Raw genomic sequence first — 71,876 nt, forward strand, 5'->3', positions numbered from 1 at the left:
CTCAGGTCATGATCTCGCGGTCCGTGAGTTCGAGCCCCGCGTCGGGCTCTGTGCTGACAGCTCAGAGCCTGGAGCCTGTTTCAGATTCTGTGTCTCCCTCTCTCTGACCCTCCCCCGTTCATGCTCTGTCTCTCTCTGTCTCAAAAATAAATAAACGTTAAAAAAAAAAATTAAAAAAAAATAATAATCCTTGTTAAAGGGTGCCTCTGTGTCTCAGTCGGTTAAACCTCAACTTCGGCTCAGGGCATGAGTTCATGGTACGTGAGTTCAAGCCCCCCATTGAACTCTCTGCCGTCAGTGCAAGCCTGCTTCAGATCCTCTCTCCCCCTCTCTCTGCCCCTCCTCCTCCTCTCTCTCTCAAAAATAAACATTAAAAAAAAAAAAAAGAATCCTCATTAGCGATGCAATCTAGCTTTGAATCACCATAATCACTGAAATTGGATTAAGGTAATCCTGGATTATGAGCATTCCTAGGTTCCCTCTTGGAGCAAATGGAATTCCTCTCCAGAGAAAGATTATATTATATAAAAACCTCACATTACTTCTACGATTTTTTCAAATAACAATGTCTGGCACATGATAAAAAAAATAACCAGGTATTATGGCAACAGATGGTGGCTACATTTGTGGTGAGCATAACATAACATATAGTATATTGAATATATAGTATATTGAATATAGTATATTGAACATATAGTAATATCGTACGCCTAAAACTAATGTAACGTGTATGAACTATGTAAAAAAAGAAAAAAAACCCAGGTACTTAAAGAGACAAGACTATATGACCGATAACAACAAAATGAGGAGAGAAAGAAACAACAGAAACAAACCTGGAGGGTTCTGAATATTGGAGCTACTGGACATAAGCTTAAAAATAACTATGCTCACAAGGTTAATAGAGACCAGAGGCAGGCTGAATTTCAAGAGGGGATCTGAAAATATAAAAAAAGGACACAGCAGAGTCTGTTTCTTTTTTCCTAGAATTTCTAGAATTCTAGAGTTTCCAAAAAGAATTCGGGATGTCCAAGGATTAGGAAACTGTGGGCTGACTCCTGATCATGGAGAGAGATTTTGAGGTCATCCCCACCGAAATCCCAGGACATGGGTTCTCCTCAAGAAAGACGAGTGGAGACAAGGAATGTCGGGTCACCAATAACAATCATTGCCCACCCGAAAGCTTTATAATGACAATGACAGTGACAGAGAGTGGATAGCTAATAAAATTAAATAAGGGGACATGTAAACTTTCAGGAAGTTTCCAAATTACACTCATCCCTAGTAAAGAACTTCAATGACCTATATTTTCCTCTCTACTTAGCCATGTTTTTTTTTCCTACACAGCCCCTGCTTTTTGTTTTCTCAGTTTTTTGGTCTCTGGAAATCCCAGACCCCGTCTGCTCTCAACTGCTGTGCACTCAAAACCTAAGCTCCCACAACTTTCCCACTGAGTCATCCAGTGGAAGGAACTTCTGACTCCGCAAATGGGTTGATGGAACAAGCCCCTGGGCAGTCTCTCCCACCCCAGGCCCAAAGATCTGAGGTTATTTCCTCACCTCTGGAAAGAGCAGAACACATTTCTACTCCTTCCTCCTCCTCTCCTTTCTTCCACTGCTTCTCTCCACCGCCCCACACCCACCAAGGGACACAAGGACTGAAGGGGCGCAGAGAGCTTTCCAAGGCTTCTGTGAGGCCTCTAACATTTAGGCTTATGGAGAGGATCTCCTCCCATCTCCTGAGGGAAGGAAAACCCCATAGGGCTGTGCTTGAGAGGGAAGGGGACTGGGTCCCCCAGGCCACAAGTTGGGGACATAACAGAAGCTCCTCAGCATGATGTGGGTATTTAACTTTAAAAATGACCCAGGTGGTATTGTAAATGTATATTTCTTCCAAAAATATCTATATAGAGGTGAATACAGAGCTAAAGTTTAAAGGGCTTCTTCACTCTCCCCACCCCCAACTCATTCCTACTCCTCAGGGGTATTTGTTTCTAAGATTAAAAAAAAAAAACAAGCCCTCTCCCATATGTATGTGCATACACGTGTTTATCTCCAACCATACCTCGATGTTACCATATCTGATGAGTGTCAAACGTGCGTTTACTTATTTCTTTCCAGAAGTTCCAGCTACTGCACTATTAGGCTACAACAGAAAACCACTTTTAGTTCTATTGCCATACAACAAACCACCGCGAAACTTAGGGACTTCAAAGCAACGACAAACTCACCATTTTAGTTAGTTCCCGGTAGCTCGGCTGTGCGGGGCCAGACGATACATCCCCGTGGGCAGCTGGTGGGTGACCTGAAGTTCTCATTCACATTTGGCCGGTTTGCGGGCTAGCAGGTGCAAGGGCCCTCAGTCGCACGAGCTTGTCCCAGCTCCACGCGGTCTCACGTCCTCCAGCAGGCTAGCCCAGGCTTCATCACAGGGCGATCTCAGAGTTCCCAGCGGCAAAAAGGGCCAAGCTGCCTAACGAGGGCTCTGGGCTTCCTTCCACGCACATCGTGTTTGCTAACGCCCCATTGGCCAAAGCAAGTCACACGACCAAACCCAGATTCTGGAGTGGAGAAATGGGCGCACGGCTTGCTGGGAGGAGCAAAATTACATTGCGAAGGAGTGTATGGACCTGGAGGGAGGGACTTTGCAGCCTATTCAAGCCACCGGACTCCCTGAGGGCACGTGGAGGGTACCTGGGAATTCCTCGAGAGGTCTCTCCTGGAAGCTGGATCATCTGGTCAGAAGCGCAAGCAGCTCCGATGTCGAGGGGAAAAGCACACCCTTCTTGAGATCCTTTGTGCTCTGGAAAATGTCTTTCCTCAAGTGCCAGACTCAGGAGAGAAGGCTGACAGGAGTTCTGGGTCTGAGAGGTGGTGGATCCTGGGACCTGGTCTGGGGCCGTTATGACGGAACGAAGGGGCTAAGAGCTGTATGTTTATGAATTTAAGTAAGGGGCATTTAACAACCAGGGAGTGGATTATCCTCTCTGCAAAGCCCAGGGAGGCAGCCTCTGTCAGGTGAGTTAATTTCAGGGCTTAAGTGATTAACTGGGAAAAGAAAATGTGACCATTTTCACACCAGGTTTGTGCAGTTTATACTAACGATACATATTTTAGTTTACTTTTCATCATTAAAACTTGTCCTAAGGGCACCTGGGTGGCTCAGTCGGTTGAGCATCTGACTTCAGCTCAAGTCGTGATCTCATGGTTCGTGGGTTCCAGCCCCACGTCGGGTTCACTGCTGTCGGCACGGAATGTGCCTGGATCCTTTGTCCCCTCTGTCTCTGACTCTCCCCATCTCTCAAAACACACACACACACACACACACACACACATACATTAAAAAAAAAAAAAAAGTGTCCTGATGTGTTTACTTTGAGAAATTTGCCAAGGTGTACACTTATCGTTTGTACATATTTCTATGTGTATATTTTAATTACAAGCTTGTATTTTTTAAAAATTGCCCCCAGGTTGAGCATAACAGCGCTAAGGACATTTTTGTGTTTTTGTGAAGATAATATTGCCCTGGGAGCCAGATGACTTGAGTTGTGGCCTTCATGTTGCCACTAACTAGTTCTGGGAGAAGAGAAACCACCAAGCTTCTCGGAGCCAGAGTTGTTCACCTGTAAAGTGAGAGATTATAAATCATACCTGAAACCCATTTAATTTTATGTGATCCACCTCCTTTTATTAAAAACCTACTAGGCCATCAGGACACATCGGAGGATAAGACAGATACGTTTCCTGCCCTAATGGGACTTACAACTTAGTAAGTACAGAGAAGTACACAAGCAGAAACTGCCTGTGATCCGTATCATCTCCTGAAAGGAGTAGCACAGGGGAATGGGGGGGTGGGGGAGCCTTGTGGAAATCATGAAAGATGAGTGAGGTGAGTGAGCTAGGTGAGGCACAGGGGAAGAGCACACGGGTAGTGGGAACAGCATGCTACGGGTCCGAGAAGAGAGAGATGACAGGACGCATCTAAGGAACGCAAAGACGTTGGGTAGAACCTGAATGCGGGAGTGGGTAAAGGTCTTACAAGACACAGCTGGAGAAGCAGGGGCCTGCAGCTCATTAGATCAGCCTGCACCTGAACCCTGGCTGACCCGTTGGCCAGCAAAAGTCCCTCACAGGACAGAGTGAACATGTAAACACCACCCAGAGACCTGAAACACCCTCAAAGGACCTCTTTGATACAAAGAGGCCATATGCCTTACTCGCCCCCCCCCCCATTAAACCCACAGTAGGAAATAAAGCAAGATTTTGAACCCCATGGCAAGCTACTGCTTGCATGTGTAAGGCCTGATGCATTATCAACACTTACTTGAGTCAACGGATGAAATAAAAACGGTAATCCGAAAAATAACGAGAAAACCTGCCCATATCTCCCCTGCTCATAGATGTTGTACCTCCACAATTTTCCTGCATATGACATTCATCTAGGGTCAGCTGACATTTATTAAGTCGCTCATTTGCAAAAAACCGCTGGGACAGGAAGGAACTAACGAGTGGATGAGAGTCTGATCCAACAAGCAGTTTATTATCAACCTGCCACTTCCTTCTCAGGCCATAAATACGCTTGAGTATTTATTATCTGTACCTTTAAATCTCTCTTTTCTTGACCTCAATTATTTTTCAGATCACTGACAAGCTTTGAAAGAGGCATCTACATGACTGCCCCCACCCACAAGCTGTTACTGCATTCTAATTGCAAGACTAAAAATGTAAATAGAGGGGCGCAGGGGTGGCTCAGTCAGTTAAACATCTAACTCTTGATTTTGGCTCAGGCCCACATCCCGGCTCTGAGCTGACAGTGCAGAACCTGCTTGAGATTCTCACTCTCTCTCTCTGTCTTTCTCAAAATTAAGTAATAAATTAAAAAAAAAAAACTTTAAAAAATGTAAGGAGATAATGCAATATTTACAATGTGTCAGGAGCTGTTCTAGCTTATTACATAATTAACTCATTGAACCCTCATGACTGGCCTATAAAACAAGTATGAAGCATATTAGTGCCCACTTCATGGGCTTGTCAGGAGGATTAACGATCGCTCCTGTTAATAGTTAATAGTCTCCATGTGCAGACTGAGGCATGGAGAAGATAGGTGTCTTAGGTCACGCAGCTGGTCAGCTTCAAGGCGATCGTTTAAACCCAAGTAGTCTTGTTCCTCGAATCCATGCCCTTAGCCATTTTACTATTGTGTTTCTCAGTAACACCTCCTGCCAAGTGTTCTGCGGAGCTCCAAAGAGTCCTCTAAGAAGGCCATGCCTAGGTTCCAGGAAAGGAGTCAGGGGGTATTATGAAGGGAAGGCAGACTTAAGCACGGCCATGACAGCCATGAAAATGCCCTGCTCACTCCCTGCTGCTAAGGGAGGGGTGGAGGGTGGCAGACTGATGGCTCCAGCTGCAGCACTGTGAATCCCATACCACATTCACCGTAAGTCGTACCTCCCAGCCAAAGACTGAGTGTAGTAGGGATACCAGGACAGGCCTATTCCTGCAAGATGCAGACTGCCTGACAGTCAACATTGGCTCGGGGACTCCCGTTGGCTTTGCCGAACTTCCAGAGAATTGTACTGCTGGCTAACAGTCTTCCACCTAGCCTGCCTGCCTTCCTTCCCCATCTCCTGCACAGGTTCACACCTGCAATATAATTGGATGACTCTCCCAGCCTCTTCCGGCTCCTTCTCCCCTTTTCTTCTTAGACCTTTCCCCATCTTGGTGTTTACCTCTTGGAGAATCCAAACGAACACAAAGCTCCTGAAGGATGAGCACACTTCTGCCATGTCCCTGAACCTGCCCTTACAACATCAGTAATCTAGTCACCAAGATCCAGTAGTCTTTTCTCAGGCCTTGGTCACCACCTCTGGCACAACGGCTCATCCGAAATCTTGGCTCCTTTGTTTCCTTCAAGGTAGATGTTGTGGACTGAATATTTGTGCCTTCCCCAGATCCCTATGCTGAAGCCCTAATTCCTGATGACATCTGGAGATAAGGCCTCAAAGGAATCAAAGCTAAGTGAGGTAAAAGGGTGGGGCCAGGGTCCAATAGGATTAGTGTCCTTATAAGAGGAGACACCAGGGGCGCCTGGGTGGCTCGGTCGGTTGAGTGTCCGACTTCAGCTCAGGTTGTGATCTCTCGGTCCGTGAGTTCGAGCCCCACGTCGGGCTCTGACAGCTCAGAGCCTAGAGCCCGTTTTGGATTCTGTGTCTCCCTCTCTCTGTGACCCTCCCCCGTTCATGCTCTGCCTCTCTCTGTCTCAAAAATAAATAAACGTTAAAAAAAAAATTATAAAAAAAATAAAAAAATAAGAGGAGACACCAGAGAGCCCAATCCCACTCCACTGTGCTCACGCAGCCAAGAAGAAAAGGCCAAGTGAAGACCGGGGGAGAAGCAGCCATCTGCAAGCCAGGAAGAGGGCTCTCACTAGAAACCAAATTCGCTGACTCCTTGGTCATGACTTCTAGCCTCTACAACTGTGAGAAAATTAATTTCCGTTTTTTCAGCCAACCACTCTGTGGTATTTTATTATAGCAGCTCTAAGTGACTGATATGGTGGGAAAACCTAGTCCTCCAGTAGGTGAGAGGAGAAGGCTTTCCTTTCTCCCAGGGTCAGAAGTCTGAAATGAATCTTCGGGACTAAAGTCTGCCATGTTGGCAGGGCTGGTTCCTTCTAGAGGCTCTAAGGGAGAATTTGGCAAAAATAAAAGAGGATGATGTGATGGAGGCCTGGGGGTGCCACTTGAGGTCAGACACGAACGAGGAGGAACCACACGTGCAGAGAGCTGAGGGCAGGGTGAGAGCAAGAGCCCAGAGGAGGAAACAGCTTCATGTATTGGTTTCCTGTTGCTGCTGTAATAAATTACCACAAACATACTGGCTTAAAAGACTACTGATTTACTGTCGTACAGATGGAATTGCTTATTCATCTGTTTCATTCTTTAACGCCTTCTTGTAACTTCCTTCCAGAATATAAACTTCATGAAGGCAAGGGTCTGGTTGGTCTTACTCCCAGCTGTATCCTCAGAGACTAAAGCACCGAGATCAAGTATTTGTTGGATAATTCTCTAACTGGATGCAAAAAATGAGGGAGTCAACTGAGGTACATCTACTTGATGTAATATAAAAATTAAATGATGAGAATGTTTACGACATCATGTTAAAAGGATGGAAAGCATGATACAAAATTATGTATACTCACAAGATGTAAAACAAATATATGAAAAAAGGTGACCGAAAGAAAATACCTCTAAATGTTAATAGCGTTTGTTTCAGGTTGCTAGAAATATGGATAGGATTTGTTCCCCCTTTTGTTTTTATTTTCTGCATTTCCAGATTTTTCTGTAGCAGCATGTATTATTACTTTTCAAATATCTGGGGCTCTGGGTTAGATATAATCTACCAGGTCATACCGGGTAACGGCTGCCTCTTTCCTGAGTGTCTCCTGATTCCCCTCCCCTTGATCCCTACAGGAGCAATCTGGTCAAGTTCTAGGACATCCTCTGTGCCTGTCTGGCAGTAGGCTACTTGTTTCAGCTTCTGGTATAGTTATTTGGGAACTTGTCACATCTCCCCTCTGTCTCTCCTTCCCAAAGGCAGAAGCCTTTCTTACTCGTTTCTGTATTCCCTGCAGTATTTCTTTGGCCCTTGGGCTGTACTTCAAACATACTGCCCATCACCATAACCTTTTATCTCTCCTTTTTTCTCTTCTCCCTGATCTTGCTCTCCCATAATCTGTAGAGTCTAGCAGTCTAGTCTAAATGTAACCACGCCTTGCTCAGAGCCTCCAGCCTTGCTCAGAGCCTCCAACGGCTCCCCATCTTCCTCAGAGGAAAAAGACAAAGGCCCTTAACAATTGATCACTTGCTTCCTCCACTCCAGCCACACTGCCCCCCTCCCCTCTCCCCATGCCTGAAACACTCTTCCCCCTCTTTCCAGAGATCCCCCTGATAGCTCCCTCGCTTACCTCAGGCCTCTGCCCTTCTAGAGAGGTCTTCTGTGCCCACCTCCATAAAAAGGCAACTATTCCTGCCCACAACTCTGCACCCCTCCTACACACATTCACTTTATGTTTCTCCATAGCGCTTATGACCTTCAGACATACTATTTATTGTACGGTTCTTCTCAATCTAAGCACCATGAGTGACAGCAGAAACCATCTACACCGCTGCTTCCCCAGGGCCTGAAACAGTGCCTACTCTACAGCATCCCCTCGATACATATTTTTTGAGTGAATTACTGAGTATACTAAATGAGAATGAATGAATGGATGAATGGGGAGTTGCGTAGGAGGCAGGAAGGAAAGGGATGGCCCAGGAGTGGTTAGTTTCACCAAGGAACGGCGTCTCCTGCCCTGTAACTGCAGGGACAGTCCAGAGACAAGAAACAAGAAATAGAATTAGGCTTACAGATTGAAAGGGATGGAATCAAAAGGGCTATAAAGCCAGGCTTGACCTCAAAAGAACACAGTGAGAAGATATGAAGCCAGGGAGGAGAGGGCAGGAGGATTTAGGGACTTAGGGGTAGAGAAAGTGTTTGCTACGGCACATTTCCCAAAGGCAGTTTCTGCAGCATGCATAGCAATTGGGAAGAGTGTTTGATATAAAATATTAAAGGGAAAGATAAAGTAGACGTCACTGCTAATTAAAAGGCATTAAACATGCTTTCAGAAATCATCTTGTGAAAGGAGCTTGTGGGAAAGGAGGGGGGATCTGACATTTACAAAGATGCCCCTCATAGCTCATTATTATGGTCTGAATGCTGTGTGCTCCCAAAAGATCCTATGTTGACATACTAAATAAAGCCCAATGTGATGGTATTAGGAGGTAGGGCCTTTGGGAGGCGCTTGGGTCCTGAGGGTAGAGCCCTGGTGAATGGGATTTGTGTTCTTATAAAAGAGACCCCCACAGAGCCCCTTCCCCTTCCAGCACCTGAGGACAGAGCAAAAAAATCAGAGGTCTATAAACCTGGAAGCTGGCTCTCACCAGGCACCAAATCTCTCACTGCCTCAATCATGGACTTGCAAATGTTTAGAACTATGAGAAATAAATTTATGTTGTTTTAAGCCACTCAGTCTGTGGTATTTTGTTATAGCAGCCCAAATAGACAAAGACACTAATCAGCCCTCATCAAGGCTGTGGGTCTTTGCTATTGTTCCTTCACTGTGAATGAGAGCGATGCTTACCAAAAGCATTCTGAAGAGACCCTGTGCTTTCTTTCTGAACTGAGAGCTATCTTTGCATGCAAATATTGTTTGCACTGGGCAAAAATTTTCTCTCTTGCCTTTCTCAATGTGGATGTATTCATGGCAGTCTTCAGAAACACAATGGTAAATAGAAAGAGAAACAATATACCAACTGATGACAACAGAGAACAATTACATAGAACTATATACTTTTGATAGGAGAAAAAAAAGTTTTAAATCAACTTAGCATTGGAAGCACCTAAAACATTTTAGAGATTACATAAAAGTGACAGTATTTTCTAAACAAAACTATGGGGGCCCAAAGGTAAAATACAAGATTCGTCCTTAAAAAGAAAAATATTTTAATGACATGCATGTAATATAATAACAATAGTAATTAAAGTTTATCTCAAAATAGCTCTGTGAATAAGGCAGGTCAGAAATCTCAAATCAGGGGACCAAGGCTGAATAAGCTGAGTCAGCGAGGGGTGGTGCCTAGTTCTCAAATCCTAAGCCCCCAACTCCAGTGAGGAGGGGGGGAAGGGGAAAGGGGGGAGGGGACCAATAACGGCTCAGTGTCATCTTGTCTCTGATTGGCCAAAAGAGGGAATGATGTTTCATTACAGAAAATAAATTGTTCTTTGTAGAGTAAGTGGATCCAAGGGAAGGGATTCCTATGACTTTCAGAATGGCCTTAACAGAGGGTCTACATATGGCTTCCTTAAAAATGAATTCACTGCACAATTGCAAAGATGCTATAGCAGCCACAGAACCAAGCTGGGGGGGGGGGGGGGGGAGGGGGCGCAGACAACTCATCCTAAGTGCAAGCGTTTTTACCCTTGCTCTCTCCAGCCCCGCAGTCACACCCACATACTGATTTCCATTCTGCTCTCTGAGGACCCTGGGAACAAACAAGCTTGCCTCCTCTAGAACAAATCACTTCCCCATGTACAAGTAGCTGGTGAATTTCATGACCTCTAAGGTCCCTTCCAGCATCAAAATGCTTTTATTGCCCAGAAAGGGTTGGGCTTTTTTTTTCTTTCTTTCTTTCTTTTTTTTTTTTAATACCACTTAACTTATTTGTACCTCGACCTCTCTACCGCCCCCCCCGTTGCTGGCCCCCTTCCCCCCCCCCCCCCCCCCCCCCCCCCCCCCGCCCTGAGCCTGGCTGGAATGCTTTTAAATGCTTTTTCCCTCCTCTCCAAACACCCACACTTTACCCTTCCTTCCAGAGCAGCTCAACTGTCTTCTCCCATCTGTACCAACTGCTCTGCTAGCCTATGAGTTATCTCCTTCTTCCAACAATATTCTGTGCATTTTCTCTCTGACTCTCTAGAGCGCATGGTCGGTTTTGTGTCTTCACGTGACCTGCTCCGCCCCAGCGCCCCACAGCTTGCCAGACTCCTGCTACATGCACAGGTACCCCAAGAGGTAGTGAAGAACCATGCCTCTCCCATTCACTGCCATGGCCTAGCACCAAGCAGAGGGCTAGCTCACAGTGCTCATGAAATATTGGACAGTCATAAAATATTGCTCAGTGATTGCAGACACCTAAATTCTCACTTCCTGCTCCCTTGAGAGCCCTGTGAGTACAAGTCTTCTGGGCCGGAAAGCTCACACATAGAATTCCCTGATGCCATGAACTGACCCAATATTCACAGCTAGATCTCATTATTATTACAAGCTGGTCTGACACAGCCAGGCCATTTGGTTTTCTTGTTGGACAGAAACAGTCTTGAAGAATAACAACCTCAGACAAGATGCTATAGTCTGAATGTGTCCTCTTAAAATTCTTATGCTGAAACCTAATTTCCATTAGGTTTGGTATGGTTTCCATCAGGTGATGGTATTTAGAGGTGGGGCCTTTGGGAGGTGATTAGGTCAGATGGGCAGAGTCCTCATGAATGGGATTTGTGTTCATATAAAAGAGGCCCCAGGGGTTTCCCTTGTTCCTTCTGCCACCTGAAGACAGAGCCCAAAGACAGAGGTGTATGAGGCAGGATGCAGATTCTCACCAGACATCACGTCCGCCCGATCTTGTTCTTCCCAGCCCCTAGAATTTCTGTTGTTTATAAGCCACACTGCCTATGGCTGCTATAGCAGCCCAAACTAAGCAATACACAGGTTACTGGGACACCATGATAAAATGAAACAAAGCCACTTCATAATTTTGTCTAAGCATAAAAATAAGGTCACTGTGCCACGACCGAACACTCCATCGTAGAATTGCCCCCACTTTGACAGCATCCAACTTAGAGCAGAACCCTGCTTGCTTAGACCATCTCCCAAATCATCTAACCAAAGCCTAGACCCTGGAGGTTCTTTCTACCGTTTTCTTACTAAGACACCTTGCTGTAATAGGGGATAACTTATTTAACTACCTGTGTGTTCCTGGTGGTCTTTGGCTGAAATGCACTGACAGTTGTAGGCTGTCATTTCACATTCACGGATACCCACAAGCAAGTTAGGGGCAAAGTTGTACTAGTCCCAATTTACACAGAGGGAAAGCGAAGCTGAAAGACGTCAGGTGATTTAAGAGCTCATACAAGGAGACTTCTAGGCCTCATACTGTTCACTTAACCTAAGAATCAGTCCAGGCCCTTTTTACAACACCCAGATATCTTCAGCCACAGAAAATCTTTGCTTTCTTTACCTTTGCTTTCTTTACCTTAGAAGTCAAACAGCAGCAACACAATCCCTCCTGCCAGGAACATTTCTCAGTCTTGAAAGGCCTTTGAAAGGAAGCTGAACTCTGCACTGAACATGTACATTCCAGCCTGGGTGGTAAGTAAACAGATGTCCATTATACCTTATACTGTATTCCTCTTTGTGTGTGTACAAACATTTCAACAAAAATACAGTGAACTGGAAACAAAGACCCAGAAAGACACAGGTGTTACCTAGGTAGCCAGATGTCTCAGGCCTTGCAACAAGCACGACTGGGTCTAGAGGGAGACACCCATCTCGGGCACAGAATTTAAACGGCATCAAAAATCTCATTAATCAAGATAAATAATGAAGGCAATATCTTAAAAAATCAAATCAGCAAACTCCCACCCGTGCCTGATCTTATTATAAAGTTTTATCGTTAAGTTTGAATAAGCATGTGTCTACTGAAAAACCAAAGTCCAGCGTCAGCAATACCAACTGGCCTAACAGCGTCCATCTCTGGTAGCCTCTACCCCAAACAAAGAAACAACGCTCCAAAGGAGGGAGGAGGAAAGGGAGATCAGTTCGCCACATGCTGTGAGGGGTCTCCGTGACCCCGGAAAGGAGGTGAGAAAGAAGCTTGCAGAGGTCCTGGCTCCTTAGCGGCTCTCTGCCCCGACGCCCCTGTCCCCACCCCTCCGGTTCTGTGCTGCCGCTTTAAATCCCAGAGGCTTGGCGGCGCGCCGCTGGCCGTTGCCCCGGGAGACGGGAGACGCGCGCACCGTAGGGAGCTGGACACCTGACTGGGACTGGCGGCCGCACCCGCCACTGCGCTAGCGGCGACCCTGCTTCCCCCCAGCCATGGCCAACCCGCACCCGCGTCACGGCTCCAGAAAGCCGGAGAAGGAGGAGGTCCTGGAGGAAGAAGAGGAGGAGGAGGAGGAGGAGGAGGAGGAGGAGGAGGAGGAGGAAGAGGAGTTGTTGGTGGAGGAGAAGGAGGGGGAAGCAGTGGAGGGGAAGACAGGGGACGCGGAGGAGAAGAAGCTGGAGGTCCAAGGGACGTTCAGCGAAGAGTACTTCTGGAAAATGATGGACATCGATGACAGCAGTGACGAAAACTCAAAGGCCTTCCTTCCCCGATTAACCAGCATCACCAGCCCCAGCCTGAGCCCGACCCCCACGCTCAGCGGGACGCTGTGGAGCGAGACACCGATCTCGAGCTCACACTCGAGCGTCTCCTCCCAGAAAAGTACATCCCCTGCCCGCCCCTTACCCTAAGGCTTCCCTGGCCCTCGGACCGCTGGTCCCGCCACTCCAGAGCCTTGGTCTACCTGAGTGTCTGGTTTCTAAACACATGCACCACCCCACACACAACCCAGTCTATCTTGGTCCCTTTATTCAAAGGCACTGAAATCTTGGCTGAGCGTTCTGTTGGCTCACGATTTAGGACATCGGTGTAACGCTTGGTGAGACTGGAAACTTGGGTAGTGCTTCACCGAGTGCATTTGCAATACCTCTATGTGCATTCGGGCCATGATGCTGTTCCCTCCCTCCGTCTCTCTCTCCCCACCCCCTTCCCTCTGTCTAGGCCTCTCTCACACCTCCCTCTCCCTGCGTCTCCCCCTCTGTTCCTGTCTCCCCTTCCCAGTCCCTCTTTCTCTCTTTCTCAGAAACACACACAGGAACATGCCGCTCCCAGAAGAGCAGTCCCTTCAGGGTGTTGTGCTACCAAGACAGTCCCGTAAAAAAAAAAAAAAAAAAAAAAAAAAAAAAAAAAAAAAAAAATTGTGTTTAGGTTCCTATGCTAAAACCACTTCAGTCACTTCCTTAAAAAGAAAGACAGCACTTATTTTGAGTGTTGACATTTCCATCAGGACCATCTTTGTTGAGTAGAAGAAGGTGGGAGGGGGTGTCCCTGGCATTATAGGATGTTTACCAGCATCCCTGGCCTCTAGCCCTGGCTGTGCCGTGAGCCCCCACTCTGATCTGGGACAATCAAAAATGTCTTCAGGGGCGCCTGGGCACCTCAGTGGGTTAAGTGTCTGAATTTGGCTCAGGTCATATGACCTTAGGTCATGATCTGAATTCGACTCAGTTCAGTTCAAGCCCCGCATAGGCTCTTTGCTATCAGTGCAGAACCCACTTCCAATCTTCTGTCCCGCCCCCCACCCCTCCCCGCTCACGCTCCCTCTCTCGAAAATAAATAACCATTAAAAAGATAAGAAAAAAAAATATCTTCAGAGTTGCCAAATGTCTCCTGGGGGGCAGAAGTTGTCCTTTTGAGAACCACTGATGTAGAAGGAGTGGCTAAATTCGTCAACGTTTCATTCAACAGGTTTTCCTAAGATATTCCAGACATTTAGGAAAGACATGTCTGAAGCGGATTTAGATAGGTAAGAAAATGTTTTGTTTTCATATAATTTTTTGAAGCTGATGATGTTTACTTTTACCTCGTGGATAAATATGTCTGGAAGTGGAGTAAAAATAATCCAGGGCACTTACAACCAATTTATTAAAAAAGGATTTTTAAAAATCTATTACTGTTAGACACTTTGGGGATAGAGACACAGTCCCTGCCCATCTGCAGCTTATTATCTACCTACAGAGAAGACATGCCCACTTGATATAACATGAAATAATAACACTGTACAATAGCAAGTGCTCTGAACGTTTAGGACATTGGTCTCTATTGGCGAAATGAGACCGTGATTAGACACACCTCCTGTGAAGGAAAGTGGAAATTATGGTCCTATTTTTTTCCTCTCTCTTTTTCTTGTTGTTATTGCTATTAGCTGCCAAGCACAGGAAGACACCAGAGAAATACCTTTTGGAACATCTTTATAAATCTTTATAAAGCTGAGTCCACGATCTTGAATTACTGTTCACTTAAGCTTTGTTTTTACAAGCAACTTTTAAAGTCCTAAGCATAGGGGCGCCTGGGTGGCGCAGTCGGTTAAGCGTCCGACTTCAGCCAGGTCACGATCTCGCGGTCCGTGAGTTCGAGCCCCGCGTCAGGCTCTGGGCTGATGGCTCGGAGCCTGGAGCCTGTTTCCGATTCCGTGTCTCCCTCTCTCTCTGCCCCTCCCCCGTTCATGCTCTGTCTCTCTCTGTCCCAAAAATAAAAAACAAAAAAACGTTGAAAAAAAAAAAAAAAAAATTAAAGTCCTAAGCATAAACAGGATTGTTCTGTCCCGCTCTTACGTTTTTATTTATCCTTTTAATTCAACTTCAAAAATAATACATGTACATGGTTAAAATATTAAAGTATACAAAGGTGTAAAAAAAAAAAAAATTCCATGCCCTTCTTCACCCCCACACTCCCACCCACCAGGGTTAACATATTGTTAACAGCTTATTTTGTTTCTAATTTTATGTTTATTTATTTTAAAGATTTTATTTTTAAGTAATCTCTACACCCAACATGGGGCTCGAACTCACAAGCCCAAGATCAAGAGTTGCATGCTCTACGGATTGAGCCAATGCACTTCTACTTCTATCTTTCCTCTCACCCTTTCTTCTCCCAGTTAACAGCAAATTATATATTTTATAAATATATGAGTATTTATATATTCATATAAAGTCATATAAATTCATATAAAGTCATATTACTTTGCCAAGTTTTATTGTATTTGTATTATATTTTATAATCATAATTAACTCAATACAGGTTAATTCTGAAAATTGAAAAACAATCAACAATACTCACAATTTCATGCTAAGAAGCCAATAATGTGATTGGATTCTGCACAAAACCCCAGATTCCTATGTCCATAAAACTTGACTCCTAAAAGGAGAACTTTTCAACTCTCAGTTTTTAATTGTCTTCAGCTTTCCTGATTGGGGTTAAAGGGCCACACTTTCCTGATTCTCATATTGCTTGCTTTCTTTTATTCCTTTTCTCTTTGCTGGAGAAACTCCACAGGTAATTATTTCATGTAGATCTCATGGGTAGTCAGATTCCTGAGTTCTTGCCTGTCTGGAGATTTCTTCATTTTTACCATCATACTTAATTAATAACATAACCTGGCATTAAAGAATACATTTAAAACCATTTTCCTCAGAGCTCTGAAGACATTGCTTTTTTGACTTCTAGTATCCGGTATTGGTGATCAGTCTGATTCTGAAACACTTCTGATATTTATTTCCTCCCCTTCATGTGTCTTCTTTAGAACTCCTACTAGATGGCTATCGGCCCTCTTGGATATCAAGATTTTTTTGTATTTATGATAACATGCAGCCCTTGTACAAAAGTTTTTATTTTCGTATTCATATTTGTAATTTCCAAGAACCCAGAATTTCTTTCTGTTCAAATAGTTATTTTTTAATCTCTTTTAAGGGTACTTTTATACTAAGGTTCTTTTTTGTTGTTGTTCTTTGAAGTTCTTTTTTCGGGATTAACTCTATTTATCTTGGTCTTTCTCTTTTATGCTATTGATTGCCCTTAAGTAACTGGCAATCCTTCATTATCAATTTGTATTTACAAATGAATGGCCAGTAGGTAACCAGAATGGAGTCCTTCTGCAGCTGAGTAGCTCTTAACAGGGTATATCTAGAAGGTTGACTGTGTCCTACGTGGGTGGATGGGGGATGTCAGAGGCGGCAGCTTGTGGAGCGTTGGTAGGAGGCAGGCAAGCTGCATACCCCACTATTACTGGAGTTTGGATAAGGACACTTCACTGTGTGGTTGGAGTTCTTCACGCATTTCACTTCTGGGCGGGATGTCCCCTCCTCCTTTCTCATCCAGGCCTATTGGGCAGCTTCTGTGTAACCTCATACTATGCTCTGCTTCTCTTTCACACCTACAACCTCCTGAGATAGGCTGCCCACTCTTTGTAGGAAGCAGCTTGGGGGGCTTTATCTAGAAATAAAAAGAACAGCTGCCTGGCCAGCTGCTCTGAGATGACTCCCTGAACTCCTCTGATTGCAGTCTCCAGTCCCCTCCTCTCTGCATTTGGTTGAGTCTGAGCTAGGGACTTCCCAGAAGAATTTTACTTACTTCTCTTGCTTTGAGCTGTGGTGTTCTCCACCCTGGTTTTCCATCAAACTAAAGCCATTTATTTTCGTTCTTTTGGGACTTCAATATTACTTGTCTACCAATGACACCTTTCTTATTTTCCAGGGCTATTTGTTTATTTGCTTGTGTTTGTTATTTCAGTAAGATCTGGGAAAGGAAGGGAAGGAGAATTGGGTGCTCAACTGCCATCTTGACCTGGACTTCCTATTAATATGGGAGCCTCTCCTTACTTGATCAATTTCTTAATTTCTCCTCATAAATCTTCCTAAGATGCTTCTTTTATATTTCAAAGCATTCTCTGGTGAATTTGGTGAGATTGTGTTTTGAAGGAAATCTATCCTTAAATGTCATAAAAATCAATCAATATTGGCTCACCTTCTATGTTTTATTGCCCTATTACTATTCTGGTTGAAAATGGGGCCAACTATACATGGCAGATAAATACGGAGAAACACAGGTTTTGAAGCCAAACAGGCCCAGGCCCCATTTGCATCTGGCACAATACCGTTTTTCAGGGGTTCCCTAGAGTCTCAGTTTCCTTGCCTGTAGAGGAGGGAAAATCGATACATGCCTTGATTAGTCTCTGTTAATATCAATGAAATCATGTGAATAAAGCAACTACTACGAATGTACCACTACGCAGTCAGTTCTCAGGAAATGTTCATTTTGTTAGCCTCCGTCATCTCGTCATCTGCCACCCTTCCGCAGAATTTCAGAAACAATCTTTGGTGTCGGTTTAAGGAAGGCAGAGAGACCTAGAGGAACCACGTAGGTCTGATTTTGTTCACCACTGAACTGGAAAAAAGGCCAAACGTTCAATGTTGTCTAGGGATTGCTCCTTAATATCCTTTTTTACCCTCAGTCCCTGTAGCTTGTCTGGGAAGTTAGACAAACAGGACTCCCCCAGAGACTTGCACAGGTGGCTTTGGCTGAGTCGTTCTTCGCTTATTACAAGACAGAGTCATTTTGGAACTAAAGCACCCCACCGATGCAATGTGCCAAGGAACAAAGCACCAAAAAAGGAAGGTGGAGAAAGAACTAAGAAAGGTGAAAAAGTGACAACCCTAAAATTGATTCAATCATTTGAAAAAATGTGATAATTTTAGAAGATCCAGCAAATCATCACAATTTGCTAATCGTGCAAAATAATTGAAATTCAAAGAGGCAAAGGAACTTGAAGCACTAGTTATTACTTACTTGTTACCAGTAACAGTCATTGTAACTAGTAAAAATCAATACGTTTCTGCCTTCCTATCATGTCAATGACAACTCAAGTAACTGAACTACCTGCAGAAAGAATAAATAATACAAATTGTTTGATTACAGCGCATTTCACTTCAACTCTTAAAAAAAAAAAGTTTGGGTTATTTTTAGGCTACTTAATTGGGTCGCCTGGCTGGTTTAGTCGGAGGTACATAGGGCTCTTGAACTCGAGGTTGTGAGCTCAAGCCCCATTTTGGGTGTAGAGATTACTTAAATAAATAAAACTTAAAAATACATAAAAATAAAATGAATAATATGTCTCATTTAAATTCAAGTATATGTTTAAACACACACACCATCACCACCATCATCAACACACATGCACAGACATAGTGGTCGTAATTTACTCTCTGGGGGGAAAAATATGGTATCGGGAGACTCCAGCACTTAGAAAGGAGTACTTTCCCTATAATGCAAACACACTGTGCCTGACTTTACTGAGAGGTAAGAATGGAGGAAAATATTTCAAAGAAAATAGAAAGCCGGATCTTCTACCTACGTGTGTTACTTGATGGCTAAATGTGCTATATTTGGAAGAATGGCTAACAATTATGTAGGCATACTCACAATTAAGATTTTGTCTCAACTTCAGGACTATGTATCACAGTTTGTATCCAGGAATTCCAACGTCAGTACAAACAGAAGAAAGCTGGCTTCAAAAATTTTCTGGCAAAAGGCGGCCAAGTGAGTAGTTTGATTTCTTAGCTTTTGCTCAGAGATGGGATTGCACATCAGAAAGAGCCTAGCTGCAGGCACTGGGGGAGAGCCAGGTTTGAATCCCAGCCCAACACAAACTGACACGGAGATGAGGGCCTCATGGAGTCCCAGGTTCTTCCCCTGTCAGTAATAATAGTAATACTTCTGTCACAGAATTTTTATGAAAAGCAAAATGAGATTAAATAGCGAAGCCCTTTGGCATTTCGTCTGTAATAAATGCTAATGTTTATGTTCTCATAAAAAAAAATCTGCCATTCTATGTTGATGCGTATCTTCGTTTTTTATCAAAGCAGTAACATGCACGCTGTAGTCTAAATGTCAACCATCAAGAGATAGATAATACAAAAATTAAAATTTTAATTTATCCCAGTATAAGGATTTATGAATAGCATTTCCTGGTAACTTTTGTATTTGTTTTATGTCACCTATTCATCAGATGTTTATTGAGCACCTATCATATGCCAAGCACCCATCATAGTCCAAACCCTGTTCTAGGGAAATGGCAATGAAAACAAAAACAAAAACAAAAAAACGAAAATGCCGGTCCTCGTGATCTGGCATGAAAGTGTGGAGGGTGGAGGTGATGGTGAGAGAGATCATAAAAAATAAGGAAAATAAGGAAATATATATAATATATAATTAGGTGATAATATATGTATTATATATACATTATATATATTATATATAATACATTAAGTGCTAAGGAGGAAAAGCAGAGGAAAGGATGGAAAATGTTGGGTGGGAGGGGTAAGTTTACCCAGGGTGCTCAGGGAAATCTTTACTGAGAAGCTAAAATATTTGAGCAAAGACCTCACGGACATGAGACAGTGAGCCAGGATGATCTTAGGGAAAGATTATTCCAGACACACGGACTAGCAGGTGCCTCCCCCTAGAACAAGGAGGCAGTTGGTGTGGTTGCGGTAAAGTCATCAGGAGGACAACTGAGGGGGGATAGGGTCAAAAGACTAACTGAGGACCAAATCTTTTTCAATGGGAATGAAGTAGAAAGATCCCTGAGGATTTGTACAGAAGAGTGACAAAATCGAACATAAAAAGGGACCAAATATTAGGCAGATGCTAATAATTCCCAAATTAATCTACACAGTGTAATTCTGATGGGATGTTTCAATGGAATTTGACAAGTCGATTTGTCGCCCTTGCTTCGCAGTGTTAAAAGACAAACTGAAGTATTTTCAGATTTCTAAATTTGAGCAAACATGAATGGAATGGAGCAGTGCCAAACTGGCAATAGGTGGGAGGGCTTCCCAGACAACAGTAAGGAGATTTTTACAGAGAAGACACCAGAGCAAAACGAGGACATTTTTTGACTGGCTATGGCTTAAGGGGTTGTATTACTTGGGAAAGCCTGGTTGGCTGTTCCTAACCTTGAGGCATTTACAGAAATTGACTCTGGCTCAGGTTTCAGTTTGCTTTCCTAGGCTACACACGAAGGCATTAGGGCCACCTCATCTGATGGCCACTTGATTACTTTAACAGCAGGAACCTAGTGTAGCTCTCCATTTCTTTCAGACCTTCTTTTATAGCCCCCCCCCCCATATAGGACTCGTGCAGCTCTTACTAGTTTATAGTCTTGTATTGATGTAACAATTGGAAACTTTTTTCCTGTTATATTTACTGATTATTGTCAACAAGAAGGAAATTATTGATTTCTATGTATTAATCTTGTATCGGACCCCCTTGCTGAAATTTCTTATTCTAATAGTTTCTAAGTTGAAAGTCTAGGAAACAATTATATTTCCTGTAACGGCAACTTTATCTCTTCTCTAATTCTTTTACTTAGCAGTTTATCATGGATATCTTTCCATGTCAGGAAAGATTGATCTAATTCAATGAAACAACTGCATAATATTCCCTTATATACAGTTATTATGGCTTATGTAATAAAACGGATTGCTAGGTATTTCAGAGTTGGTGTGGTTTGATGTTTTGAGCTCGTCCCTATAACAAATAATGCCTTAATAAACATCTGTGTGCATTAATTTTTTCATACCTATACTGGCATTTCTGTTGGACAACATGCCTAAAACATATTCAAAATTTTTTCAGATACTCCACATAGGAAAGCACATCACTTTCTGAAGCCCACCTCTTTCTCCAGTAGCAGTCCTTGCCGCCCATGGCTCTGGGAGGAAATGGGCCAGCTCCCCCCCCCCCCTTTACCCCTGCCCCACTGTAGGTTGATCTCACTGGTTTTCATCATTCCAATTCTATCAGCTTGAATCTCCTAGACGGTTATTCCAAGTTGCTGATGTCCGCCTTCCCCATTTCTAATACTGGCCTGGAATCTGTGGAGGGAATAATCCTCCTGGTTGAGTTAACAGTCTTGAGTTAGAACCTCTAGCACCCTTCTACCTGAAAAATCTTTTGCAAAGTAACAGGTAGAAGGTAGACAACATAGTACTTTTAAAAACCAGAAAAGGGAACACCTCGGTGGCTCAGTCGGTTAAGCATCCGACTCTCGATTTCGGCTCAGGTCATGATCTCACAGTTCGTGATATCCAGCCCCGCATCAGGCTCTGTGCTGCCAGTGTGGAGGCTGCTTGGGATTCTTTCTCTCTTGCCCTCTGCCCCTCCCCAACTTGTACTCGCACACACACACTCTCTCTCAAAATAAATAAGCTGGAAAAAAAAGCAGAAAACATAAGAGTCTGCACCAATGTTTATAGTCAAGTGAAGTATGCATCTCTGTAGTATGTTAGGACTAGAAAGGAACAGGGAAACCTTTTTCGATGTGATAGATCAGTGGTGCCTTCCCTCTGTTCCTTATTGTTGATAAAATGTTATTTGGAAAGAGCAAAAAAGTAAAAGGTCAAACAAACACAAATAAGGGTACTTACTTTTCCAAAAGGCATATTTTCTTTTGTATTAAACTTCTTTTCTACTTTGTCAGGATTGATGACAAGTGTATGCTCGTTTTACAGGGAAGAAAGTACCCTCTATAATTAAGGAACCTGAACATGAAAATCTGGCTTCTAAGTTAAGAGGTAAATAGATAGAGTCCTTCCCTCTGCCGGCAAAGGCAAACCAGCCTTAACTCAGACAGGGCACACCCCCTCTAGATAAGCCCTCCCCTAAGAATATGCTCAAGAAGGTGGTGAAAAGGTTTCAGGGCATTTAAACTCTGTGTGTGTGTGTGTGTGTGTGTGTGTGTGTGTGTGTGTGTGTGTGTTTGACACGGGGTAGTGGGTTAGGAGAACCCTGTACTCCCTGAGAACACTGTACTAAGGTTTTAAACTTCCTTTCTAAATTGATGCTTTTCTCTGCAGAAAAATGGGTAATTAATCCAGAAGAGCGAAAACTGAATGTTTTATGTGAGTTGGAGGTAAGAAATGTTTATCGGTCCAATAGTACACAGGGTTCGTTGTAAATACAACTTATTCAAACGTCGATTCTCTCTCTCTTTTTAAAAATGTAGTTTAAAGAAGACTTCATAACACTGTTTGAGCCAGCTCTGAAAACACTGCCCAGCATTGGGCCACCATCCATTCTGAAATTCAAACAAGAGAGTTCCAATATAGGCATTAACTTCAAGGTGATTTTAATTCATATTATTTTTAAATTTGAAAATGTTTTTTATTGATAAATGATGTCATAAGCCACATGATGATTTGCACACAAGACAGTGAACATGCTTTTCAAAAAATACACGAAGAGCTCATTTATTTGGAATAGCACTTAGGGCGGCTGTGTTTGTTTCCTGGGGCTGCTGTATCCAAATACCACAAACTGGGTGGCTTAGAACTGTAGCAACTTGTTGTCTCATCGTTCTGACAGCTAGAGGTTCAAAATCAGTATGTCAGCGAGGCCAGCCTGTAGGGGAGCATCCCTCCTTGCCTCTTCCTAGTTCCGGTGTGGCCATCAACCCTTGGCTTTCCTTGGCTTGTGGCTTCTCCATTCCGATCTCTGCCTCAGTTGTCCTGGCGTTCTCTGCATCTGTTTCCAAATGTCCCTCTTCTCCAGGCACACCACTTAAATTAGATTATGTAAATTATGTAAATTATGTAAATTAGTTACAACTTCAACCTATCTTTTCAGGGGACAAAATTCAACGCACCAGAGCAGTGGGGGACCGAATGGTGGTATGATTATTTGCAAACTCGGGTGACCTGGCATGTGGAAAGAACAGCATGCTCCCCAGATTGGCACCCCCTTATTTCTTCTGGGGTCTGCTAATGGTGCAGGCTTATCCACTGGAAATAAGAGCCATCAATTGTGTGAGGCTGCGCCCCACAGATGTGTACGCAGGGTCGATGGGAACGCTGTGTGGACACAATAACGTGCTGCTCATTGCCGCTTTGTGCAGCACATTAAACTATGCAAGTCTCACAAGGAGTTGCACACTAAATGTCATGTAGTATCAGTCAATATTTGCTCTTTATATCTGTCCATGTTTCTAAACTTTATGGCCACCCTATAGACTCTTCAGGCTGAAATTCTTTTATTCAAACCTAGCTCCTTTCTCTCTCTGAACCACAGAAGTTTGTAGTCAAGGAAGTGTCTCGAGTTTTCTTCTGCTGACACCCAGAGATGGTCCTAAACATGAGGAAAGCCTTGTAGCCTTTCTTCCAGGGAGTTGTGCCTGCATTGGCACCAAGGCAGGGCTGGCTTCTCCTGGATCTTGGGCAGATCCTTCAGGTCCGCCTAGATGGGGCTTTGACACTAGTGTAGTTCAGGGGCGGCAGTAGCTGGCTCGCCAGCTCTCCTCTCCAGCTACACTGTCTCCAGGAGCAGATTCCAGCCCCACTCATGGTCTTTGGAAGAATCTCCACCTTGCTTCCCCCACAGGTGAAGGGGTGAAGGGACCATGGGCTGAGGAGCTCATTAGCAAGACCCTCATATGGAAGGGTTATGGATGGCCTGGAATGGCCACACTCTTTTTCTGCCTGCCTCGTCACTTAGGTGACAAACTACATGTGTCACCGCCATCTCTCTATGGTGGGGCTTTACTCTCCAAGGGTTCTGCTGTCAGCGATGTGCAGTACTTGCCATTGGGTAGTTTCGGTAACCTCAAGATTCGGGCCATCACTCTGGTGGTGAATGCCTGGCCGCACAGGCCCCCTCGCCACCCTTTGGCCCCACAGTGGCCATTTTGCTAGTCCCAGAGAATGGCAAATTACAGCTGGCTTGGTAGCATTCGTGACCTGTGACTCATACATGATGTGGGTTTTCCTGGAGGCCTGTGCTAAGGCTGCTTGCTTGCCCAAGAGCCCCTGCAGTCACAGTCGTGACCTCAGATCATAAACATGGCCATAGTGCACCAACCCTTGAGCCCCTAACTCCCCTGTGTCCTGTTGCTTCTCCGGGTCTCCCCCACCCCTCCTGAATTACCTTCACAGCACAGTCAGGAGAATCCAGAGCCCCAAGCTAATGCGTTATCCTCTGTCTCGTGCCTCTAGTTACACGCCATAGCGCCCTCCCCCATGAGGAACTCCGCTATCAATAGTAAAGTCATTTGTGCAACTTTCTTCTTGCGATGAGGAGACATCCTAAGGATCCACAAGCTCCTGATGGGCTCAGCTGTGCTCTGGTGAACGGTGCCAAAAAGAGGCCCTCAATACACCACCTCAGCCTCTTCAGTCCTCACCAGCCCTTGAGTAGAAATAATGTCTCATTACTGGAATCTTGCTAGTTTGGTGCCTCTGGTAGAGGATCTTAGCCCCCTGAAAGTTCCCCACCAGCTAGTTCAGGGGGCCCCCAGGGATTCCGGCAGGAGTTCTCAGGCAGGTTGGCACACAGCCCACCAGCCCTGCTCTCCTTCTGGACTTTTGCTGGCCCTGCCCAGAGTCCCAGCAGCATCTACTGCGCCCAGGGGTTCTGGGCCCTCTTGTGGGCACTCATTTATTCTTGTTTTCCTCTCTCTGAAGGAAGAAGAGGAGGAGATATCGCCCACGTGTGAATTTTGTGGAGGCGATCTAAAATCATTTCTTTCCAATATGGATGTTTACTGTGACGATGATAGCTCTAAACCAATAGAAGATGTGAGTTCTAATGCAGGTTCACTGAGGAAATGGTGTTACTTTAAAATTTTTTTTTAATGTTTTATTTATTTTTGAGACAGGGAGAGACAGAGCATGAACAGGGGAGGGTCAGAGAGAGGGAGACACAGAATCTGAAACAGGCTCCAGGCTCTGAGCTGCCAGCACAGAGCCCGACGCGGGGCTCGATCTCACGGACCGCGAGATCATGACCTGAGCCGAAGTCGGCCGCTTAACTGACTGAGCCACCCAGGCGCCCTGGAAATGATGTTATTTTTAAATACACAAAGTGTTTCCTCCCCCGCACTGCAAGTCTTAAAAGAGTTACGTGTTAGCTGTTGGGGAAATGCAAATCATAATCACAATGGGATACCATTCCATACCCACTAGGATGGCTATAATCAAAAAGACAGATAATAACAAGTGTTGGCAAGGATGTAGAGAAACCGGTGCTCTCATATACTGGAAAGGGGGAATGTAATACAGTGTAGCCACTTTGAGAAACTGTCTGGCAATTCCCCCAAAAGTTAGAGACATAGTTACCTATAGCCCAGCAGTTACACTTCTAGATATATACTCAAGAGAACTGACAACATACACCTACACAAAAACTTAACACACAATGTTCATAGCAGCATGAGTCCTAACAGCCAAAAATGAAAACAACCCAAACATCCATCAACTGATGAATGGGTAAGTAAATGTGATGTATCCATACAATGGAGTATTATTTAACCATAAAAAGAAATGAAGGGCTGATACATGCTACAACATAGATGAACCCTGAAAACATTATGCTAAGCAAAAGAAGCCAATCACAAAGTACCACAATTGTATGATTCCACATATATGAGCTGAACAGAACAGGCAAATGTATGCAGACAGAATTTAGCTCAGTGGTTTCCAGAGGCTGAGGGGAGAGATGGGAAGGGTTAACGGATAAGAGTTCGTGTTCTAAAAGTTGGCCGCAGTGATGGTTTTGCACAACTCTGTGAAAACACTAAAAGCCATTGACTAGTACATTTGAAATGGATGAATTGTACGGTATGTGAACTCTATCTCAATCAAGCTGTTACTAGGAAAAAGCTACCATAGATTGTTATCCAAATTTCATTAGCCATTTTTGCCCCCTGTAATTATCTTCCTCTAGGACTAATGAGATGAACATGACCTCTTTGTTTTCCAGGTCTCCTGTTGTAGTTATTTTCAAAATCTGATTGACTACATCTATGAGGAAAAACAAAAAATTCAAAGCTCTAAAGCTGAATTAATCTGTATCGACCCTCATGCAGCCCATGGCAGTGAACTTGATAGACTCAAAGCAAAGGAAAAAGCCCTGAGGAGGTAACATTGAGCCTTTGATATTGAGACTCAGGCCCGCTTAAGCTTTTTGTAAATGAACCTTGTTTTTTCAAAATATTTAATTTTGAAGATGTGTTCTCAGTAATGAAATAAAAATTGGCCAAAGCAAACCTATAAAAATTCCTGGTGGGGGCGCCTGGGTGACTTGGTTGAGCAATCGACTCTTGATTTCAGCTGAAGCCAGGATCCTAGAGTCATGGGATCGAGCCCCACGCTGGGCTCCAAGCTGAGCCTGGAGCCTGTTTGAGATTCTGTCTCTTTCCTTCTGCCCCTTTCCCCAATTTGAGCTTTCTCTCTAAAATTAAGAAAAAAAATTAATTTGTTAAATAAAAATAAAATTAAATTCCTGGTAGATGTTATTGAGATTCAGAAGCTCCCAGAAACTCTGGAAACTCACCAATTCAAAGTAGAAATTTACCAGGGTGCCTGGTTGGCTCAGTCAGCGAAGTGTCTGACTCTTGATTTGGGCTGGGGTCGTGATCTCACGGTTGTGGGATCAAGCCCTGCATCAGGCTCTGTGCTGAGCATGGAGCCTGCTTAGGATTCTCCTCCTCCCTCCCTCTCTCTGCCCCTTCCCTGCTCGTGCTTTCTCTCTCTCTGAAAATAAATAAACATTTTTTAAAAATAAAAATAAAATAAAGTAGAAATTTACCAATTGTGGGGCGCCTGGGTGGCTCAGTCGGTTAAGCGTCTGACTTTGAGTCAGGTCATGATCTCACGGTTCCTGGGTTTGAGCCCCGCGTCGGGCTCTGTGCTGACAGCTCAGAGCCTGGAGCCTGTTTCGGATTCTGTGTCTCCCTCTCTCTCTGACCCTCCCCTGTTCATGTTCTGTCTCTCTCTGTCTCAAACATTAAAAAAATATTAAAAAAAAAAAAAAGAAATTTACCAATTGCAAATTCTCAGGGCAATTTGGAATTCCCATATTGGAGAAATTTGTTGAATTTGTTGCCTGAAGAGAGTAGAAACTTATATGTATGGATTAAATGCCTGGATTCACAATAATAGATAAAAATAATAATGGATAGTATGTAAACAGTTAAAATTTGTACTAAAATTCTGTTTTAAGCTTCAAACACATTTTGGATTTATACAGCATATTTTTTAATTTTGTAGAAAACAGGAGCGACAAATGGCCAGACAATTTGCACTAATGACAAATGAACAGACTAATTTAGCTGAAGACGGTGAGTTCCTCAATGCTGGTGTTATGGGTCAGTTGTACATCAGAAAGCTCAGATGTTTGACCAAGAGCTACAATTGGTATTTTAAAAAATATATTTAAAATGTTCATTTCAGTCAATGTAGCAGTTAAAATGGCTCAGAAAGGCTGGTGTTTCAGCTTTCTGGCTTTCGAAGTTTTTAGTCTTCAGCTTACTATTGTTATTGACTGAAATAAATTAGCAACATCTATAGAACACTTTACAAATAGCTGAAAAGAGCTTACTGAATTCATTGTCTCTTGGTTTATTAAGCACACGTTCCCTTCTGTTTTCAAGCTGGGATATGGAAAAATCCGTCAAAAATAAATCACAATTGTTTCTTCATACGTGGACCAGTATGGCTATAGGGTGGGTGAAATGGAAAGAGCACTGATTTTTAGAATCAAGTTCTTGATTTATGTACTTGCTTTTCTCCTTATAGGCTGTCCGATTTGGGGCAAAGTATTTAATCTTTCTGAGCACAGGCTCCTCCTCTACCACTCAGAGCTATTGAAAAGTATTAGAGGGGCGCCTGGGTGGCTCAGTAGGTTAAGTGGCTGACTCTTGATTCCAGCTCAGGCCATGATCTCATGGTTCTTGAGTTTGAGCCCTGCATCGGGCTCCAACTGACAGTGCAGAGCCTGCTTGGGATTCTCTCTCTCTTTCTCTCTCTCTGCCCCGTCCATGCACTCTCTCAAAATAAATAAACTTAAAAACAAAAAAAAAAAAAATTAAAAAAAAAAAAGATACTTAGGGGGTGCCTGGGTGGCTCAGTCGGTTGGGCGGCCGACTTCGGCTCAGGTCATGATCTCGCGGTCCGTGAGATCGAGCCCCGCGTCGGGCTCTGTGCGGACAGCTCAGAGCCTGGAGCCTGCTTCGGATTCTGTATCTCCCTCTCTCTGACCCTCACCTGTTCATGCTCTGTCTCTCTGTCTCAAAAATAAATAAACGTTAAAAAAATTTTAACAACAACAACAACAAAAAAAGATACTTAGGAAAGATGGACATTTGTTTTGGTTTAAACTAAATCCCTGGTACAAAGTTCCTTAATATTCAAGTGTTTCCTACTAAACACAAGGCCAGAAAGTTCCACTTAATGAAAATCATCATTCTTTGCTTAACAAGGGAATGTCTTTATTTTTTAACAAAAGAACACACTCACTTTAATTTAATGAAAAGCCTCATTTTTCTGCCATTAAAAGAAGTCTGATGAATCAATACATTTGTAATGAGGTTTGAAATTTCATTTTAGAAGAGAGGTTTTGGAAAATTTAAAACAAATATGTGATTCTTTTCCCATTAGAGCCAAAGCACTTAAAAACAATTTCTTACCAACTTTCCGTGGATATTCCAGAAAAAGAGCTATTTGATGACAGACTACTTGATTTCCAACTAGAAAACAGAAACATATCCATTGTTTGTTGTGATGCTAGAATAGCATGTGGAAAGGTAATTATCTTGCCTTTTTTTTTTTTTTTTTACTTGCTACTCTTTAAAATCAGTTTTACCTGAAGTTGTAAAAGCTGTCATAATGAATATAACAGGTTGGCTACATGACACATTTAACTCTTTGTCAAGAAGAAATGGTACAGATGTGGCTTTTAAACTTCTACTAGACTTTAAAACAATGCTTTTACATGTTTTATGGTAGTCTATTTTGGCTAAAGCCTTTTTATTTTAAAATGTGATTGTTGTACATTAAAAAATGTCTGGAACGCTTAAAAACTAAAAAGAAGGGGAGAAATATCACCAAAACCTCAAGCACTTTCACAAAATCATTGTTAATATTTCAATATGAACAAACTGGAGAACACCAAAGGAAAAAAAAAACCTTAAAAGCAGCACAGAAAAAGAAATTCTGTTTACATTTAAAGGAAAAGAGTTAGAGGTCTGCCTGCGTGGCTCAGTTGGTTAAGCATCCAACTTTGGCTCCAGTCATGATCTCATGGCTCATGGGTTCGAGCCCTGTGTCAGGCTTTATGCTGACAGCTCAGAGCCTGGAGCCTGCTTCAGAGTCTGTGTCTCCCTCTCTCTCTGCCCCACCGCTCACACTCTGTCTCCCTCTCTGTCTCAAAAATAATAAAACATTAAAAAAAAATAGAGAAACTGTCAGATAACCTCCCAACAGCAACACTGGAAGTCAGAAGACAGTGGAATGTCTTAAAGAAAATAGTGGTCGGGGCGCCTGGGTGGCGCAGTCGGTTAAGCGTCCGACTTCAGCCAGGTCACGATCTCGCGGTCCGTGAGTTCGAGCCCCGCGTCAGGCTCTGGGCTGATGGCTCGGAGCCTGGAGCCTGTTTCCGATTCTGTGTCTCCCTCTCTCTCTGCCCCTCCCCCGTTCATGCTCTGTCTCTCTCTGTCCCAAAAATAAATAAAAAAACATTGAAAAAAAAATTAAAAAAAAAAAGAAAATAGTGGTCAATCCAGAAAGTTGATAACCAGCTAACATATTTTTCAAGAAAATATGGTCCCCCAAAACACTGTCTGGTAACGTCAAAGATAATTTGTCACTAGTAGCCCTTCATTAAAGGAAATTCTAAAGAATGTACTTTGTGTCACTGGATGGTCTGATTCAAGAAAGATGAAAAGAAAGTGGTACATAGTTTTTATGGATAAAACTAAAAGTTGGCTAATAAAACAACAATAATAATAGCTTGTGGCACTTCAAAAAACAGAAAAGAATAAAAATACATTTAAAAATAGTACATGATGGGAAATAGATTAAATGTAATTATGGTACTATAAAGCCCTTGGTTTGGGAGAAGGGCAAATATTAAAGCTTAACTTCAGACTTTGATAAATTAAGTTTGCTTGCTGAAATTTCTAGAGTAGCCAGAAAAAATAACAGAAGCAGAGAGTATAAGTTCCAAATGCATAGAGACAGAACAGAAAATAGGATTATATATTTTAATTACCCCCCCTCCAAAAGACAAAATTGCATAAGGGAAAAAAAATCACATAACAGGGAACATATAGAAAATATCAAGGAATGTGAGTAATTATATGTAAATAGACTAAATATTCCAGTTAATAGACAAAGAATGTCAGATTAGTTCTTTTTTTAGGGAAAAAATTCCAACTAGATAGTTTATAAGAGACACATCTACAATATAAGGATACAAGAAGATTATAAAAAAAATAGATATATCATGAAAATATTAAAGAGTATTACTAGAGATAAAGAAGATTACTTCATAATGATAAAAGTTTTAATCCACCAGGAAGATACAACATTACAAAATATTTTTCCCAGTTTAAGATAGGCTCAAAATATGTAAAGCAAAATTTCACAAAAGGAAAAACTTTTAAATCCATAATTATAATGGGATATTTTAGCCTACCTGTCTCAAAAATTGCAAGGGCTATTAGATAAAAAAAGTAGCAATACAATAGAATATTTGAACAATCCATGTAATAAATTTGACCTAATATTTATGGATTGAAAGATTAAATATTTTAAAGATGACATCCTTCCCAAATTGATTTATACATCCAATACAACTGCAGTCTGTTGAAGTATAATTTATATACAGTAAGATTCACCTTTTTCGGATGTACAGCTCTATGAATTTTGGCAGTTATGTAACCACTACTACAATCAGTATATTGAATCTTTCCATTGGGCTAGAGCTGGTTTGTAATCTCCTGTTTTATTTTTACAATAAGATGTGAATAAGGTAAAAATTAAAAAAAAAATTCAAACAGATATGTAATGTCAGATCCCTGCCTGAAAACTTTTATCAAGTTATCTGCAGGGGTTAGGAATACTCTTTAATGATTCCTAAGGATTATTCCCGGTCACTGTTGCAGGGCCAAACATTTATTTATTTAAAAATTTTTTTTTAATGTTTATTTTATTTTTGAGGGAGAGAGACAGAGTGTGAGTGGGAAAGGGGCATAGAGAGGGAGATACAGACTCTGAAGCAGGCTCCAGGCTCTGAGCTGTCAGCACAGAGACTGACACAGGGCTCAAACCCATGAATCACAAGATCATGACCTGAGCCGAAGTCAGACGCTTACCCAGCTGAGCCACCCAGGTGTCCCCCAAAAATTTAAATTAAGAAATACTTTGTATCACTGTCTAGCAAGCAAAGGATGCTTGTTACTATCATAATTGATGTGTTATATCTGGAACAATTAATGGTTAAGGGTCCTTTCATTTTTCGTGGTCAGATCATGAGGAATGAGCTCTTAGAGAAGCACTACAAACATGGGAGCAAGTTTCTGACTTCATTTCCAGATGGAACAACACAAATATTGTATCCTTTCAACAAGTTATTTTTATTAGTTTTATTTCTTTACAAAAATGATATAGAAAAAATATATAGAAAACTATAAAGAAAAAAATAGTTATACCCCAAATCCCACCACCCAGTGAAAAGCTATTAACATCTTATATAACTTTCCTATTTCTTTCTATGAGCATATATATATTTTTTTCATTTTTATTTATTTATTTTTGAGAGATAGAGTGTGTGCACAAGCAGGGGAGGGACAGAAAGAGAGGGAGACACAGAATATGAAGCAGGCTCCAGGCTCTGAGCTGTCAGCACAGAGCCTAATGTGGGGCTCGAACCCACAAACTGTGAGATTATGACCTGAGCCAAAGCTGGACGCTCAATTGACTGAGCCACCCAGGTGCCCCTATATAATTCTTTAAAAGTCAATTCTTCGACTAGCTATTCATATTTTATAACTTTCCCTTTCTGCATAATATGTAATAATGTTATGAGTATATAATATGCAATAAATATAGAGATACATCACCATTTTTATAACCATAAGGTATTTAATAATGGGGATGTATTATAATTCATTTAACCTAACCACAAAGGTTGTTTCACTTTTCTTTTTTTTTTTTTTTGCTACTATATACAACAGCTAAATGAACAGCTTTGTGCAGACTTCTTTGCGTACTTATCACTTATTTCCTTGAATTAAATGCCTAGATGCCTAGGGGTAGAAATTCTGGGTAAGAAATTGCAGATATTTGGGGCACCTGGCTGGCCCAGTCAGTAGAGCATTTGACTCTGTATCTCAGGGATGCGAGTTCAAACCCCACATTGAGTGTAGAGGTTACTTAAACACATACACACACAAACAAAAAACCTAAAGAAATCTGAATAAATTATTAAAAAAAGAAATTACAGGCATTTTTAAAACTTTGGTAGACTTTCTCCCCCAGAAAATATGTACCGATTTACACATCTGTGAGCAGCACATTATTTTTTAGTACAAAAATTCAGTATCTGTTTTATAAAACGCTAAGTGATTCATCACTTGAACTTCTGCCTGATGGTCAAGCCATTTGCTATTCTGACATAAAGGCCATTTAATACTTTCAGGAAAGTAAAAAACAAACAAAACTATAAAATGAGGTGGGCTTTTTGGTGACTAAAGGCCCCAATTTTTAGGAGAAAGTCATGTTTAGTCATAGTTTCCTAAAAGTCTAGTCAAATCCCAATAATCAACCAGAAAAATAACTTTCATGTCATAGGAATTATAATGAAGTTTTAGTCTGTAGGCCCTATGAGAAAGAGTGTGTTTTGTTTTAAATAAATACATTTAAATAAATACAGTACATTTTAAATAAATCCCCCCTTCTTTTATTATTATTATCAGTTAATTCCCTGGCTTTAATTCTTGAAGGCCATGGCTGCTTTTCAAAATGATTCAGAGTCAATCTTGTGTTTACTTCACCTCTGGGCTTCTGATCAGCTTAGATAGGACTGAGTATTAACGGTAAATTATCCTCAGTAGACTTTATTCTTTTTGATGCTATTGTAAATGGAATTATTTTCTTAATTACACTTTCAGAATGTTCACTGCTAGTATATAGAAATACAATTTATTTTTATATGTTGGTCTTGTAGCCTACAACCCTGCCGAACTTGTTTGTTCTAATATATTGTTTTGTGGATTCCTTTGGATTTTCTAAATAGAAGAGCATGTCATCTGCAAACAAAGTTTTACATCTTTCATTTGCAATCTGGATGCCATTCATTTCTTTTTCTTGCATAAAATTTCCCTGGTTAGAACGTTTAGTGTAATGTTGAATAGAAGAATGGGCATTTTTGTTTAGTTACTGATCTTAGCGGGAAATCAGTCTTTCACCATTAAGTATGATGTTAGCTGTGGGTTTTTGTTAGACACTCTATTAGATTGAGGAGTCTCCCTTTCATTCCTAGTTCACTGAGTTGTTATCATGAAAAGGTGTAAGTTTTTGTCAAATGCTTTTTCTTTTTTTTTTTCTTTAAAAAAAATTTTTTTTAACGTTTATTTATTCTTGAGACAGAGCATGAACAGGGGAGGGGCAGGGAGAGAGGGAGACACAGAATCTGAAACAGGCTCCAGGCTCTGAGCTGTCAGCATAGAGCCCGACGCAGGGCTCGAACCCACCAACTGTGAGATCATGACATGAGCTGAAGTCGGACGCTTAACTGACTGAGCCACCCAGGTGCCCCTCAAATGCTCTTTCTGTGTATACTGAGATGATTTTTTTTTTCCTTTTTATTCTATCAATATAGTATATTTCATTGATGGATTTTTAGATGTTAAGCCAACCTTGCATTCCTGGGATAAATTCCTCTTTATCTAATACTATATAATCCTTTTTATATGTCACTGGATTCCATTTACCAGTATTTTGTTGAGGATTTTTGTGTCTTGTAAATATACTTTGATCCCATAAAAAGCATAAAATCCTTTTTGTAGTAACAGTAACTCCCATTCTAGGATGGTTTCAAAGGGCTCTCTCATAAATTTATACCCAGAATAGTCAAGGACCATTAGAACAACTCAAATAACCTTATCTAATCTCAGCTACCCATCTGGAAACCTAGCCATCATCCGAGTGCCCAACAAAATAAATGGCTTCACTTGTATAGTCCAAGAAGACATGCCCACTGACCCTGCAATTTTAGCATTGCTAGATTCTTCTGGCAGAATTTCCTGCTATCATCCCAATGGAAATGTCTGGTAGGCTTCTAAGTTTCTCTTGCTGCCATTTGGCTGGGGGGGGGGGGGGGGGGGGGGGGCGGTGGGGGTGTTGTGAAATTTCATTTTTTCTTTTATTTTTTCCAACTCTATTGAGATATAATTGACATTCAACATTGTGTAAATTAAAGGCATAAAATGTGTTGATTTGATATACTTGATATATTTCAAAATGATTATCCCATTGCATTATCTAACATCTCCATCACATCACATAATTACCATTTCTTTTTTGTGTTGAGAACATTTAAGATACACTCTCTTAGCAACTTTCAAGTATATATACAGTATTACTAGCTATAATCTCTATGTTGTACATTAAATCCCTAGAACTTATTCATCTTATAACTAGAAGCTTTCTTTTTCCTTTTAAATGGCTTTAAGATTTATTTAAGTTAGTCTTTGGCAGTAATATTCAACTCAGAGAAATTTTTTATTTATGTCATTCCATTTGCTTCCCAGTGGAAAAATCCCAGGCAACTATGTAAAACAAAGCTCATCATATTCTTTCTATAAACAGCAAGAAACACGAACTATATGATTTCAATATTAGAAAAAAACTCTCAATAAACTATATGGTCACCCTAAGGATTTGGGATATGAATCTAGTGATCTTCCTAGAGCCTGTGCCCTGATAATGTTATACTGACTCATCTATGGAAATAATTTACAATGGATAGCTGCTACACTGTGTTGTTATAGTTTGTGTTTGTGTGTGTGTGTGTGTGTTATCATAATTTGAGATATATTTGTAACTGTTCCTATATTCCTATAGCCACAACCAACAATAACATACAAACAAAATCTCTAGAGAAATTAAGATCCTGATCCAATTTTGACCTACTAACTTATATACTCTATGACTTCACATTATTTCATTTAACCTGAAAAAATGAAATTTGGGTCTTAATTTCATTTATTTTTATTTTTTTAATATTTATTTATTTGTGAGGGAGGAATAGCGTACGAGCAGGGGAGGGGCACAGACAGGGAGACACAGAATCCCAAGCAGGGTCCAGGCTCTGAGCTGTCAGCACAGAGCCCGATATGGGGCTCAAACCCACAAACTGGGAGAATATGACCTGAGCTGATGTCAGATGCTTAACTGACTGAGCCACCCGGGCTGACCTTCAAATGCAGTTCAAACTCTTTGAGTTTTCAGAAAGAGATATTCTCCCCCCTTTAAATTATTTACAGGAATAGCAATCTCATCTTGAGAAATTCTGTCAGTAATTGACAAAATTTGGACATTCTGCCAGTATTTGAGAAACTTAGGACATTTGTGGTTTTTTTTTTTAATTCTTTTTTTAATGTTTATTTTTGACAGAGACAGAATGCGAGTGGGTTAGGGGCAGAGAGAGAGGGAGACACAGAATCTGAAACAGGCTCCAGGCTCTGAGCTGTCAGCACAGAGCCCGACGCGGGGCTCGAACTCACGAGCTGTGAGATCATGACCTGAGCCAAAGTCGGACGCTCAACCGACTGAGCCACCCAGGTGCCCCTGTGTTTTTTAAGTCCAAAGCAGCACTCAGTCCATTATCCCTATTTGTATTACTGGAGAATTTCTACTCATCCTTCCGGGTTCAATAGCGATGCTTTATTACGTTTGGTGAGGTACTGTATTGTCACCAAATAAATATTCATTGGTTTCTAGGACTTTTCCCTTGTCTGTGAAGTCCCCTGATCCAGCAGCTCAATTCCTGGTGCTCTGATGGAACTTCCACATACTCTCACAGACCCCTTCTAGCTGCCTCTTGTGCAGCAAGCCCATCCCCCTGCTGGACCGATGTCCTTTGCTTTATGTTTTTTAATTTTTTTTTTAACATTTATTCATTTTTGAGAGCCAGAGAAAGAGAGAGAGAGAGCACAAGCAGGGGTGGGGTAGAAAGAGAGGGAGACACAGAATCTGAAGCAGGCTCCAGGCCCTGAGCTGTCAGCACAGAGCCCGACGCGGGGCTCGAACTCATGAACTATGAGATCATGACCTGAGCGGAAGTTGGACGTTTAACTGACTGAGCCGCCCAGGTGCCCTTAGACGGATGTTCTTTGAAGCCACATTCTGAATCCTTACCACTACCAGCATGTGTCTGCACTCACAGAATATTTATCAAATGAACAATCTATGTAAATAATTTTAGCCAAATATTATTTTCATCCACATTTCGAGATGAAACCAAGCCTTCCTCCTCCCAGATACAGTAAGATAATTACCTCAATTTCTCATTTGCGCTTTTGTTATTAGATCACTACCACTAATCAACAGTGGGGAAAGAAGATGTTAGTTATCTTACTCTAGGGGCCGTCATGGCCAACTCGTCTAGTTAAAAAAATAATTTGTTATCAAATTCAGCCAACTCTAAATACCCAGAGCTCAAGAAAGGGGTGGTGATCCAAGTTGGAATTAGGTGAGAGAGCATGAGGTAGAAGGGCAGTCATTAGTGCCATCAGATCCCCACACTTGGTCAGGCTTGATATGTATGTAATGACGTAAAATGTAGTGTCGGCTATGCTGAGAGACTGGAGAGGCCCCATTAGTCTAACTTCCACCTTGTGCTCCATCACAGGGCTCTTCAGCAGCGCTCTGAGCCATCTCAGAGATGTTCCCCCAGCCACTCCTGCCCACACCCGGCCCTGCTGAGAGCCCTCCTGGAAGGACTCCGGGCTCCCAGTTGCTGGGTGCTACGAAAACACACCCATCCTGTACTGAGGCCAACTAGGCCTTCCCCCGCTGCTCTGCATTTCGTCCTGGAGAAAATCCAAGCACTGTTCTTCTCCCCTCTTTCAGGGATCGCCTGGTGTCCTGTATGTCTGCTCGTCCAGACTAATCCTTTCCTGCTTCCCCTTCATTCTTCCCAGCGCATAGTTTTCCAGACCCCTTTACCATCCTGGTTCTGCCTTTTGGACCCAGTCTGGACCCACTACTTCAAATCAGCATAAAATTCACTGGCGGTATCACCATGCCAAAGGTTACCTGCGGTTTTGCACTCTCCATACGCTACTGGCTAGCATGAACTGTAGCTCCCCTTGGCCAGCAAGTGACAGGGCTAATTTCAAGGTTGGATCATAACGTTACCGTTTATAATTTTTAATTTCCTTTCTGCCCAGGGTATACATCAATATCTTGGGAGGTCAATATTCAGATCAAGCTGGCAACAGAGTAAGGGCTTGGAATTGGTCCAGTTCTGCCCCTACCTCACCCTTTGTGTCATTTAAACCTGTCTTTCTGGCTTTGAATCATTACATTGGAGTTCGAATCTTAGAACAAGACAAGATTTCAATCGCCTTTCTGGCAATGGGCCAACAGGCAAGAATCAGTGTCGGGACCAAAGTGAAGGTAGGTACATTTTTGAAAACAGTTCAAAGCACTTAGAATAATAAGACTAAATGGCTTTTGTCGGTGTTATTACTCAGATTATACTTGCATGTAATCTACGGCCTATTAAGAGTTTTGGAATTCAATGAAAAAAACACATAGTGAAAATTTCAGGTGGAAATGAGGCAGCCTTATTGTTTGTTCTTCAGAAATTCCTTTTAGTTCACACTTAGATCCAACTAACATTGACTGTGTTTACTCTGACACCAAGTAGTGCTGCTTTGGGGGTTTGGTTTTAGGGTTTTGTACTGTGTTTGTTTCTCCACTGTGCTATAGTAGAAAGCCCTGGACTGAGTCAGGAGACCTGGGTTCTCACCATGTGCGAGACCACACATATGTGCCATCTCCTTGGAGACACTTCCCAGACCTCCTAGTCCTTTGCCCAATCACGGCCTTCTCTGGGTCGTGCACGTACTGCCCTTGGTCCCTATGCTCACTGAACCATGCTGCCTTACCTGCCCTTATGGCTGCCTTTCCTACTGGATGGTGAGCTCCGGAAGCACAAAATCTCTGCCTTACTGATTCCTCTATCCCACCCAGGGCACGGCTTAGAGGACATGCTCAGCGACTGGCAATGGTTAATATCCTGGTCTTCGGGTTACGGGGATGTAGTTTCATACCTCAACCTTGCCACTTAGCTTAGTGGGTGAACTTGAACTTCACGGCCCTTCTCTATTAGATGTGGATAATGCTTCCCACCAAATAGATGGCTGTGAGGATTCAAAGGGAATGCAAAGTACTTGGTGTGGTGCTTGGCACCGACAAAGTACTCAGTAAATGATAGCTCTCTATGTTAGTCAATTATACCTCAATAAAGTTGAAATGTAGATAGATATAAAGAGATCTATGGGGGACACTGGGTGGCTCAGTCGGGTAAGTATACGACTTCAGCTCAGGTCATGATCTTTCAGTTTGTGGGTTTGAGCCCTGCATCAGTGCAGACCCTGCTTGGGATCTTCCTTCTCCCTCTGTCTCTCTGCCCCTCTCCCACTGGTGCATGCTCCCAGGCTCTCGCTCCCTCCCAAAAAGAAACATTCAAAAGTATGTATTTAAAAAAAGAGAGATCTATGTAGCATATCTAGTGTGCGGCTCCAAACACGCCCCTTCACCTCTGAGGCCTTTCATTTCATCAATGATTAAAGGAAGAGATTGCTCTAGACCTCAAAGGTGTTGTCAACCTCTAAAAATTCTACACTTCTCGGTAAGTGGAAATAGGACCTCCATATTCAGTACAGGCAGGCCTATCTCATACACACCAAACAGAAGGGAGACTTCAGATCCAGCCAACAGGGACTGAGGATCTACGAAGTGCTCAGCACTATCCCCGCCACTTGCCATCAGTCCGGCCACCGCAGTCAGCTGTTCAGGCTCCCAACTATCCAGCGGCTTCTAATCCTACTCAGAGTAAAAGCCAAGGTCCTAGAAGAGACCTGCAATCCCGTACAGGCTCTGGACTTCCTTAATGTTCCCTCTGTTCTGCTCTCTCCTCCCTCGGCGTGCTCCAGCCACGCTGGCCTTCTCACTGTTCCTCAACGACACCAGGCATATCCCTGCCACAGGGCTTTTGCACCTGCTCTTCCCTCAACCTAAAACACCCCTCCCCCACTTAGCACACAGCTGCTGCGCCACTTCTTTCAGGTTTCTGTTCAGAGTCCTCTCTCCAGGACCCAATCTAAACTAGTAGCGCCTCCTCCCCACCCCCACCCTGCCCTCTCTGTGCCTCTCTGGCCATATGGAGTCCTCTCGTTTTCTTTCCCTTCTAAATAGTTTGTCCTATCTGCTTTGGTTTCTTCAACTCTGTAGTTAATTGCATTTTCAAATAGATTTTTACAATTTGCCATCCTTCTCTTGTTCATTTCTACATGATCAAGGAATATGGCTTGCACTGTTTTCCCTGCTGTTCGAAATGTGCTGATCATTTTTATTGGTGGCCGAGTCCAGAATTTTTGTGACTGTTCCATGTATATTCGACCCCCCAAAAAAGTGCACTGTTGTCACAAGCTTGTGTATGTCTAATGGTCCCATTGACACTTCTCTATCCTTTTCTTTTTATATTATTGGCTTACTTCTGAGCAACCTATGAAAGATGATTGCGAACATGTTCCTTTCTCCCACTATTCCTATCAGGTTTTGCTTTCTGTATCTTTAGAAATATAGGCTAGGAAATTACAGATGCTGACCATCTTCCTGGGGTTTTCCTCGCTTATCCGCTCTTCAGCTGCGCCCATTATGTGAGTCAGTGTATCAGTGAGGGTTTTTCTTTTTGACAACAACAACAAAACTGTAACATTATCAATAGGTGTTATTCCCAATTTCCCTCCTGGTGACCTTTGCCTTAAATGCTATTCTACATGGTGTTAAATTGCCACACCTGCTTTCTTTTTAGTTAGCATTTGCTTGGTACATTTTTTTTTTCATTCTTTGATTTTCAGTGTTTTATATAGTTTTAGACGCGTCTCTTGCAAACAGTATATAACTGGATTTCGTTGTTTTCCTCAGCCTATTAGACTCAATCTTTTAATACATTGTATTTTAATGGTCACTCTAAAATTAACACATCTTTTTTTTCTATGTGCATAGAATTAATTTCCAAGTCTTCTAGTTATTTCTTCTCTTTGACAACCGTTTTCTCAAAGTCCTCAGAAAATATTAACCATATATATTCCAAAGCCTCCCTCTGGCTACGAATGCTGTCTCCTTGAGTATTAGTATCCCTCATAAGTAAATCTGTCCTCTCTTTCACGGCCTCAATTTTCCTCAGATATTTGGTGATTCCTGGCCATGTGTTCATTTTGTAATTGAGGATCCTGGCTTTCCCGCATGTTCTGCTTACTGAAGTTAGTTTGTGGGGACTGTGGGAAAGTAGTATGTACTGCAGAGGGGCAGAAGGCTGGCCCCAGTGCCAGACTTCCAGCCCCAGCCTGGGGGCGCCATGGTTCAACGTGGAGGGCGAGGTGAGGGCTGGCTCCCAACTGGTCATCCTAATATTTACCTCAGGGCCCCTCCTGCTCCTCACTTTTATTAACGTTGATCTCAGATTATGTGTTTGGGGTTAGTGGTTTCATTTGGTCATTTATCTCTCTGTGGATATGGTCCTGTTTGCTTTATGATTTTCAGGAATTCAATAAGATTATTCCTGCTGATCAAATTCTTTCCTATTTCCTTTTTAAAAATTTTTTTATTTAAAAAAACGTTTTTTAATGTTTGTTTATTTTTGAGAGAGAGAGAGAGAGAGAGACAGAACACGAGCGAGGGAGACACAGAATCCGAAGCAGGCTCCAGGCTCTGAGCCGTCAGCACAGAGCCTGACGCGGAGTTCGAACTCATAACCCGCAAGATCATGACCCCAGCTGAAGTCGGACACTTAAACGACTGAGCCACCCAGGCGCCCCAAAAATCTTTCCTATTTCCTATAGCCATTGTCGATTTACTCTCTTAAAAAGTTTTCTGTCATCTTCTGGAATTTGGGATTGAAGGGAAGTTAAAAATGCTGGTCCATTCCGGTTATTCATCCATCTCATATTCCTCTGTCCCTCCCTCCCTCCCTCCTTACCTTCTGATGCAGGGAGGGATGAAAATGCTGTGAGTTCTTGTATCCCTTGCAGGTAAGTGGTCACTCTGCTTGCAGAACGTAGCAGTTCAGCTTGTATTTAGCCCACCCACTGAGGCCGGCCCTGAATCCACGCTCTGGAAACATTCAGGCAAGACCGTCCTGCAGAGCCATTTCCCTACCTGCAGCTGCAAGGAGACCATCAGCCTGAATCACCAAAGGCTGTGAGGAGGGGTCATGGAGAGATTAACGTGGAATGGCCTCCTGGTGGGAGGGGCACGTTCTGGAAGGAAAGGAATTTCAGCCATCCCGGTCCTTCTTGAAAACTCCGCTCAGCTGCTACCTTCTCTGAGGAAGGCTGCCCACTCAGTGCCTTTCCTAGCTCCAGTCCAGCACGGACCATGCTCTCCCCACGGGGCATCTCCCGGGGAAGGGACTGTGTTTGCGGCATCTTTGTGCTCCCCTCAGCATATGCTCATAAGTTACTTGCATAAATTGTAAGCCCTTGAAAGTACCCAAATTCTATGTGCTCTGGCCTGCTCTGGTCTCTCATATCTCCACAGCATTTCAGCCCCTTCCTCCTCCGGGTTAGAATAACACGACCACAGCCCCCTTGTGTAGCTAACGAGACTCGAGGGATTCCAACTCCAAATTAGTACCACCCCACACCTCCTCCTGCCTCCCAGTTTCCGCAGATGGACCCTGAGCTTCTCTTCTCTTTCTCTGTGCTGAAAAGCTACCTAACCCTGAGGAGATTCCAGTTCTCCGATACCTGAATGGGGATGACCTTCTTCTGCTGGCCCATTTAATAAAGATTCGACGCCTGTTTCACAAACTTGAAGGATGTGCGAATTTCCCCTCCAGCCAGGTTTGGGAAAAGTTGAAGCTACCTTCCTACCTGTCTTCACTTTCTCTAAAACTAATTGCCCTTTGTCACAATTCCGGTGTAAAGCAAGATACAGTAAGAACAATAGCGGCTATAATAAACGAAAATATTTAATGCCGGCACTCCCATTTGTTTTGTTTTTCGGGGGGAGGGGGTGTGTGCGAGATTTCAAGTAAGTGTAAGGACCAGGAAATACCAAGAAATATGCTCTATTACACATTTAGAATACAGCCCGAGTCATCACTGGCTTACATCTGTAGCTGGAAAACGAAATCCGCTCTTCAGGACGCCAGAGGAGGAGCAAATGAGCATCAGTGTCCATTCTAGGTTAGAGTTCTGTCAGGAAGACAGAGAGCAGGAGGATCCGATGGCTCCCAAACCTCCCGGAAGCCTCAGGAAGTGAAGGTCAAGGAGAACCCCTGCTGGCCTCCGGGCAACCTGGGAGTGAAGGAGTCTCAGGAAGCCGTGAAGCCAACAGCACCAAAGTGAGAGGCAGGAGCTCTTCGGGCGGGCTACAGCCTCACCCAGGAGCGCAGGGTCACAAAGTGCCATTTACCCCACGGGCGCCCCGCCTGCCGTCAGCCAGGCTGCTGCTTCTCTCCCACCTAGCAAACCTCAGGTCTCTCCCCAGAAGTCAACAAAGGTGCCTAGACTCATGGCTTGATCAGTGTTAGATGCCTCGCTCTCTTTTTTTTTTTTTAACTTTTGCCTTTTCCCCTCTCTTTTCACTCGTGAGTGAACTTTCAGTTTCTATCAAGTGAGACAAATATTAAACTAATTGGAATAATATGCATCCATATAGCTCTGGAAAAATAGCACACAACCGTACAACGCCTAACAGTGACAACAAAGCCTTCACTGAATCTGTTTTTGTACGACAGTAAGAACTGTTTTGGGGTGCGGAACCCATAGTGGATACTGAATAAAGCCTTGGTTAATTGGAGACTGGAGAGAGAACGAGATCCCATCTTTTCCCTCGTCGCTTCATGTTTAGTGACAGAATGTTATTTAAAAGTATCTTTACTGTAGGGCCATCTGGGTGGCTCCATCCATTAAGCACCCACCCAACTTTTGATTTCAGCTCAAGTCACGATTTCAGGGGACCAAGTCCCACGTTGGGCTCCCTGCTGAGTGTGGAGCCTGCTTAAGATTCTCTCTCTTTTGGGGGGCGCCTAGGTGGCTCAGTCGGTCAAGCTTCCAACTTCAGCTCAGGTCATGATCTCACGGTTCGTGAGTTCGAGCCCCGCGTCAGGCTCTCTGCAGACAGCCCGGAGCCTGGAGCTGCTTCAAATTCTGTGTCTCCCTCTCTCTCTCTCTCTCTCTCTGCCCCTCCCCTGCTCATACTCTTTCTCTCTCTCTCAAAAATAAATAATAAACATTAAAAAAAATGAAAAAAGATTCTCTCTCTTTCCTTCTGCCTCTTTTCCCCACTCATGCTCTCTCTCTCAAAAAAAAAATTATCGTTACTTTAAAAATGATAATTACATGTAATAAAGAAATTGATGCTGCTTCTTTAAAAATGTATTAAAAATAAAAATGTTTCCAAGTGAAAAATAGTTGTATCTGTATCTACTATTCTATTAGGGTCATATTTCAAGGCAGTTTTATTTAAAGGATTGAGTTGTTAAAAATAATAATAAATCTTATTTTGAGTATCTATATATATTGGGGTATGCCACACATTTTATGTATCGGTGTCAGCTTTTCTATATGTCTATTTTAGGCAATCTCAGTTTTGAATAATCCATTCTGCTAACTCATGGGTGGTTTTTTCTCTTCTCAGTTTTTCACAATAAAAGCCTCTTCAAAAAAATTAAACTCTTGGGGCCACAAGGTTGTCATATACTAGTACTGCATAAATTGAGGGAGAAGAAAACACTTTAAATGTGTAGGTTTCTCCAGATGTAAATGTTAAAGAAACTACTGATGTACTTAGAGCTTAAAGCAGTACTTCAAATCTGTGTCTCTCTTTATTCCTGACCTCAGGATTACTTTTTTATTTTGTTTATGCACAGTTCAGATCTTACACATTTTTTGACAGATAAAATGATCACCTTTTAAGAAGATACATATATGCACTTCAATGAAACTGATAAGTAAAGGGATGAAAACACTCTGCTCCAGGTAAAGTTGGCCGCAAAGTGTGCTCAGCAAAGCCCTGCCGAGATCAAGATGTAAAAAAACATGTCCAGAGTATTAGCCGAAACAAACCTTTTCCACTGTGTGAGCCAAATATTTTAAAGTACATTTTGTTGGTGGCCTTTTATGCTAACACCATAAATGGTTAAAGTAACACCATCTCCTTGTAGAAAATTTGGGAGATTACGGAGAAGTATAAAGATTTTAAAAGTGCTCATAATCCGACCACATGGTGATGGCCATCTCTAATATTGTGCTCTATATATTTCTAGGCCCTTATCTGTATTCATGTATGGGTGTGTTTTTGAAGAAAAAAAAAAATTCAAGCAGAGAAATCAGTCATTGCCAATAAGAATTTTGAAAGATATGGGGCGCCTGGGTGGCTCAGTCGGTTAAGCGGCCGACTTCGGCTCAGGTCGTGATCTCGCGGTCGGTGAGTTCGAGCCCCGCATCGGGCTCTGTGCTGACAGCTCAGAGCCTGGAGCCTGTTTCAGATTCTGTGTCTCCCTCTCTCTGACCCTCCCCCGTTCATGCTCTGTCTCTCTCTGTCTCAAAAATAAATAAACGTTAAAAAAATTAAAAAAAAAAAAAAGAATTTTGAAAGATAGGAAGAAAACTAAATTTCTACTCCCCAAAGAAAGTTATAGAAAATTAAACTCTATTTAACAGAGAGACACCAAATAAGCCAACTAAATTAAATGCACATTATTTGTTAGTAAAGAAACAAGTATCTTCTGGAACTGTTAGTATTTCCATTTTCACTTATAAATTTTCCACCAGCTTATAAAAGAACTAAATGAACAAATAAAGCAAAATCTTTTAGAGTCTAACTTTTCACGGAGGTGCTAAATAAAATTGGTAACATTTGGGATGCCAATCACATATTTACAAGCAAATGTTATACTTAATAATTTTTTAAAAACACAGAACTGCACTGCACTTTTCTCCAACTATGTTAGATAATACACAAAAGAAGATTTAACAATAGATTTTCATTCAAATTAATTTATTATGATTATTCTGTTGCTTCATTTTCCTACAAGACAACAAATATTGTGTGTGTATATTTCATGTTCTACCTTATTCCAGACACAAGGTATGGAATCCTTCAGGAATATATTCAACATAGAAAAATAAAATCATTTTAAAGAACATAAATACGATTGAGGCAATATGGAATGAGTTGAACTGTTTCAAACACACCTTCCCTAATCCCCTTGCTAAAGCTGGCACAAGACAATCTGTAATGAAAAGATAACCCTCTTCAAATTATGCGTTTCCTTAGAGGGAGGGTCTTATCAGACACTACACTTGATCTTAGCCAAAAGGCTGAGAAGCGATGGGGACTGTCTTTTCAGTTTTCCACTACAGCACAGAGTGAAATCCAGAAATTAGGAATACCCGCATTTGAGCCAAACTAGCAAATCAAAAGTGGGTGATAAAGAGACTGTATGTGTGTCCACAGCCAGAAAGAGAACCCCTGAAGTTTCTCTGTCACGCTTCGTGGTGACCCAGCAGTAGACAATGCACACAAGAGTGTGGGCGGAAAACAACACCGCTATTCGCATCCACTCTTTACATACCGCTCTACAGGACTGGCCCTGGGAAACGAAGATGACAGTGCGACGTCTACCCATATTCTTCAGAGATGATGCTCAGTTGAATCACTGTCCAAATAACACAGACGCTTTCTCTGTGTTACACTATGAAGTAAAGTGGCAACACACTGCTTCTTGCTCCCTTGTTCACGTGAAAACATATAAGCACTTAACAAATGTTGACTGAATAAACAAAGTGAAATCTCTGCCGGGGATACGCACGGGGGTGGAGCAGAATTCTGGGCGCCTGGTCGCCGCTCTATCCATGCCTGATAGTGCGGGATGAGGACAGACTAACGGTGCCTCATTCAAAGTCTGGTTCTTACCTCAACAGTCTGTGGAAAACCTGGTTTTCTCTGGAGCTGAGCGGCCATGGGTTACAAATTCCTGTCAGACACCCGGCTGGCACCCTGAATGTCTTAATAAACCAGGTTTTCATTCCAGGTCTAGAATTCATTCCATCTACTTATTTGTTCATCTGCTTAATAAACACTTATTAAATGACTACTTTGTGCCAAGCACTAATGATACAAAGCTTAAAAACATATTTCCCTCTCCTCAGGGAAAAAGAGACCATGACAAACAATGAGGTTAAGGGCAGTGACTGGAAGTGATACAGGGAGAACGCCAAAGAGACCGCCTGTCCCAGCCCAGGAACGAGGTGTCACGAGGGGTGGAGGGCACAAAGGTGAGTGAATCAACTGGTCAGTCTCAGAATAATTATCGTATGTTCTCCCAGAAGCAACAAGTAATCCTTTAGTAGGTCAGCTGGATTCAGGAATCACAGCTGATTCAAGTGATGCTCACAAAGTCGCCACTACCCAGATGAGGAGTAAATGCATATATGCTCGGCCCCTTGAGGAGTCTTCCACACCATCAGTTGGCAAGAAAGGGCCAGAGATGACTAAGGCAAACCCCATCCTCTACCAAGCACTTATGGAAGCCACAATGACCTCCAGAAAGACGGAGAAAGAAGGATGATAGTCATCGGTTCCAGGCACTGAGGCTAGAGGGGGATGGTCTGACTTTACTCCAAAGAGAAAGATTCAAGGGCACCTGGGTGGCTCAGTTGGTTGAGAGTCCCAACTCAATTTTGGCTCAGGTCATGATCTCACAGTTCATGCTGAGAGCAGGGAGCCTGCTTGGGATTCTCTCTCTCCTTCTCTCTCTGCCCCTCTCCTGCTAGCGCTATCTCAATCTCTCTCAAAATAAATAAACATTTAAAAAAAAAAAAGAAAAGGAGAAAGATTCAACTGTGGATAGATTCAACGCATGAGATCTTGGGACGTCTCAGAAGGACATAAATAGCACTAGACAGGGTGTCTATATAGGATACTATCAGGGTCCTCTACATTCACCCCAATCTACACACCAGTGGTCAGCAAAATACTGGGACAGTGAATGCGAGAGAAGCGATAGGAAGGGGTAACAAGTTACCAAGTAGAGAAAGCGGCAATTCATTCACTCAGTAAAGATTTGGCACGTGTCAGGCATTGTTTGTGGCTCTCATGCCATTTACATTCTGGTTAGAGAAACAAAGTAAGCAATTTCAAATTGTGATAAATACAATGAAAAAACACACAGAGTAATGTGAATGAGAGCCATGGGGTAATTAGGAAGACAAAGAGGGGGACTCCTTTAAATTGTGTGGTCAGAGGAGGCCTCTCAGAAGGGCTGATTTTTAAAGGCTAAGAAGAAACCAGTCATGCAATGAACTGGGAAGACAGTGTTCCAGGCAGACAAAACAAGTTCTGAGGTGGGAATGAGTTTGCCTGTATGTTCCAGTCATAGAAAAAAGGCCACCCTGAATGAGGGGAGGCCGGGGAGGGTGGCCAGGTAAGAGGAAGCCAGATAAGACAGGGCTGTGTATGCCATGGTAAGGAGTTTGGATTTTATTCCGCAAACACTTATCCTTTTCTTTAAGGACAGTTTCAAGTCTGCAGAGTTGATCTAACTGCTCATTGCCCTGTACTTTTTCTCTGTCCTACCCAGTAATGATAAGCTGGGGGCAAGGATGAAACACAGTAACACTCAAATACCTTTGGAGAAAATGTAAATTGGTGGCATCATTCTGGACAACAATCTACACTACCTAGTAAAGTTGAGGATATGCGAACCCAACACATGGAAGTTCCAGCCCTACACAGATAAATCCTAGAGAAACACACATTTACACAAGAGGACAAAAAACAAGCTTGTGCTTGCAGCATTGTTTGTAATCACAAAACACAATGTCCACCGACAGAAGAACAGGTAAACTGTGTTGTTATGGACTGAATGTTTGTGTTCCTCCAAAACTCATACGTTGAAATCTAATTCCCAGTGTGGTGGTATTTGGAGGGGGTGGGGGTGGGGGCTTTGGAGATAATTAGGTCATGAAGATAGAGAGCCCTTCAGAATGGGAATAGTTGGGGCACCTGGGTGGTGCAGTTGGTTAAGCGTCTGACTCTTGATCTTGGCTCAGGTCATGATCTCGTGGCTCATGAGATCCAGCCCCATGTTGGGCTCTAAGCTGTCAGCACAGAGCTCACTTCAGGTCCTCTGTCTCCCTGTCTCTCTGCCCCTCCCCACGCTCTCTGTCAAAAATAAATAAAATAACCATTAAAAACAAAACAATGGGGGCGCCTGGGTGGCGCAGTCTGTTAAGCGTCCGACTTCAACCAGGTCACGATCTCGCGGTCCGTGAGTTCTAGCCCCGCGTCAGGCTCTGGGCTGATGGCTCAGAGCCTGGAGCCTGCTTCCGATTCTGTGTCTCTCTCTCTCTCTGCCCCTTCCCCGTTCATGCTCTGTCTCTCTCTGTCCCAAAAATAAATAAAAAAACGTTGAAAAAAAAATTTAAAAACAAAACAATGGGAATAGTACCCTTATCAAAAGAACCCAGAGAGTTAGCTCACGTTCCTTCCTCCATGTAAGGATGAAAGGAGAAATCAGCAGTCTGCAACCCAGAAGACAGCTCTCACCAGAACCCGGCCATACTGACACTGTGATCTCAGACTTCCCAGCTTCCAGAGCTGTGAGAAATAAATTCATGTTGGTGATAAGCCATCTAGTCTGTGGTGCTTGTTTTACCAGCTTCAACTAAGACATGGTGTATTCATATAGTGGAATATCAAACAGCATTGAACGTGAATGAACTAGACTATCTGAATCAACACAAATAACCCTCAAAAACGGTCTCACTTTGAAGGAAAAAATCAAAAGGGCAGAGGAATACTTCAGTATTATTCTATTTATATAAAGTCTCAAAACATGCAAAACAATGCCATATATCCTTTAGGTAGACACACCTATGCAGGAAAGTATAAAGAAAGGCAGGGGAGTGATAGACATCAAGTTTCAGGCTGGTGCTACCACTGAAGCGTATGTGATGGGGACAGGGGGGACAGGAGCTTTGACTAGCTCTCAAGCAAGGTGCTAATAAGTTCATAGGCCTTCGTTAATTATTCTTTATATATATTTTTAATAGCCAAAGTTGATCTTTTTCACTTTTTTACAAGACTAACCAGAAGCAGGTGAGCAAACACAGAAGGCATTTGAAGCAATTTTTTTAGGAGAAGCAACAATTCTTTGAGTCAGCAGAAGCTTTAGCTGGGCTCTTGAAATTAGAGTAGGGAATCAGGCCATGTAAGCTGGAACTTAGAAATTTCTTCTCTCCTCATCAGAATAAGTGATGTCCCTTTAATACAAATGGTATTCTTGTTTTTTCTTTAACTCAACCCTTACACGACTCTCCAGAGACAGAGACCAGATTCAGAGCTTAACGTGAACAATTTAGGCATTCTCTACTCGAGTTCATTCAATTCGTGGACTGTCTGGAATGCACGCAGGTGATATTTTTCTATCTAAAAAGATGTGCTACATTTTCCTGTGCCCATACCACCTGATTCATTTGCCCAATCAATGCCAAGATCAAGCAGGGATGCTACACACACCCATGCGCTTGCAAGCTTTGACAATCCACTCACTGCGCCATTCAACAGAGACGGGGAAAAACAATCTCATTCCCAATTCCACAAAATCAAATGATGTTTTATGAACTCCTCTGTAATCAAAAGATGGTATGATGGTTTTTCACTAATTCTACAACAAAATAAGAACTAGGAAACAGGACAAATGAATCCTCTGTCTTACTCTTGTACTGATTACAGTTTAAATCTCACATGATGCTGCAAATTTTGAACAACACGGCCTGCAAGATGCTAAGTGACTTACTTAGGTCTCACAGCTAACCAGGCATTGGAACTAGAAAGCGAGCCCTAGTCTTTAGATCCCATCCAATGTTCTTCTTTCTGTTACTCACCTGGATGCTCTTCACCAAGAGCCAGAGCCCAGAGAGGTGTGTGCTGAAGTGGAAATCATCAGTTAGACAATCCAGGGGCAAGTCCCACCTCCCCACAAGTAGCTCTGTGCCCTTGGGCTAGATCCTTAACCTCTCTAAGCCTCACTTCTCTCAGCTATAAACTGAAAAGGATAGAATCAACTTCCCACGGCTGTAGTGACCACTAGAGAGAACGTGGGTACAGCTACCCGGCCTGCTGGTAAGCTGTGCTCAGTGATGGGAAGGAGCCACCGTGATTATTACAAAGACCCAGAATTAAACGTGCACAGATCCCAGCAGTCCATTCACATGGTCCTTCCCAAACCAGGAAAGGATCTCACCTCTCTTCTGAGGATTAACAGAACTAGAAATAGATCAGTTAGGTGAGATAATTTTATTTTTTTTAAGATTTTAAAAAATGTTTTTATTTTGTGTGTGTGTTGGGGGGGGTGGTGGGAGCAAAGAGAGAGATAGAGAGAGAATCCCAAGCAGGTTCCACGCTGTCAGTGCAGAGCCCAACATGGAGCTTGATCTCACAAACTGTGGGATCATGACCTGAGCCGAAAACAAGAGTCAGATGCTTAACTGACTGAGCCACTCAGGCGCCCCACAAGATAATTTAAAGTACTAACGGGAAGTGAAAGATGCCGTTAGAAGAGAATGATTTGATTATTACTATTAAAATAAGCTATGTTAATACATTTTAACAATAGTAAAAGTAACTTTGTGCCACAAAGACATACGTGTTTCTCCGTTGCCCACAGATTATATATAGAAAGTGCCATGTCCGAAACACCCACACAATTCTGCAAGCACACATTTAGGTTTCTGTAGTGCTTACTGTTCATCAATCATAAAACAGATGAAGTTGTAAAGCACAGGTCCATTTCTGCTTCACTGAACTATAAAGACAAGGTTTGAAATAAATTATATCCTAGTGAATGGCCCTTGGGTCTCCAGAAGGAAGAAAGCAATCCATCCAGATTGGTGATCTTCTAACTCTTCCCTTCTCCTGCCCTTAAAAAAATGTTTTTAATACATGTTCTCCCTTGCACAATTTTCATTTGATATCTATAAGGACTCATAATAAGTTTAAGTGGTTGTGAAGAATGCAATCTATAATGTACTGTAAACCTGGACATTTTGAAGTAAAACGTTACTTTCTAAAATGAGACTGATGGACTCTAAATGCTATGGCAATATGATGCCCACCTTTATTCATTTAAAAAAATACATAAACTCACTCTTCTTTAACATACCACCTGTTTGAAAATCACTATTCTTTCCACTTTGTTATATATTTTAAAAGACGCATGTGATAGAAAAAATAAAATAAATAAATAAACAAACAAACAAAGAGGGCACCTGGGTGGCTCAGTCGGTTAACTGTCCGGCTTCGGCTCAAGTCATGATCTCACAGTTTGTGAGTTCGAGCCCTTCATTGGGCTCTATGCTGACGACTGGGAGCCTGGAGCCTGCTTCGGATTCTGTGTCTCCCTCTCTCTCTCTGCCCCTCCCCTGCCCACACTGTGTCTCTCTCTCTCTCAAAAGTAAATAAAAACACTAAAAAATCCCCACAACATACAAATACCTATATATACATATTTTATATACACATATTTTTTATATTTATACACACACATGCATGCACAAAACCAGAGGGCCTGGTTCCACGACTAGATTCTAAATTTAAATTGGTCTGGTATGTGGATGGGCTTCAGCCTTTTTTTAATGATTCCCAGCTGATTCTAAAGAACAGCCAAGGTTGATAATGACTGGGTTAGGGCTAAACTAAGCGAGAAAAAAATTTCCTTACAAGCATCATGATCAGCACAGACTTGTGCCTACACTGTGGGTAGTATCAGCAGGACCTATTAGTTCTGTTCTCTCCCTTTGTGCCGGAAAGAAAAATCACCACCTCTACTATGAAGAACTCAGGGACACAGTGGTTGTCTAGGAATTCAGGGACGGAAGAAGCGTTTTTCCTGGTAAAGCATACGGTCTCATGCAGACATCAAACTGACAACCTCAGACTCAAAGAAAATGTGATTTTTTTGTTTGTTTAATCAACTTTTAAAAAGAATCAATGCATCCATTTTAAGTGTAGTGCTATTATATTATCTCCTATATTGCAAGGCTACCTCTTCCTCTGTAATCAATGTGTCTTGTTTTCCACTGGCTGTTTTAAAGACTTTTCTCTTTATTACTGGTTTCCACAAGGTAGAAAAGCAGTAGAAAAAAAAAATCAATGAAACCAAAATTTGGTTCTTTGAAAAGACAGACAAAATTGACAAAACTTTAGCTAGACTAGCCAAGGGAAAAGAGAGAAGGCTCAAATTACTTCAAACAGGAAGAGAGGACATTTACCAAACTTACAGAAATAAAAAGGATTATAAGGGAAAACTACGAACAACTGTATACTAACATCAGGTAGTTTAAATGAAATGGAGAAATTGCCAGGAATACACAAAATGCTGAAACTGACATAAAAGAGGCGCGCCTGGGTGGTTCAGTCAGTTAAGCGTCTGACTTCGGCTCAGGTCATGATCTTGCAATTCAAGAGTTTGAGTCCCACATCAGGCTCTGTGCTGACAGTATGGAGCCTGGAGCCTGCTTTGGATTCTGTCTCCCTCTCTCTCTGCACCTCCCCCAATTGCACTCTGTCTCTCTCTGTCTCTCAAAAATAAATAAACATTAAAAAAATTCAAAAAAGGAAATGGAAAATGGGACTTGGTTTATAATAAGTAAAGAGATCAAATCAGTAATTTTTAACTTTCTACAAAGCTCAGGCCCAAAGAAAAGAGCAGCAATGGTAAATTTTTACCAAACATGCAGAGAAGAATACGAATTCTTCACAAGTTGTTCCAAAAAACAGAAGAGGAACAGACACTTCCTAACCCATTTTATGAGGCCAGTATTACCCTGATAGCCAATTGGACAAAAATTGCACAAGAAAAGAAACTAAAGATCTATGTGGCTTGGAAATACGGATGTAAAAATTCTCAACCAATGCTAGCAAACCGAATCCAGCAACATATAAAAAAGATTATACATCGTGACCAAGTGAAATTTATTCGAAGAATATAAGGTTGGCTTAACATCTGAAAATCAATTAATGTAACAGACAATAACATAGAATAAAGAGAAAATATCATTTTAATAACCGCAGAAAAAACGGGCACTTCCTCACCTTGATAGAGGACATCTCTAGGTACTTCACAGCTAGTATCAGACTTAAAGGTGAAAGACTAGATGCTTTCCACCAAAATCAGGAATATTCAAGGATGTCTGCTCCAGCCAGTTCTAATTATAATCGTATTGGAGGTTCTCTTGAAGGTGATGAAATTACTCTAAAACCGACTGTGATTGGAGGGGATTTAGGGAGGACAAAAATGATCTAAAATTAGGTTGCAATGATAGTTGCACAAGCCTGTAAATATACTAAATAACATCAACTTGTATAGTTTAAATGAGTGAATTGTGTGGCACGTGAATTATATTTCAACAAAACACAGACTTTTGGGAACATTTTTCACCATTATTTCTCAAATATTTTCTTCTCTCTGCCCCAAGACTTTGGTTACTCAAAAATTCTCTCATAATATTGTCCCACAGGTCACTGATGTTCAGTCTTTTGTCTCTTCCTTCAGTTTAGTTTCTTTTGCTGTGTCAAATTCACTGACCTTTTCATCAGTGTCTAATCTTATAAGCTTCTCCAGTGAATTATTCACGTAAGATATTGCATTGTTCCGCTGCTAGAAGTTCTATTTGGTTCCTTTTTTATACATCCAATTTCTCTTGTGATTGTATTCATGTTTTTAAATATTTGAACATGTGTATAAAAACTGCATTGGGGTGTCTGAGTGGCTCAATCGATTAAGCATTTGACTTCAGCTCAGGTCATGATTTCATGGTTCGTGGGTTCAAGCTCCGCATCTGGCTCTGTACTGACAGCTCAGGGCCTGGAGCCTGTTTCAGATTCTGTGTCTCCCTCTCTCTCTCTCTGCCCCTCCCCTGCTCGTTCTCGGTTTCTGTCTCTCAAAAATAAATAAATGGTTAAAAAAAAAAAAAAAAAAACAACAACAACAAAAAAACTGTATGAAAATCTTTGTCTGCTAATTCCATCATGTTAGTCATTTCTGGGTAGCTTCCATTTATCAGTTTTTTCTCCTGGCTATGACTCACGTTTTCCTGAGTCTTTCCACGCGCAGTAATTTTTTTGTTAAATCAGCATCACAAACTCTATATTGGGGATTGTTAAATTTTATTGTTTCCTTTACAGGGCGTTAGGAGCATTCTGTGAGGCAATTAGGTTAATTTTGGATCATGGTGAGCCTTTCAAGGCTTGTTATTAAGCTTATTGGTGTGAGCTGAGGGCAGTCTTTACTCTGGGCTAGTTCAGCCCTACTGCCAAGGGGTAACCTTCTGGAGTCTTGACTGAATGTCCTACATGTATACGTCTCCATTCTAGCAGCTCAGCACATGAATGATTCTCAGCCTTTCTGAGCTCTGGGAATCATGCTCCTACAACCCTCCATTCTTTGTACAGCCTCATGGGGTTTCAGCATTACACTCAAGAGAACTATGGAGACTTCTGGAGGTCTTTCTTCACATAGCTCCCACCTCTGTGGTTTCTTTCCTAAAATTCTAGCCACTTCCTTGAACTCCAATCTGCCTCCTCAGCTTAGTAAAACGACTGCGCTCTGCTTGGGATCTCTGCACGTTGGTCTGGAAAGTGCCTCTGTTACCAACTCAATTGTGTTCCCTCCAACATACTGAAGCCCTAATCCTTAATGTGACTACATTTAGAGGCAGGGCCTTTGGTAAGGTAATTAAATGAGGTCATAGGAGTGGGGCCCTAATCCTATAGGACTGGTTCCCCCCCGCCCCCCGCCCCCCACTTAAAGAGAGAGAGAGTGACAGAGGGAGACAGAGAGAGAATCTCAAGCAGGCTCCATGCTCATTACAGTCTGACATGGGGCTTGATACCACAACCCTGAGCTGAAATCAAGAGTTGGATGCTCAACTGACTGAGTCACCCAGGTGCCCAGGCTGGTGTCCTAAGAAGAGACACACGGTTCTCTTTCTCTCTTTCCATGTGGCCACAGAAGAAAGATTATGTGAGGACACAGTGAGAAGACAGCCATCCACAAGCCAGAAGGGAGGCCTCACCAGGAACCAACCCTGATTGCACTTCGATTTTGGCCTTCTAGTTTCCTAACTGTAAGAACATAAATTTCTGTTTTTTAAGCCACTCAGCCTATGATATTTTGTTATAGCAGACTACGTCAGTACGGCCTCCAAGAGAAAGCCTACGCCATTGTATGTAGTTCCTTGTTATTTCCCTCTTAGGGATCAAGGTCCTGCACTGCCTGCTGTCCAATTTCTGAAAATAGTCATTTCACATATCTCATCTTTCTCTAGTCTATTCAGGAAGGTTCAGTTGCAGTTAATCCCAATTAAATGAATTTCTGAGAAGAGAAAAAGATGGAGAGTCACAACCCCACCATGAGGGACACTTGAGAAATCTTCAGTCACCACCCACTACTCTCCAGGAAAAAAACAAGTACATTATGCCATTTTGATTGGGGTGGGAGTTAGAATCCTAAATGTATCAGGCAGCCCAGCAGAGTCCTAGCAAGATTTCAGACTTCATCAAGATAACACTTCTGGTCCTGTTCATACTTGTATTGACATGGAGTTCTCATTCAGTTCAAGGGAGTAATCAGTTTACTTTCCATCATACAATTTTCCTTGGAATTAATAAGAAAAATTAACCCCCTAAGTGAAGGTCTAGGCTCAGTGTCCTTCCTGAAATCAGTACTCACATGACGTGGACTGTAGATGTTAATTAAGATTATACCCTGGGCTGGGCCACAGAGGGCAAGGATGACGTCTCAGAAAAACAAGAAAGAACAATCACACTAAACCACCAGGCACTTTAATTACAGTGAATTTCATGCTCTCAGGGCAAGAAGGGAGGCTCCTTAGGCAATGAGCAGAAAATAGATACCGAGAGGAATGTAAATGATACCCAAGGGTTAAAAGCTGTATTGTAAACATGAAACTTTAGATTTAAAGGAGGAGAATTCTGAGGGAGTCTAGTTTCAGTGTGATACGGAACCCTAAAGTAAAAGAAAACTCGAATACAAAGGGACTGTAACCACAAAAGCTCACACTGGTTTTTTTAATTGAATAAATTACAGTATATATTTCCAAGGTCAAAGAAGTCTAAAGAGATGCTAAGAGAATGCCAGAATAATGATTTTGTTAGAGCCTCTGGATATTTCTTTCCCCTTCCCAGCCTCCCCTCCATTCCCACCCTGTATCCTCACTACAGCCAGAATCCCTTTTTTAAAAAAATTTATCTAAATTCAAGTTAGTTAACATACAGTGTAATATTGGTTTTAGGAGTAGAATTTAGTGATTCATCTCTTACATAGAACACCCAGTGCTCATCCCAACTGGTGCCCTCTTGTAATGCCCATCGCCCATTTAACCCATCTCCCCACCTATCTTCCCTCCAGCAACCCTCAGCTTGCTCTCTGTATTTGAGAGTCTCTTATGGTTTGCCTCCCCTCTGTTTTTATTTTTCCTTCCCTTCCCCTATGTTCATCTGTTTTATTTCTTAAATTCCACATGAGTGAAATCATATTGGTCTTTCTCTGACTTATTTCACTTAGCAGACTACACTCTAGTTCCATCCATGTTGTTGTAAATGGCAAGATTTCATTCTTTTTGATCGCTGAGCAATATTCCAGTGTGTGTGTATGTGTGTGTATATATACACACACACACACACACACACATACACACATCAGTATATATCTAGTCCTCTTTATCCAGTCACCATATCCTCTTTATCCAGTCATCAGTCGATAATTTCCATAATTTGGCTATTGTTAATAGTGCTACTACAGATATTGGGGTCCACGTGCCCCTTCAAATCAGAATTTTTGTATCCTTTGGATAAATACCTAGTAGTGAAATTGCTAGGTTGTAGGGTAGTTCTACTTTTTTTTTAATGTTTATTTTTGAGAGAGAGAAAGAGACAGATCATGAGCGGGAGAGGGTCAGAGAGAGAGGGAGACACAGAATCTGAAGCAGGCTCCAGGCTCTGAGTTGTCAGCACAGAACCGATGCGGGCTTTGGTGAGTTCACCAACAGTAAGATCATGACCTGTGCCAAAGTTGGTCATTTAACTGACTGAGCCACCCAGGTGCCCTGGTAGTTCTACTTTTGTTTTCCACAGTGGCTGCATCAGTTTGTGGAGAAAGAGAAATACTTTTGCACTGTTGGTGGGAATACAGCCACACTCACTTCTTAAAATCCAGATCTGATCTCACTGCTCACCCACACAAAAACCTTCTGTGGCTATCATCCATAGAACACAGCCCAATTCCTCAGCTCTTAATGCCCTCAATCATCTTTCCCCAACCCACCTTTCCAGCCTATTTCCCACTGTATCATCCCTCGTCCCCTGCCCCTCCTCCATATGCTATGCTCTGGACCCCTTCCCCTACAGGAATTAGCCACAAAGACCCTGTGCCTCTGTGCTTTCTGATCTCTAAAACGCTGTTCCTTCTGTGCCACCCCCCCTCATATCCATGTATTGAAAATTCTATCTTCAAGGGCTTAAATCCAATGTCCCATCCTTCTCTGCTCCGGGGGCCCTCTTGTGAGGCTTCTTGTATCAGGATTTGCCATGTTTAACATTTTTGTGTGTCTTCTGTTCTAAGCTCCCTGAATGGAGAAATTGTGTTACACATCTTCGCAACTTTTATCCTTCACGTTACCAAACACACAGAAACCCCTCCAAAAAGAGCTTTTAAGGGACTAAATGGAAGTGTTATTCTGAAGCAGGAAAATTCCAAGAATAGGATTGACTTACAAGTGCGGATTTGCTTGGCTCTCAGTGCAGACTCTAAAGCTACTTCCCCCGCCTCAGTCAGCCTAAGGAAAGGTAGAGGCCCAGATGATTAAAATACATTGTAATTATTGGAAAACATTTCTGGACTCCAGTGGTATGGAATGTTATCACTTCTTACCATCCAACTAATTAATGCAAATACTTCAGGGAGGAGGAGGGGGAAACCTCCCCAAAATCAATCTCCCCGCCCACGGGCACCCCCACCCCCCCACCTCCTTAGGTTATGTATTTCAAAGCTTCGCTTTAGCACACATTCCAAGGAAACAGGAACTTCCGTGGGAAACACTGAAGCCTTTCTGTACCCACTTCTGTCCTCCGGGGTGGGCCACTACCAACAGTAAGCAAAGTTCTGTGACATTTTTTCCTATTCAAAAAGAAAAAGGATTTAATAAGGGCAATTTATTCGTTGGCTTGTTACATTTGACAGTCTTTCCCATGAAAATGTTTGTCACCTCCAATTTAGCCTTTATTTCATTATTGGAATGAAAGGCTTCCTCTGTGAAGGTAATTTTAAATGTAAACACAGAAAACATCTCAAAGAGGCAAAGGGGATGCTCTGAGAGCACACCAGGCCTCGCTGACAGCAAATCCCTTTCAGGCTCAGTTAGAAAAGGGCTGTCCTCCCCCACCCCAAGGGGCTGGCTGAGCTAAGGCACTTCCCCTCCCAGGTCCCAGCTGGAGGCTGTGGTTGTGAGGCTCCATTCTGAGTCACTCTGCATGAGCAGATGTCCCCGAGTGTGTCTCCTGACTAGTCTGTTGCTCAGTCTTCTTCTTCGCATTTCCCAGCACCCTTGTCCCACTCTAACTGTAACCCAGAGTTCTCAACACCGGCCCTACTGACATTTTGGACCAGATTCTCTGTTGTGGTGGAAGCTTGCCTTGGACACTGTGGGTTAATCTGCGGCATCTCTGGCTCTGCTCACGGCTGCTGGGAGCAACACACCCTGCCTCCCAGTCGTGTCATCAAAAGTATCTCACCAACGTCCCCTAGAGAATAAAACCCCCACAGTCGAGAGCCACTGCCTTAACAAAACCCATTCATTCATCCACCTACTCATTCACAGGCAGCACTTACTGGGCTACCATTTTTGCCTCCCTCAAGGCTTTCAGAGGCTTTTGTTCCAGCATGTTTGTCATTACGTTACTCTGTACGGTATTTACTTAGCTTTTTGGTATCGTAACACTCTTCAACATTTTATAACTTGGAGTTGTGCTTCTCAGGATCTTTCCACATGCGTCTTCTGGGTACAAATTTCCTGGAACCTACTCCTTCAGTCACTATAGTAATTCTTAAGCATGGCGCTTTACTACAGACTGGACAGAAAGTTTATAGAAGTTTAAAGGAAACGAGCCTCTAACGTAGCTCACTCTGTTTCTTAGGATGATGTGTACACACACGCACGCTCCCCCAAGAGAAATAAGATGCCATGGAGGAGTTACACACAGCCTCAGGAGAAACACAATTTTTTAAGGGGATGAATTTTGCTTGAAGCTTTAGGAAGTTAAAAATAAATATTCTTGTTAAAACGAACATCAACAACTTGGAGTGAAACAAAATCTTTCACATGGATTTTAAACTAAAAGAGGTCAACAAAATTGTTTTGCAATGGGTCACATCAAGCCCCGGTCCCAGGCAGACCTGTTCCTCAGCAGAAGCACTGAGAATGGAGAATTCTCGTGGAATGCAGAATCTTTGGTGAATTAAAAATCCAAGAACTTGAAGAGAACATACGATCCAAACTCCAGCTCAGAGGCAGGCGTGGTGTTTTTAAACTCATCTTATGCAGGAGGTAACCTCCTTGCCTAGGACACGTAAATGGAAATCTCTCCATATGCTTTGCAATTATCACATAAGCAGTGAAGAGGGTAAGTGGTCAGAAAAACCGCAATTCATAAATCCACTTTTAGGGAAGGTGGGGAAACAGGCTGAATCAATCTGTGGCTTGCATCTGTTTATGTGAGGGTAAGAATTTGTCATGCAAACTTGCCTTTCCTCCTGGTGTCTCCTGCACTCCCTGGCCTTTTTATTGGTTTGGGTGATTTGGAAAATTCCGGTGCATCCTAGCTGAAGTAAAAGTAAAGAAACAGTTGTGAAGCAAAAGGGAGATTACGTTTTGAAGTTTGCTTTGTTACTGTCTCTTCTCTTCTGACCTGGGGCAATTTGTAACAAAGCCCTCTTTGCTTTTTCTCCTCCTTCCCCAGGCCTCACCAAAGATGGAGCTTGGGGGGCGTTGGGGGGTTGTTCCTTTTCTTTTCGTTGCAGCACTATCTCAAGCTAAAGAACCATGGCCGAGATACTTAACCTCTCTTCATCTTCCTTTGAAGTATTGAGGTAGATCTGAAAATTTTTCACGACACCAAATTTCCATATATCTGTACATTACAGAATTTTACTGGGAGAATCACAATAGGTAGCCTATTGTTTAAACATACATTTTAATAACATTTAGTGTCTCATCTCTAAATTCTGTGAGCTATTAAGAGATGAAATCCTGTAGATTTTCTAACAGTTCGAAAAAGAATGTTTAAGGGAAAATGTCATCAGCACACTCACCTGCAAACAGATGTGCTCTTAGCAACTCAAGAGTAACAATAAACAAAGGAGCAGTAGTTGTTTTTTTCTCTGCTAAGAGTTGCTAGTACACAAAGTAAATGAGCATTGCCAGTGGCCTGAGGGAATAGAGCGAGCAACCTGCTGCTGAGACTCTAATACCTTTATTAACCAAGCCAAGCGACCCAATGCTGGCTCTATCCATTCCAGATTAATTCCCAAACAGCTAAGCACTTAATCTGAGCAGCTTATACCTACAAAGTCATAAACTTGTCTTAAGCAATTATAATCCTGAATAGGAAGGAGGTTGAGTAGAGGGAGAAAAGTCACTGATTAGAGGAAAGAAAGGGTTAATTAACAGAGGACAATATTTTTAGAGTGGCTTCAAAATTCAAAGATAGGAACGTGACCCCAGCTGCACCAGAGCAATCTTCTGAGACTTTATCTGTGCTCTCATTCCTCCCTCGTCCTCCCCAATCCCACAAAATCTTCTCCCCAGTTTTGGTGAAGGCTCATGGAGAAATGAGACCAACTTAGAGAGTTCTGATAATCACATCTGAATCCCTGAGGCCAACTCTACACTGGATTTTTCATTTACATGAACCAGTAAATCCTTTGCTTTGGTGCAGGGGCTTAATTCAGATTGGGTTTCCCTCGTGATTTTAAGAGTTCTATTCTGATTACTACAATAAAACTAAAAGTATGCATTTTCTCTACTCAGAATTGTAAGAATTTAAATAGATTTGTTTTATGTAAAAATCAAGATCAGTAGTCACTATTAAATGTAAGCATAATGCAGGCATATCGCCTCTTTTGCACTAAGAAAATCTGGCAATTAAAATCAATTACAGACCCAAAGATTTAACATTTCCTTTTAAAACATCTATCTAAAAAGTTAAAAAAAAATTATTAATGTTTATTTATTTTTGAGACAGAACGTGAGCAGAGGAAGGGCAGAGAGAGACACACACAGAATCCGAAGCAGGCACCACACGCTGAGCTGTCACACAGAGCCCAATGAGGGGCTTGAACTCATGAACCGCAAGATCATGATCTGAGCCGAAGTTGGGTGCTTAACCAACTGAGCCACCCAGGCGCCCCTAAAAAGTTTTAAAATACGAACCCAACAAAGGATAACTACACAACTTTGCCACATAGATAAAACAGATTACTTGGGACAACTGAGTCCTCAATGTTTCTTAGAAACATAATCTCCCGCTCCTCGCATTCTGTTTCCTCTTTGAGTTCCCATTTTACTGAATTCTTGAGTCACTCTATAAACATGAAGCAAATGGACATTTTCTTCTGTTCCATGTGGTACACTTTCTTGCAGGTTCAGTCATAAGCCTTCTTTCTGCATTCTGCTCTATGGTGCAGTGCTCCTCAGTGTGGACTACAGACAGACAGCACCAGCATTATCGGGAAGCCTGTCTGAAATGCAAATTATTGGGTCCCATCTCAGATCAACTGAATTCGAATCTCTATGGATGGCATCCAGGACTTTGTCCCAATGATTCTTAGGCACACAAAAAGTTTTGAAACTAATGCTGCAGTATATTTACATAGTTATCATGTTCCTTTTTATTTCGTTCAAGCTCAACACAGGCAACAGAAAACATTCTAAAAAGCTTTGATAGAGAGCAGGCAACTTAACACTCTTCCCACTCTGAGACCAGTTTATATTTTTCTTCAAGATACAGTTCGGAACTAAGTTCATATCTATTCGCTTTTCTGAAGCCTAGGGAAAAAGAGCCCAGGACCATGGAATGGAGAGGCTCACCAGAATTTTTTTAAAATATCTGCACTTTGTTTCCTCTTGTGAGATCATTAAATTGCCTCTATCAGTCAAGAGGGAACGTCCTCATATTATTTTTCTACAGATTTGGGAATGTCACTTTTACTTTCTCAGAAATTCTGGAGGTTGGGGGTAATGATGGACAATGACGTAAACTGCTGCTCTCTGCTCCAACCCAGCACAGAATCACGCTACAGACCTGTTGTTAGTTCAGCAACACTGAAACACAAAGGGACCATAAGGCTTGAGAAGCAGTTTACAATCCAAGAGCAGGAAGACTTGAGTACCAGACCGAGAGGGAGGAGAAGTGTTAGCACTGGCTGGGTTAAAAAAGCATTAGAAAGAGAACATGCTATTTGATACCAACAATTTTTACAAAATAAAATTTCCTAAATACAATTGTTATGTGAAGTGTCCTAGCATAGATTTAATTCCACAGAAGAGGGGTTCCTTTCACATCAGCTCAACGTAAGTTTATTTTCACAATGCTATCGTAGTAAGCCACTAAACTTTACAATCCCTCATGTTTCTCTCAAGAGATTTTTTTTTAAAGCCTTAGTATTGAATATCACCAAATCATGCTTTAGAAATCTGCAGGCTAGTTTTAAAATCTGAATTATTTAAAATTATGACAGTGATAAAATACCAACCAATCAAGGTCCCAAACTAATAACATTCAAAATAAGAAAGAATCATCATTGGACTCCTGTTGGATTTTGGTAATGGTAAAGTCTGACCAACTGCTGTCACTAATGTTAATGCCATAAAAAATGTATTTATATTCTGAAGTATATGTTTTGTATATCTTGATACTGAGGTATAAAGCCATATTTTGCCAACAGATTTTTTTTTTTTATTAATCTAACAAGTAATTTCGTCCACAAGAGCAACTGTGGTAAACACACCAATAACATTAGGCAAGCTGTTGTAATGTTCTATGGTCTTCTAATTAACATAGTACATAAACATTTATAAACAACACAGCCATACCAGTTTGTAAGCAACTAATAAATTCTGAAATGTTAGAAATATAATAAACTAATTCTAAATACTTTCTTTTTAACTTTCCCCCTTTCCATATTGTTTTCAATATTCATGCTTCCCACTAATTTTTTCACTAGACTATTAAATCCTAGATTTAAATATGGTCAAAGATAAAACAATATTGAGATGAGTGTCAACAAAATAAGACACTGAGTTTTATCAGCATCTAAGCCACTTAAAGCTATTCTCCAAAAGACAAGTTATTCACCCAAGACAAACATGAAAAAAAGTTAAAATTTAATCACAGGTTCTTCAAGGTTAACCTGTCAGATACATGGGAATACCCAAGGCTTGAGTTTGGAAGGTCTAAATGCCAAAAGGTTAACTTGTCACTAGTGGAATGGCCATCAGCTGAGGAAAGACCCTAAACACACTGAGCACTGTGTTCACTTTACAGGAGACAGGAAGTCTGGGCTAGTACTAATTAAGTTAACAAGGTTTTAAGCCCTAGGCAAAGATAAAATATTACACCTGAATAATAACCTCTTAGTAACTTCCAGCTTAAATTGTATTGACTCTTGCCATTATAGGAACTTAGGTTAACAGTTCTGCAGTCTTAATTAAAAGGACAAGCCATTAAATCAATTTCCTGAAGTGAATTATCAGACTAACTTCCTGTTAGCTAGAGATCACAGTATATTCCACCGTGAGGCTGTAAAATCATGATGATTACCAGACATCAGTTCAACAAATATCCAGTGATAAATGAAGTATAAGGTTGTGCTAAGTGTTCGGTAGACCAAATGTTGAATTAGCTCATAATTTTTCCTCAAATCACTTTATTTCTAGTAACAAATCTAGACCTATCATTCCTATTCCCATATGGAAGCTAAAATATGTTAAGACTGTTGCTATAGGACTATTTTTCTACATTATGATCCTATTTCCACTAAATTACTTACAGTCCATCAGTTTACGTTTTTTATTAAAAAAAAAACTATCTTTTTAGAACTCTGGAAAGATATGAAATTCACTGAATAAAAAACTTTTCAGTTTTGTTCCTTAAATATAATAAAATTCTGATATATGATGGTAAACAAGTTAAATTATTAGGCAAGTAGTCTCCATTCACCTAAAATTAATGTTGTAAAGAGATTCAACTGAACTTTGAAATGAGTTTCAGTTATCCTAAAAATGGTAAATGACTTATTACTGTGTGTGAATCTAAAGTGTGTTCCTTATGAAATAACAAAAATTGAGGAAGACAATTTTAAATATAAGGTTAATAGGTACGCTGGGCAATAAATTCAAACTTTTTATTTAACTTACATCCGCTTAGTTTTTTATTGAGTTAGGTATAAAGGCCCAGTTAATCAACTCATTAGATTGGTCAAGGCAAGACACTTGAACTACATAACAGTATTTAAAAAGCAGTTGGTCTTTTAGTAATTCTCTGGTAATCACACACGCACACACGCACATACACACACAAATTGGTAGAGTACTCTAGATATAGGATTTCCCCCCATTATCTCATATAATGCACTGTTCACAATCTGCAGTGTTTTGAAAACTATATAAATTGGACATGACCAAATTAAAGATGCCTGATAAACTCTTATAAAGTTTTTGGGAACTTCAGCTGTATTCCCAAAAAGATCAATTTTAAACTATAAAAAAGGAAAATTCATATAAAATCACAACAGATTTAACAGACATCTTTGAAAAAAAGTCAAATTGTAACTCAATTTTCTACTTTTCCAAGTATGACTAAGGAAAAAAAAGGTACAAGTAGTAATGTCTACATTTTTTAAAAACTATTAACTGAGTGAATTTGGGGAAGAAAAAAAAGCTATACAGTATTATTGCACTCCACGAATGTGCAGAATTCCAAAATGTGCCAGCACTGAAAAACTGTCTTGCATTGAGGTTTTCCAAGAGGTACAACGAGCCTGCCAAGAAAGCATCTGGTCTGTACTAACAGCTTGCTGTCTTCAGTACAGGCCTTCATAATGTCAGTCACGCTGCTCTTGCAAAAAATCCCTTAATGTCTGAAAGACATAGACAAAAAAGAGTATTTTATTTCAAACTTCACTCTTATAAAATCAACTTATTAATAAGAAGAGAACAGAGAACATCTCTGCTAAGCAAAAGTTAACTCATATTCACCTCTCTGTGTTCACACACATTTGCTTATAACTTTTCTATCTTGACCATGTTAAAAGAATCTGCACACTCTTAGCAACTAGTTAGTTGCAGGTAAAGGGAAGATATGTATATAAATATTCTAGCGTAATATACCAATTCTGACCATTAGTAGGAGTTCAGAGTCCAAAAAATGACGTTACAGGCCCAGCTTTTAAGCCTTGAAGATAAAATTATTAGCACAACCTTACCTTGTTTTGGCAGGTCCAAAATGCTCTTGATCACTTAATCAATTTTAATAAAGAAAACATCCATCTATTAAATCTTAAGTTGGGAACTCAAGTGATAACAGACACTAGAATATCTAGTACCTTGCTGATATAAATAGTTATTGTATTTTTAAACTACTTACAAAAGAGTTTTCAGTGCTGATAGGTTGGGCTATGATCGGTGATGTGGGATTGAATCCATATGCACATTGAGCTTCATTTCATTGTCAAGAATTTGAACAAGCTGTTGCATGGATGGGAGGTGACCAGATTCCAGCTTGGACCACACAGGCACATCTATAAAAATAAACAGTACCACCCCCTAAAATTAAAGATGAGTCTATAATAAGTGTTCATTCTACAAATATTTATTGTCTATACATACAGCTGAGGATACAGAAGTGAACCAAAGAATTACACTTCTGTAATTACACCGTTGTATAGTTTACATTCCAGTAGGGGAAATACAGAAAGTACTATACAAAATAGCTACAAATCACAACTGTGTATTAAGAATTAAAAGCAGAAGATGCTGAGGGACACAGGGGAGGCTACAAAGGAGCCTTTGCAATTATTATTAAAAGTGAGAGGTATTATTAAAATTGAAAGGTATTAAAAGTAAGAGCTGAAATACAGGAGAAGAGTGGTACAAGAGAGGCTGGATAGGTGAATGGGGACTAGATCAGAGTCAACAAACTATAAAGAGCCAGGAAGTAAGCATTTTCAGCTTGCAAAGACATATAGTCTATCACAGCTACTCAACTCTAATTGTAGTCTGAAAGAAGCAACAGGCAAAACAAGGGCATGGTTGTGTTCCAATAAAATCTTATTTAAAAAACAGGCAGCAGGACAGAGAGTACACATGGCCATGGTTTGCTAATCCCTAGTCTACATCATGCAGGACCTTTTGGCTATGTTAAATGTTCTGGTCTTTATCTTGAGGACAAAGTAAAGCCACTTAATGAACTTGAGGCAGTAAAGCAATGAGACGAAAATGATGTGCATTAAAAAAAAGAAAAAAATCACCCCACTGTTTGGAGCAGGTATCAGCAGATTTTTTTGTAAGAAGCCAGATAATAAATGTTTTAGGCTTTACAGATCGAGACAAAATCCAAGAAATCACAAAGGTAACCAGAGAACTAAATTTCCACAAATTTTTTGACGGAACTCAAAACTTTAGGTAATAAACACTAAATTTTGAATTTCATTTAATTTGTGCCCTAAAATATTCTTTTGATGTTTTGGAACCATTAAAAAAGTGTAAAAACTACTGTTAGCTCATAGGTCATATATGACAACCTCTGGTTTAGAGAATGTATTAGAGGGTAACAAAATAATTATGGCGTGGACTAGAGTGGTGGTAATAAAGATAAAGAGAAGTAGATTTTTGAGAAATGTAGAAGGCAGAATTAAGAATCAGACTTAGTAATCCATCAGATATGGAGAGTAAGGGAGAAACTGAGGTTATCCTAGGATTCTGACATCGGTAACTGGGTAGAATGATAATGATGCCATTATAAATAAACAAGAAATGCCATGGAAGGAGCAAATTGGAGTGCACAAGAATTGCAGGAAGCAGAGGCAATCAATAGATTGGGAGTAGGAGTTTAAGATTCCCAAGTATAGCACCTAGAAGAAAGATCTAGAACTCTGTTGAGTACATTCAGGAGTCATCATATGGATATAATTCTCAAGCCAGGGGAGATGAGGACCATAGAAAGTGATAATTTTGCATATTATGGAAAACAGAAAAGCCTAAAGGTCATTATAAATCATTTAAAATGTGTTACAAAATTCGGGGCGCCTGAGTGGCTCAGTTGGTTAAGCGTCCGACTTTGGCTCAGGTCATGATCTCACGGTTCGTGAGTTCGAGACCTGCGTTGGGCTCTGGGCTGACAGCTCAGAGCCTGGAGCCCACTTCAGATTCTGTGTCTCCCTCTGTCTGCCCCTCTGCTGCTTGCACTCTGTCTCTCGCATTGTCTCAAAAATAAATAAACATTAAAAAAAATAAAAAAAATAAAAAATGTGTTATAAAACGCAAATTATTCAGAACCCACCATTCAAAGTTATCTCAAATGCACCTGTTGACATACACTGGTTCTCAATCATGTTGCTCAAGAAGAAAACCATCATACATGCATAGACCTAAAAGAAAATATAATTAAGTACAACAGGCAAAGTTATTTTAAAGACAAAACAATATTACAACTGAAGACACAGTAATCTTTTAAATATACAGACTCATTTTTATTTGGTAATGATTGTTTTTAAATCTACTTTAAAAGTTTCTATACAGACTATTATTGCTCTTCTATATGTTCAGATAACATACACAGAATAAGAAAAACGCAACATTCATTCACAGCTGTATACACACTGAAGAATATATATTCATAATGCAGAGACAGAATTTCTCGAGATCTTGTAATAGCCTTAATAAGTTACACAAATGAATACTAGCAAAAGAAGGGTTTATTTCACCATTTTTATAATGTAAGGTATGAATTCACAAGAGACTAGTGATGCAATAAAGAGCAACTCCATGTATTCAATACAACCTGTCCACGTTCCAAACAAATCATTTTGAGTCAAATAAAAAAATTGGTAAGAGAAAGCACTTGCATATTGAATTACATTCACTTCCCTTTTGAATGCGTACCTATACCCTTTCCAAAGAGAAGTTCCTTGGTGGACAGAAAAGTTTTAATAAAATCACCTGACTAAAAAGCAGGATGTAGTGAAGATATCAATTCACAGCAAGTTGTTTCAAAAAAAGTTAATAAAAATGCTCATAGCAAAAGAGAAAGAGCTCTCCTCCCAGTCCCACTTGAACTAGGTAGGCTTTAATTTCTTAAAGGTTACTCTCACATTTGGAAATATGTCTATTTTCATGCAAACAATACACAAGGAAGTTGCATGAAAACTACAGCTTTCAAGTATATTCCTCTTCCATAGATCAATAATGTTATATGTCTTCAGAAGTAAAATGCACTAAAGATGGAATCAACAGAATTAATAAATGTAACACAAAACGTCATGAGTACTTAACTTCTAATTCTTAATCTTATGCATAGCAATCTTACTAATAACAGGGTAGAGACACAGTTCAGTGAGAGGTAGCACCTGATGATGTTTATTTTAAGAAGCCTTGCCTGTTACTGGAAATAAGTTTTTTCCTAAGAAAAAAAAGAAAAAGCATAGCTATGTAGGAGTCCACTAAAAGTAGTATCAGCCTAGAACTAAAGAACAAGACCAGAAACCAGAATACTTCTCAGAAGGAAACCTAAGAAGCAATCTCATCCAAGAGAGAAATAAAACTGTATTTCTCATAGCAGAAAGAGCCTCCAGAAAAAGATGATTTTAAGTGAAACAAATGAAAGATACCTAAAAAGAATGTATGCTACAGCAAGACCCTACAAAGGAGAAGGGACAGCACAAGATGTGTATGTCTATTTATACTGATTGAACAGAAGAGTCAAAGGACAAGTAATAAAAACAGAAAATTTTAATAAGAACAAATCAGCAGAAACCCCATTTTTAATGTGAATAAACCCATTAATACCCATATTGTTTGGTATAAAAGCCTTGCATTCTATGTATATTATGTTCTTTGTATATGATTTGACCTAATCTATATAATCAATATCCGGTATTAAATTATTTTGTGCCCAGGTTCTACTAAAGTCACACCTCACTATCCTTCAAATAGTAAAAAGATGTGGCGCCTGGGTAGCTCAGCCTGTTAAGCGTCCGACTCTTGATTTCAGCTGAGGTCATGATCTCACAGTTCTTGAGTTAGAACCCTGTGTGGGGCTCTGTGCTGACAGTGCGGAGCCTGCTTGGGATTTTCTCTGTCCCTCTCTTTGTCCCTGACCCTTCCCCTCTCCCGCCATCAAAATAAATAAACTTTAAAAAAAAATAGTAAAAAGATAAGAGCTAATCATTCTTAATACATAAACATAAAAACGAAGGCCAAGAAAAGAAAAACAAATACAAACAAAAAACTAAGTCCAAAAACGGTTAAGTGTCTTGCCCAAAGATTAAAAAATGATTGAAGCTGAAATAATACACGTGGACAGGTGAATCAGCAACAAGTACACAACAATCCAGTAAAATATTTCCATTGACAACCTAAAAACCTACAGCTACCAAACTATTAAGTTACATACCTTATTTTCTTGGCCCCACTGCCAGATGCTAGGAGCTTGCATGCCAAAGAAAGCAAAAGGATCCTTGCCAACAATTATTAAGCCTATTAATACTAGTTTGAAGACTGACAGGAAAGATGCTATGTGTCTATCAAAAGAAAAAAATATATATAAATTCATCAGAAGCCACAATTTCTCACCTAATTCAAAAACTTCCTAACTCAAGTATATGTATACAGACATTTTCTAGACACCAAATCTGGAACTTACTAATTACAACTAGTGAAAAAGATAGTAACTAAAGTTCATTGTGGAGTTTTAAAACAAAACTAAATATCCTTTAAATGAATAAAAAATTAACTTGTAAAATTATACAGCATTAGCCTTTAAAAATCCTATTAACAGCACGGAATTTTACACCATTGACTTTGTATAAAAATTTGGGTGTTCTTCATTTATTTCCAAAATAAAAATTATATAAGAAAACACATCTTTAAAAGATTGCCACCTCTGAAAAAATCCTCCTCTTTTCCTTCTTTCAGTAAAATTCTTCTAAATTTGGATCAAATAAACTTGCTACTTGTAAAAGAGTTTCTCTGTACATTATAACCAACTAAGAAGTTATAATAACCAATTAATTGAACCAATTCACAGAAGTTTACTCACCGAAGTGAAAAAAAAATTCATTAAAAAATTTACTTTTAAGTTACTGAAATTTACTTACCTATATATGGGTTGAGGGAGGTAATTTTCTCCTTCAATGCGGATGTCTGGGTACCGCTGGCTTATAACCCGCATGTACTCCTCAAACACCCGCCTATAACCTCAGGAAACACTGTAGAAAAATAAAAGTGCTTCCATTAAGTGCTTCAGAATATGCCTACACTTATTTTGCATTTAGACAAAGTCTAAAAATTGCCAGGATTAAAAGTGTTTCTAATGAACAGTGACAAAGTAATAATGATTGATGTTGGAGGATGGCAACATGGAGGTTTTTTCACAAATTTCACATATTTAAGTTACCTTCCCCCATGTATACCCATCTATTAGAACATTAAACATTACAGACTTGGGTTACTGTTGGGCAGCAGCATGTATCTATTCACATATGTTAGCATATTTTGAGCTCTCAAGATCACCTTGCTTTTTGGGGAGCTATCATTAAGTATAAACACTGAAATGAAAACAACTCTTACACATCTAAAATAGAGACTTGCAAAACTGGGGCACAGAAAGCTTACAAAATACCAAGACATGAGACATGAAACTTTGGCTCTTATTCCTACTCTGCCCCTAACTGGGCAAACATGCCTGCTCAATCACAATAAAAGTAACTTAAAGAACTCTTAAATCCCTTCTTACTCTACAGTTGCTTCTACTTTACAAAGAAAAACAAAGATTGGGAAGATAATTTTCAACAATATGACAGCAATCCATATCATTACTCTAGCAATTAAGTCAACAGCATCCAATATCGCCATTAAAATTTCTGAACACTGGGGCGCCTGGGTGGCTCGGTCGGTTGGGCGGCCGACTTCGGCTCAGGTCATGATCTCGCTGTCCGTGAGTTCGAGCCCCGCGTCAGGCTCTGTGCTGACCGCGCAGAGCCTGGAGCCTGTTTCGGATTCTGTGTCTCCCTCTCTCTCTGCCCCTCCCCCGTTCATGCTCTGTCTCTCTCTGTCTCAAAAATAAATAAACGTTAAAAAAAAAAAAAAAAATTTTAAAATTTCTGAACACTAAACTGTGGATATATGACAGGCTTCCCCAGCAAAAAAAGGGAAAAAGGCCACCAGAGTGCATATACAGGCAAAAGG

The 71,876-nt window shown here is 41.3% G+C and overlaps 2 protein-coding genes, 1 long non-coding RNA gene and 1 pseudogene across 6 annotated transcripts in view; 2 read left to right on the plus strand and 2 right to left on the minus strand.

Annotated features, from left to right (window-relative positions):
• The first annotated feature begins 12,598 nt into the window (after positions 1–12,598).
• Positions 12,599–42,299, plus strand: ERICH6 (glutamate rich 6). Of its 2 annotated transcripts, none has more exons than XM_049629707.1 (14): positions 12,599–13,078; positions 14,165–14,222; positions 18,699–18,790; positions 21,766–21,828; positions 22,111–22,166; positions 22,260–22,376; positions 24,709–24,822; positions 26,006–26,163; positions 27,295–27,365; positions 28,684–28,829; positions 31,554–31,639; positions 34,203–34,358; positions 37,482–37,710; positions 42,036–42,299. In XM_049629707.1, the coding sequence occupies exons 1-14, from the start codon at positions 12,691–12,693 to the stop codon at positions 42,297–42,299; spliced, it is 1,998 nt and encodes a 665-aa protein (XP_049485664.1). In that variant the 5' UTR covers positions 12,599–12,690. The 2 variants fall into 2 exon arrangements, with proteins under 2 accessions (XP_049485664.1, XP_049485665.1); XM_049629708.1 differs by having other exon boundaries at positions 12,834–13,078; positions 28,735–28,829.
• Positions 42,300–45,492: 3,193 nt separating this feature from the next.
• LOC125922281 (uncharacterized) lies at positions 45,493–45,665 on the minus strand (annotated as a pseudogene).
• Positions 45,666–52,142: 6,477 nt separating this feature from the next.
• The window catches only part of SELENOT (selenoprotein T), a 35,795-nt gene continuing 16,061 nt past the window's right edge, over positions 52,143–71,876 (minus strand). The window contains exons 2-7 of one of the 3 annotated variants that reach the window (XR_007457540.1): positions 70,787–70,897; positions 70,084–70,210; positions 67,972–68,059; positions 66,058–66,211; positions 58,132–60,235; positions 52,143–53,600 (exon numbers count right to left, since the gene is read on the minus strand). Coding sequence is in view for 2 of the 3 variants with exons in the window: in XM_049629731.1 (XP_049485688.1) it covers positions 66,087–66,211; positions 67,972–68,059; positions 70,084–70,210; positions 70,787–70,897 (451 nt within the window). In the remaining variant the exon portion in view is untranslated. Of the gene's footprint in view, positions 53,601–58,131; positions 60,236–64,802; positions 65,552–66,057; positions 66,212–67,971; positions 68,060–70,083; positions 70,211–70,786; positions 70,898–71,876 lie in introns of those variants that run through there. The other 2 variants (XM_049629731.1, XM_049629730.1) reach the window with 2 other exon arrangements.
• LOC125921964 (uncharacterized) overlaps positions 59,952–71,876 on the plus strand; it is a 14,454-nt gene continuing 2,529 nt past the window's right edge. Inside the window, exon 1 of the long non-coding RNA XR_007457546.1 lies at positions 59,952–60,036. This is a non-coding gene — a long non-coding RNA (uncharacterized LOC125921964). The remainder of the gene's footprint in view (positions 60,037–71,876) is intronic.

Source organism: Panthera uncia, chromosome C2 (assembly GCF_023721935.1).
Source record: "Panthera uncia isolate 11264 chromosome C2, Puncia_PCG_1.0, whole genome shotgun sequence".
NCBI lineage: Eukaryota > Metazoa > Chordata > Mammalia > Carnivora > Felidae > Panthera > Panthera uncia.

Coding starts and splice junctions, on each gene's coding strand:
- ERICH6 (XM_049629707.1), top strand. CDS start 12,691: ATGGCCAACCCGCACCCGCGTCACGGCTCCAGAAAGCCGGAGAAGGAG. Junction 26,164..27,294: donor AAGGAAAAAGCCCTGAGGAG/GTAACATTGAGC, acceptor TTAATTTTGTAG/AAAACAGGAGCGACAAATGG. Junction 27,366..28,683: donor GACTAATTTAGCTGAAGACG/GTGAGTTCCTCA, acceptor TTTTCCCATTAG/AGCCAAAGCACTTAAAAACA.